The sequence below is a fragment of the Elephantulus edwardii genome, unplaced genomic scaffold (genome assembly GCF_000299155.1).
Source record: "Elephantulus edwardii isolate Elephantulus edwardi_28Jun2011 unplaced genomic scaffold, EleEdw1.0 scaffold00077, whole genome shotgun sequence".
NCBI lineage: Eukaryota > Metazoa > Chordata > Mammalia > Macroscelidea > Macroscelididae > Elephantulus > Elephantulus edwardii.
Genome location: NW_006399827.1, coordinates 3729109 through 3795480, shown reverse-complemented (window position 1 = coordinate 3795480; position 66372 = coordinate 3729109). Strand labels below are relative to the sequence as shown.

Below are 66372 nucleotides of genomic sequence, written 5' to 3'. Positions count from 1 at the left end.
GAGATGATATCTCATAGTTGTTTTAATTTGCATCTCTCTTAGAGCTAGGGGTTTTGAATATTTCTTCACGTGCTTGTTAGCCATCTGAATGTTGTCTTTGGTGAAGTACCTGTTCATATCCTGTGCCCATTTATCTATTGGATTATTTACCTTTATCTTGTTGTGGTGCTCAAGTATTTAATAAATTCTGGATTTAAGTCCCTTATCTGATATGTTATTACCAAATACTTTTTCCCAGTCAGTGGCTTCCCTTTTCACCCTACTGGAGAAGTTTTTGGATGTGCATAGGGATTTGAGTCTTAGAAGATCCCATTCATCTACTTTATCTTTTCCTGGTTGTTTTTCGGGATACTTGGAATACTATTTATGTTGTGGATTAGGACTCCTAGTTTTGTTCCTAGCTTTTCTGTAATGAAGTTTATAGTCCTTGGTTTTAATCCAACCCTTCCCTATCTTGTGCCACCTTCATCATCTCTGACACACTTGAGCTCACTGCTACAGTCACTGTCTCTTGTTGAAGATCTTCTCTTTGACTGACCTTTCCAAGTATGATATCCCTTCCCAGTAAATAGCTTCTCCTAGCAACATACCAAAACTGTGAGACGAAGCTTTGTCATCTTGTCTCCAAGGAGCACTCAGGCTGTGCTTTCTCCAAGACATATATCATTTTGTTCTTTTGGCAGTCCCTGGGATACTCAGTACTCTTTTCCAACACTACAGTTCAGTGTTATTGATTCCTAATCTGTCATCCTTATTTATTGTCTAGCTCTGAGATACTAATAGTAAGTGATTGAAAAGATCATGGCCTGAATCAGGCGCAGATGAGTGTTCAGACTGACATCATTGCTCTTCAGTAATTTGGAGAGGCCCTTGACTGCAGACTTTTCCCATTGCAGTACATTTCTTGATCTCCAGACTGCTGGTACCAAGGATATTGATTGTGGATCCAGGTAAGATGAAATAGTTGACAGTTTCAATCTTTCCTTCAATTGTGATGTTGCCCATTGGTCTAGTGGTGAGAATGTTCATTTTCTTGACATTGAAATGTAATCTATAATGAAGGCCTTTGACTTTCTGCAGCGAGTATTTAAGGTCCCATTCACTTTCAGCAAACAAGGTTGTGTCATCTGCATAGCACAGATTAATGAGTCTTCCTCCAAATAACATTCTTTTATATAGAGTCCATCTTCTCAAATAATTTGCTCAGCATACAGACTAAATTGGTAGATAGTATATAAGCCTGAATGCACACCTTTCTTAATTTTAAATAATGTAGTGCTCCCTTGATCTGTTTGCACAATAGCCTCTTGGTCTAGATTTAGGTTTTGCATGAACACATTAAGTGTTCTGTATTCCTGTTCTTCTCAACGTTAGTTGTAATTTCTTATGATCCTCATAGTCAATAAAGCACAAATAGACATTCTTCATTGCTTTCAGCCAGGATCCGACATCAGCAATGGTGACCCAGCCTCTTTTAAACCTAGCTTGGACTTCCGGCAGTTCTTTGTCTGTATATTGTTCTGGCCATTTTTGGATGATCTTCAGCAAGACTTTACTCATGTGTGATCTTAATGACACTGTTTGATAATTTACACATTCTGTCAGATCACCTTTCTTGGGAAGGGTTTGAAACAAATACAGACTTATTTTAAGTTAGTCAACGAGGCAGTCATGCTCTAAATTTCCTGACATAGACTGGTGGTGAGCATGTCCGGGGCTGCTTCTATTACTTGAAGTATGCCAATTGGTATCCCATCGATTACGGCAACATTTTTTTCCCCAGTACCTTATTTTGTGTACCCATAGCTGACTCTCGGGCAGGTAGGTTTTCAGAGGCAGGTAATCACACCAGAGGAGAACGCCCATCTTTCTCCCACGGAGTAGCTAGTGGCATCAAACCGCGTGCCTTCAGGTTGCAGCACAGCTTCTTGACACTAGGCTACCAGAGCTCTAGTCCCAAAAGCACATGGTTTGAGGCCACCACCAGCTGCTCTGTGGGAGAAGGATGGGCAATCTCTTCTCATGAAAACCCACCTGAAAACCCATCAGAGGGTCTGTTATGAGTGGGTCCTGATTTTGTAGCATCTTATTTTGTGCAAAGCCATAGCTATACTCAATCCCATTTTGGAAGTTTAAATGTTGTTGACATACTAGGAAAAAAGACCTGAAATACACCTGAAAGGCAGAAATATGCTTTTCAAAACCAACCAATGAAAATTCCATGGATCACAATAGTTTGATTTTGATTTTCAGTAAAAAGGGTTCAAGATTGCACATTTTGTTCCATGTGAGTAGACTAAGCACGAGTCAGGAGCCAACACAACAGCAGGAAGTAACAACACTGTGCCTGCAATGTTGCATTTTCCTGCCCAGTTCTATCTGTTGAAAGCTCAGCAGCTTTAATCCAGCAGCTGTTTCAGGGGAGAAAATGAGGCTGTCTGCTCTCTTTAAGATTTACAGCCTCAGAAACCCAAAGGAAAGCTCTGAGTCAGAATTGACTCCATGGGAGTGGGCTTGTGTGGGTGGTTTGATTTTTGTTGTGCCTGGTTTGTTTTTGTTTTGACATGACGACTTCAACCATGGGCTCTAGTGTGTTGGAGATGATGAGGATAGCACGGGATAGGGTATTTCAGGTTGGCTATTCTTAGGGTCTCTGTGTGTCATACTTGACTCAATAGTGCCTAACCACAACAGCCCTTAGGACAGGACAAGGTTCAGACCTGCTGTTCATAGGGTGACTATGAGTTGTAGTCAATTCGACGGCATTTAACAACAACATAGCCCCCATACTTCTTATCTCCTTGGCAATCTCACACTCATTCTTCAAGTGTTGGTTGAAATAGGACCTCTGCAGGGATGATGTTTGAGGCGCTTGGACAGAACTAATCATAACTTCCTCCAAAATACAGAATCCAGTACAAACACTGTGATAAAGCTGCTGCATTACAATTACTATTTTGTTTCCATGTCCTTCATCCCAGGAGACTAGGAGCAACGTCAGTGCTGTATCCTCAACTACTAACACAGCCTGTGACATGCCACAGGATGAGGGTGAATAATGGTGGGGCTGCAGGCACCATGGGCACTGCAAACAAGGGAGGCACAGTAAAGCCCAGGCAGGTGCTTCTCATCCATCACCCCTTGCCTAAGAGAACAGGTAAGCCCTGAGTCAAGTGAGCCTGACACATAAACAGCTATAGTAAAGGATGATTCATTTGCACATGATGATTATTTATTTCAGAGCAAGGTTCACCACGGTGCTCCTTTAAATAATGAGCATCATTTGTGCTCTCAAAAGTAAGATTCAATTTCCAGACAGGTAATTCGAACCTAGCCTAAGAGAGTCGGATCTGTTGTGCTACATAAGGCATCTCTGGTAAAAACAAACAAACAAACATACCTTGTGAAATCAGCATCACTTTCTATTTGTCTGTGATAACATTGCTGTGTATACTTACTTGCCACAAGCATCTAGTGAGGGTCAACAAACAAAGCAATACTAACTCACCTTGGCATCTACCACAGACTAAATTGTATCCTCCTTTCCCCCCCAAAAAATATATGTATTTGGCTAGGCCGATGTCTAGGATATAATGATGCAGTGTGACAGTTATGTCATGATCCCCCAGGACCTGACAAGCAATTCAATTATAAAAGGATTAAGTTTGAGATGCAACATCCTTAATCATATCACAGCCCTGATATAGAGGAGATTCACTGGGGTGTTTGTAACCTTTTATTACCCAGAAAAGAAATGGAGAAGAAAGTGAGCAGAGAAGGAGAGAACCTCGGCACCACCAAGAAAGAAGAGCTAGGAGTAGAGTGCATTCTTTGGAACCAGATTCTTGCACTGAGAAACTCCAAGAAGTCATTGGCTTGGATATTTTTTCTTATAGTAGCCTAGTGGACAGAAAGTTATGCTACCAAGCCCAAGGTGGGTGATTTTAATCTTTGGCCCTCAGGCCTGGTTCAAATAGTTTTTTGGTGAAATATTCTTCTAGGTGGTATAGCACTGGTCTGTGCATTGCTATACAGAGGTAACTCATGGTTGCTGTGATGCTAAACACTGTGACACTTATGTGCCAAATGTGATAACAGTTACCCATGGTGGACAGTGTTTGGTGGAGCTTCCCAATTGAAACAAGCTTGGATGAAGTAATGGCATCCACTTTCAAAATGGCTTGCCTCCAGAAACTCTATGAATGGTGCTCAGATCTTCCGTTCATAGGGTCTCTATGAGTAGTCTATGACTCGACGACACTTAACAACAACAGCATTAGAAAACTAAGACTCAGCTACAGACGTGGAATGGGATGGGGAGAAATCGAGTCTGCCTGTTGTTATTAGGTACCATTAAGTTGAATATGACTCATAGTGACCCTATGTACAACAGACCTGAACGCTATCATATCCTGTGTTATCCTTATTATCTCTAACACATTTGAGTCCATTGCTACAGTCACTGTGTCAATCCATCTTATTGAGGCATTCCTCTCTTTTGCTGACCCTGCATGGAAAACAAAGATGTCAAAGCTTCATCTCACATACTTTGGACCTGTTGCTAGGAGAAGCTGTTCTTTGGAGAGTGGATATCATGTTTGGAAAGGTAGAGCCTGGATAGTAAGCATGAATTTTGTCTTCCCATGCCCAGCCTTGCTTCTCTGTAAGTATCTCTAAAGCCTAGAATAATCTCTGTCAACATAGCTGATGGTTGTTGCTGTTAAGTCTTATTGAGACACACCGTTCTTGATTTTAAACAATGCAGTGTTAGTTGGACAACAGCTTCTTGATCTCAATATAGTTTTGCATGAGCACAATTAAGTGTTCTGACATTCACATCCTTCTCAATGCTAGCCATAATTTGTTATTATCTACATAGTCAAATACCTTCGCATAAACAATACAACAAAAATATACATCCTTTTGGGGCTTTATACAATCAGCCAGGAATCATCTCAAATTAGAGTGATATCTTTAATGCCATGGCTTCTTTAAATCCAGCTTGAAATTTTAGCAGTTCTTTGTTGAGGAACTATCCTACTTACTTTTTTATAATCTTCAGCAAAATTTTAACTGGCACGTGATATTAGTGATATTATTTTATCATTTCCACATTTTGTTAGATAACCTTTTTTGGGGAACAGGAAAAAATATGGGTCTCTTCCAGTCAGTTCGGCAGGTAGTTATATTTCCAATTTCTTGGTGAGCAGACTGGTGAGCATGGTCAGGGCTGCCTCAGCTTATTGAAACGTAACAACTGGTATCTCATCAGTTCCTAGGGTCCTATTTTTGGCCGGTACCTTCAGTGCAGCTAGAACTTCTTCCTTCGTTAGCACTGGTTCTTGATCATGTGTTGCTGCCCGAAATGTTCCCATGTCAATCAATTCTTTTTGGCATAGTGACTCTGTGCATTTCCTCCACCTTCTTTTGATGCTTTTTGAATCTTTTGAAAAGATTTTTTTTCATAGTTGATAGTCTAAATTTTTAAAAAATATTCTACTAAATATGTTTAAATGAATGTATGAGAAAAGGATCCCAACACATCACTGGAAAGTAAACCAGATGGAAAAGATAGCAAAGGACTGTCACCCTCACTCACTCAGGGCTGTTGAGTCAATTTCAACTCATAGCCACCCTCCATCGGGCTTCCAAGACTGTAAATCGTAACAAGAGGAGACTCTCCGTCTTTCTCTCATGAAGCAGCTGGTAGATTTGACCTGCCAGGTTCTGTCAACCTTCTGGTTAGCATCACATCACCCCACAGACGATGGTTCCAGAGCTCCTTATAGTACTGCATTTGGAGGGAATTCTTTAATAAGACACTAAAGGTTGTGAAGCTCCCAAAGAGGCACATTCATGTAACAATCAGAAATCAGTTGAAAAATTTATCAGGGGCTCCTAGGCTGATTCCAACTTACAGTAAGGAAGGCCATGTGTGTTGGGGGGGTTGGGAGGCTTGTATCCCACAAGATTATCACGAGCTGATCTTTTAGAAGTCAATCCCTCGGCCTTTCTTCTAATGTACCTCCAGATGGATTTGAACTTCCAACCTTTTCCTAAACAGCTGAGTCAAAAAGTAGTTTGCACCATCCACTGACTCCCACATAACAGATGGTTGCTACATTATTATTCTAGAAATGTAAGCCTTTCTCATACAGTGCTCAGCCTTTCATCTAAACCCCAAACTCATTGCCCCAGGTTTGTGTCTGGGCCATGGTAACTCTCCATTGGATTTCTGAGGCTCTAAGTCTACAAAAAGATGAACAGGCTGTCTTGGTTTTCTCCCTTGGAATGGTGAGTGAATTCAAACAGCTGGACTTTTGGATTGCAGCATAATATGTAACGTACTATGTCACCAAGATGCCTCTCATCTAAAGAAACGTTAAATATTTAGACAGCATTGTTTCAAAGGATAATATATATATAAAGTAGGAGTGGCATCCACTTCCTAATAATATGCCTCTGGAAACTGTATGAACTTTGAGAAATGACAATAGTGATAGAAAGACTTCAGATCTTTTGTTCACAGGGTTGCTATGAGTTGTGCTCAACTCAACAGCAATCAACAATATATATATAATTAGAAAGTCTGAGTGACTACTTGCTTCACCCTGGTTTTGGCCACAGATTGATCCAGGACCATTTATAAGAGTGAGTGAACAATTGTCTTGATGGTATTGAGCTACTTTCAGCTTGTTTCTCTGGGAAAAACTTCCCACTGGTGGGATAAACCACAATCTTAAAAATGCAGCCATATGGGAAGGAAACTACATTTATCTAGGGTCAATCATTTTCCAGAGCACATGAACTTGACATTCAACTTTCTAGATATATTATTTAATCTTTATGACCACACCACAAGAGATGGGGAAAGCTCCCTTCTACAGACAGGAAGGGAGCTCCAGAGCTATGACGTCAACTTGTCTCCACTCTGCCGGTCAGTTCCTCACAAGCTGACTGATGCCATCCCAACTCAACATGCAGCTCCCAGATGATGTTTAGAAAACTTTTTAGTGACTGACAGCATTTGATCAGGTGCAATGAGTGTGAGTGAGCACAGGACAGCCAGAGCATCTGTGACGTCTCCCAAGTCAAAGTGCCAAAGCTTCCTTTTTCCTAGCCCACCACAAGCCCAGGCAGTCTATTTTTACATAATGCCATCCAGCTGCAGTGCAAGTCAGAGGGATAAGTGAGCTGTGCCAAAGAAGGGGATGGTGTCCTGCAGAGTTGAACGGAACCCTGATGAGATTAGCTCTCTCCCCTGGCAAATGGCTGGAGTGCAGAATGGCACTGTTTTTTGGGAAAAATAACACCATGGATCTACTGCAGGGATGTAGGTGGGAATGGCACAGAAGGTAGGAACATGTTGGCACTGTGGATTTAAAATAGCGCAAGCACCCGAGAGACGAGAATGCAGTCATTCTAATGTTGCTACATGGAAAACATTCCTCAGGTCCTCTTGGGAAGCTTTATTTTGCTTCACGAGGTGGGAGGTGAACCAGCTTCTGAGAGGTCAGTTGCATTTGGAGATGGTCCCAACCCAGTCTCCAATGCACTGGCACATGGGGAGAACAGGTATAACTTGAGTCTGCCAAGTGACAATGTAGAGAGGTTTGGACTGATCTTTATTTTTAAAAGGACTCCCTTTGGGTAAACCCATTAACAAATATTTGAGCTCGGAATTACATGCTTGAGAATAAACATAGACTCTAGGTTTTTCTGGGTTCAACCCAGCTCTGCCATTCACCTCGGGCAAGGCGCCTCATTTACCTTGGGCTTGCCTCGCCATCTGTGAAAGAGGGATGCTGAAATGATTTACCTGTTGACGTTTTCATAAAGATGAAGTGAGATATTTCATGGTAGGGATTGCAAACAATGTTGTGAATCAAAATGTGTATGAATCGTTCAAATGAATGAGGACACTATCAATTCACCTAAACCACAATAAAAAAAGTTAATTTTTTTTTTTTTTAGTGAGTGGAGGGAGACGGGGAAGCAAATGGGATGAATCCCGGGGCAAGGTCCAATGGTGATTAATTTTATAAAACATAATGCAGGAGAATGATTATTTGAAACACAATGTGAGTGAACAATGGTGTAAAACACAATGTATATAAACTTTGTAAGTAAAACAATTTTAAAAAATGTTTTAAAAATGTAATGAAAAAATCAAAACCTCTTCAAGAATAAAAAAGTGCGATAAACTATGAAAACCAGCATGAGACCCTCAATTGTGTATTACTATCTTCAAAATTCACTCATAAACAGTGACTAAGGCTTATTTGCAAAGATATTCACCACAACACTTTTGTGATAATGTAAAACTTGAAGCAAATGAAAAAACCCCTAATGAGGTGAATGATTAAGTGTAATAGGCTGCATAGCCAGTCACTGGAAGATGCCACTATTGGAAATTCTAGGTATAAACGCTTTGTAAGGGAAAAAAATAATGTATATTATATTATATTATATTATATTATATTATATTATATTATATTATATTTATTATCTTAATCATTGTATCACAATGTGGGGAAAATAGTAGATAGATTTATTTATGTTGTATTTATAATTGTGGAAAATAAATTCCGTAAATAGAAAAAAGGATTCAAAAGAAATACAGAACATTAAATTGGCATTCAGATGGACAGGCAATTTTTAGGTCTCTGTTTTCTAAAGAGTTTTATACAGTTGTATTGTATTTAAGATAAAAATAGATGATAAACTGAAAATTATATTAAGATTTCCTTTTTAAGTATCATCTGCCATAAAGCCAGAAGGTTGTAGACCTGGGTCATTTTCTTTTATTATTATATTCAGGGAAAGGAACAGAGTAATATAGTACAAGGAAAAGAATTTTCTAGACATGTGAATTTCTGAGCGTTAGTTCAACAGAAGCTTTAGTATATCGGACTCAGACTTTTCCTTATTTAGGACTCACTGTCTAATAGCTGGAGTCCCTCTGTGGTACAAGTTAAGCTTCCAACTTACAGGCTGGAGGTTTGAGTTCACCCACTCACTGTCTAATAACTGGAGTCCCTCTGTGGTACAAGTTAAGCTGCCAACTTACAGGCTGGAGGCTTGAGTTCACCCACAGGCAACGCGGAAGACAGACCTGAATTCTACCTCTGAAAAATCAATGAACACAATTCTACTGTGAAACACGTGGAGTTTCAGAGGCCAAATGTTTTTTTGTCTAATAATAATACACACCAATGTCTTATCAATTTCTCTGTGGTTGCTATGCGTGTTCCAGCTAATCCTGTCAGGGAAATCGCTAAAGCCAAGAAATGCTGAAGGTCAAGGGAGCGGAGAAACAGGTCCCAGTTAGGAAGAGCTGGCCTTGATGCTTATGATGCACAAAAACAAAAGTTCTGTCCTAAAACAAAAGTCTAAAAGTCCTCGTCATCACCACTCTCCAACCCACACCATGCCTCACTCTCCTTTAACTCAAAAGTAATTGTCCTTACTCTTGCCTTGTCCTGGGACCCAGGGCTGCTAGGGGCTGAAGACAGAGCTGGATGAGAATCAGCCCCTGACATGACAAGGAGAGCAGACAAGCAAGCAAAGACATAATTCATTATGACAAGGGCTGGGGAGGAATTAAGAGTAGTCTTGTAGAGCCCAAGGGCAGAGTCAATAACAATCCTTAAAGGGGCCAAGGTCAATGGCACAGAGGAGTAGCATCTGAAACAGGAGGGTATTCCAAGTCTAGAGCAGCAGGGCATGGTGTGGTGGGAGATGGCAATACAATGCACATGGCTGGTGTGTCATGGGAAATCTGGTGGCCTAGTGGCAGAAGCTGTGCTGCAATCCTGATGGTACATGGTTCAAATCCACCAGCTGCTCTTCCAGAGAAAGATGAGCAATCTCCTGTGCATTAACTGCCTCTGAAAACTCACTGGAGGGTTAACTATGGGCCACTTCCGATTCAATGGTACACAACAACAAAACACTGTGCCATGGGGTTCAGGTGCAGAGAGGGTCAGGAGGTGTCAGCTTGTGAAGTATCAATGCTAGGGCATCTGTCGGCCCTTTGTCGGAAAGGCAAATAGTTGATGGACATTTTGAAGTAGGAAAGAGACAGGCTTGGATTTTATTTGCAGGCACACAACGGTGAAAGCAGTGCAGGAAGAAGCTCTTAGGAGGGAGCTTCCCTTCCTCGTGTCTCTTCAGCAGCAGGGATACATAGATCAGCCCGGGACTGCAGCAGTTGGAGTGTTATTAACCAAGCCTTTAATGACGACCTATCTGGCAAGCGGAACAGAAGTGAGAAACCACACCAGGGAGTTTTGAGGACTGGTGCAACGGGGAAGGTGAGGGAAAAGAAACGAAGGATGACTGTGGCCATGTCATTAAGGAAATAGGAGATTCAGGGGAGATGGACTTGATGGAGGAAAGACAATAAATTATTTGGGACAGGTGGAGTGGCAGTGCCTGGAGCATTTGGACAGTTAATTAGGAATGTCTGGGCCTGATTAATAAATACATAATAAAGTCAGTCTGGCTGGAGATATTGATCAGGGAGCTGACGGCACAGCGGGACATGAGTGCTCTTGAAATCATAAGATCACCCTACTGGAATTCTCAGGAATAATAAAGCCTCAAGATAACCCTTGAAATGAGGCTCTGAACTCTGGGTAGTATTTTCTCTGCCATGGCTATGGCTGATGGATTTGCAGTTCACCTCCCACCTGTCTCTGGAAAAGCAACAGTATGGAGAAGGGAACAGCTGGTTCTTGCTCTAGCTCTCAGAATGATGCAGCAAATCTCTCTAACCCTCTGCTTCCTGCACTGCAGAAAAAGGAAGACGGTGTCCAACAGTCACTCATCAGGGCTACGACATGGCCCAAAGGACACTAGGCCCCAAGTGCTTACAGATAAACTAGCTTGTATGTAATCTGGATCCTCCAGCACATCTTGTAAGCTAAACCAAAAGGCTTTTCTTGCTCAAGATGTATCTACAGAATGTACTCCTTAGACACCAAATAGCATATTTTCAACTGAAAATGGATATTGATTTAAGGTCTGGATTGGTGATAGAGAAGGTTAAGTGTTTGCTGACCAGAAGGTTGGCAGTTTGAAGCACCAGCTGCTCTGGGAGAGCAATCAGGCAGCCTGCTCCCATGGACTGATTTGGAAACCCTATAGGGGGGTCCTATTGTTGTCCTACCATTGCTGGAGCTAGATTCAACTTCATGGAGGAGGGTCAGGGTTGGATTCTGTTGTTTCAATTATTAACAAGACTCACAACTAGAAAGGTATATATAATACAGAATATTTTTCCTCCCACCTGGATATTAAAATGAATAGTATATTAATTGAAAATGCTAGATGAGCTCAAGATCCCCAATATATAACCCTATGTCTTCGTAAAATGCAATCACAGTTTAGCTCAATTAGTGAAGTGTTAACTTTAAGGAGTGTGCTCTTTCAAGATGTGTCTATATGGGATCAAACTGACAGCAGCAATTTGAAAGACTAGAGGTGGGAGGTGGAGGGGCCAGTGAGTTTATGATAGTTGGAAGGGGGAGACACTTAGGAAAAGGGGGTGAGAACAGTTGTACAACTCAGAGCATAATCAGTGTCACTGAATTGTCCACAGAGGAACACTGAATGGATGTTGGCTCTGCTGTGTATATTGTGAACAACAGCAGCAAAAGCATAAAAAGTGCACTCTCATTTTCCCAGTCGACCCATTCACAAGCATTGGGACGAGTCTGAACACCAACTTTATTCTAGTCTACAGCACAACTTTTTACACACATTTTAGTGGTTTTGACAGTGTTACTTTTGAGCAGACTTTAAATGAATTCACACAAAGTAAATATATTGGAAATAAAATATACACAGTAAACCAAGAGGCATCCAGATGTTCAGAATCATGCATACAGAGGAGGTCTGGTTGGCGCAATCACAGGGTGCCTTGCCCCTTAACAATTCATCAGCAAATTCTTCTGTTCTTCATCCCCACACACCTCAAGACCAGAGCACTCTAAACAGTGACATTCAAAGTAAAGTAAAGTAAACTTGCCTTGAAGCCACATCAGTACAAAAACTGAACAAGGCTAACTGGGCGCGATTTGATCAAGTCCATTCCTAGCACACAGTTATTACCTAGCATCTGATCTAAAGGCAAGGTTGTTTCACGTATTAAAATACCAATAGGAGAGATTCATAACAAAGCAACTAATATGTCAATCTTAATATAAGACACAGAGAAAACCAAAAATAACACGTTAAATACCACTTCACTGAGCCAAAATACAACCCATGGACTACAGACACATGAGTTTCTATTCTCTGTCAAACAATGCTTTAAATACTTTTGTGTTAAAAAAAATAATATATACTTATAGTGGGAGATACTGAGGAAAGGTAAAAGTATGCATTTATTCATGTATCTAATTCCACAATTTAAAAGGAACATCAAACTGATAATGTAAAGCTACGTGACAATGACATTACCAGTGGGCACCAAGCAGGCAATACAATTACTCACTGTAATTCATAATGCTCCTTAAGAGTTTTCAGAAGACAGTCAACCCAACACTGCATTAAAATACAGAGTGAATACTCCTCCACTATTGAAACATGGCAAAGGCAGAGACCGAGGAAAAAGTTGGATCTTTGAAAAAGGTAATGATATCAAAATACTTTTCCATCACTGGTAAACCACACTAGGCCAAGTATGTGGCCCAAAGGAGCACTGAATTCGCAGTTAAGAGGTTGGCAGAAAAGTCTGGAAAACTAGTTTTTTAAAAATTGGCAATTTTCTCCACACTTCATAAAACTGTCGGAAGAGGTATAATGTTTGTTCCTTAGTGGAATGTTGACTGCTTGCTGCAATAACTCACAGCCCGAATGAAGACCTGCAGAGATGCGCGTCAATGAAAGATCTTTTTTTAAAAAATTTACAAAAAAACTAAAGTTTCTATTTAAAAAAGAACCATGTTATGCCAAGATGAAAACATGGTAAAAAAGTAGTGTAAGTTCTGTCCGTGATTCTTTACACAGCTAATGGGAAAGTGATAGAAACAATTTTCATTTGCTTAAAAAGGAAGCTCTGTTATTGCACTGACTTTTACAACCTGACCTAGTAATTTAGAAAAATTATGTAGTAAAATCTGTAAAATGAAAATACAAAAATTCTGGTTTGTAAACATCAGTTGGCCAAGTCTATCCAGAGTCCTTCATGATAGTGGAATGGAATGGATAATTAAGTCACTATCTTACTGATTTGCTGTGAGAGGGGAAAGTCAGAACACAGCTTGGATATTTTCACAGTAATTATATGCAAAAGGTACAAAGAACGACAGTGCAGTTGTCTTGCGGTTGTTGTTCTTTTTCTTCTTTCCCGTGCAGTGTCAGCTCTTACCCCACTCCCAGGTGCCATAACTGAAATAATACTGGTTTGGTGACCTAGAACAGACTGATCATAAATGCCGCATAAAGTCTGTGGGACTTCGGTACAGATATTTCCAAATGGCGTAGTAATGCACCGCAGCGGCCGTGGCCACAAACAGGTGCCAGATGGCGTGGGCAAATGGAATGATGCCGTCGCTCTTGAAGAACACAACTCCCAGACAATAAATTAAGCCCCCACAGGCAAGTTCATGAAGTCCATCGGTGTTATTCTGCCAGTAGAGGGGGAAATAAAAAAAAGTATAGATATTATTATGATGTGCAAAGCCACAGAGAGAATTGTCATGTCCCCCTAACTTCTGACTGTCAAGACAATAGAGACACACAGCATGGGCAGAATCCTGAGAGCTGTAAACATGAATCAAACGTCCCAGGAGACCCTCCCACATTGACTTGGATTACACTCTGCACTGATAGTCCTGATTTGACCAAGCGGTCTAATACTGACAAGCACGACACTGTGCTCACCTGTAGCGTGTGTGGAAAGCAGCCTGATAGCACAGCGGTTAAGCGCTCAGCTGCCAAAATGGAATTACTGGTGGTTCAAACCCACAGGAGAAAAATGCTGGTGGTTCCAACTCATGGAAGCTGTGCAGGTTACAGCTTTGGAAACCCTGGATGTAGTTCTTTGTTATCGTGACAGTTTCTTAGAACAGGTTTAAACGGACAGTAATCATGGCCATGATATTGGGAAAGCAAGAATGTGAAAAATCTTCAGTGAGACGGCTTGACCAAAGAGCCCCAAAGAGCTCCAGCATCCCGGGGAAGGGTGACGGAGGGGGCACAGAACCGATCCCTATCACACATGAAGCCACCAGACGCTGGAGGCCAGGGCCAGCAACCAACGACCATGCCCAATGAGGGGCAATCGTTAGTTTTCATTTCCTCCCTTCAAAAGCTTTCTTGCCTTCTACAGCACACTCACAGCCATTCCTCTGCAGTTTAAATCTCAGCCCTGGTTTTCACTTCCCTCGGTCCTTCTCAAACACTGCTCGGCACCGACTGCTTGTTTGGGATTCCCCTTGCTGATGTGAGCGTGACTTCCTCACACTAGCACAGGAAAGTCATCGGCAGGAATGTCTTCTGAGATCACAGGCTATCCAGTGACCAACCTTCCAAATGTGTACCCCAGGGCTTGCTGTCTTTGTAGCCTGGCCATTTCTTAGCTTAGTGGATAATTAAGAGATTGTAGGTTTTATGGGGAAAGGAGTTTTCTACTGCTCCTTGGTTTTAAGGCCTCGCTCTGTCTAAACAACTCAGCTAGCTTGTATAAATGAAACAAGTGAATAGGAATAATGAGGAAAGAAGATAGGCTCCTGTATTCGGGCTAGACCTTGAGGACAGGCACAGAAAAGGTGTAGGTTCTACAGGATGGGCACAAGGCGTGGCAGGGCAAGGGAAGGAGGGAGGTATGTGGGTGTCCCAGAAGTATAAACACTTGTGGCTGCAATCTTGTGAGCATTGGAGCAGGCCACTGAGCCGAGTCCAGCAAAGAACAAAGGAAGATGAACATAGATCTACTGTCACTGGGTTACATGGGCTTAGGCTAAAAGCACTGGCAGTGCAAAGGAGGAGTCAACCTAAATTGATAGCAGATGTCTCATTCACCACAGTGAGCTTTGACTGCAGCCAGATGTATTTGACTTGAAGTTGTTACTTCTTATTTTGACTTAAATGTGTTGTCTGACACCCTTCACTTTGGGTTGTGCCACACCAGCCCAGGAAGGCTCTTCATCAGGTGAGGGCTTTTGTCCACCCGCGTCATCAGGGCAGCTCTTTGCTGAGAAGGCAGCTCTTCCCCAGAAATATGCTGACGCCTTCCAGTCTGAGGGCCTCTCTTCTAGCACTACCATCAACCATGCTTTGCTAATATTCTGAGGGCTAGTGAGGGCCTATTATTTTATAAGTGGATGGCTCGGTCTACTCCCTAAGCTAAGTCTAGAAGCTTCCTTGAAACCTGTTCACCACGGATGGCCTGGCTGGAAACACTGGTGTTACAGCTCCCAGCATCACATCAACAAGCAGGCCACCACTGTGCAGGAGACGGACAGAAGAGAGATAATGCAACCTTTTCATTTTAAATACAAAGTGACCTGGTCATAGAAGTTACTTGCACAAAGTGACATAACTAGTCATTAACCTGCCCCTTCTGAAAACACCACTCTTTCCTTTCTGTCTAAATAAACAAAGGGCCAAATTTTCATACAGGTTGATTTCATACACATTCTAACTAACAGTTCCTCAAGATACCAATTTTATTTATTTTACTGTATATAACAACTGCCTATTCCTTTGCAATGCTTAACATTCCATTGATTTACTTCATGTAATTTTTCAATTCTTTCCATTTTGTAATGATGCTAAATACAGTTAATATTTACATTCTTTGCCAGGTTTTTCTGTGGATAAGTATTTTCATTTCTGTCAGCTAACACCTGATAGAGGAGCTGGACTTAGGATCACTCCAAGTTTATATCATTTCACATGGAGTCCTGGTGATTCAGCAGTCAAGCATTCAGGTACTAACCAGAAGGTCAGTGGTTTGAACCCAACAGCAAGTCCTTCAGAGAAAAGGCCTGGTGACTTGTTCCCCTTAAGATTCCAGCCTGTGAAGCTTCCTGAGAAGCTGTATTTGGTCGCAGAGAGCGGCTGAGTTGCAGTCAACTAGATGGTGCTCACCAGCACCGCGAGATCATTTTACACTACCACAAATTTATTACAGGTCCAGTTACTTTACATCCTTGACACTATTTGCTGGGGTCAGTCGTTTTAATTTTAGTCATTCTGCAGGGTATACAGTTGCAGCTCCTTGTGGTTGAAGTTTCCACTTCCCTGATTTCCCTCATGACTCTGTCTGGGGCTTACTGGACCCTTGGTTGTTCTGTTGAAGTCTTTTACTCATTTTTCTAGGACATTTTAAAAAAAAGTATTCTTATATCCTTTGTTAGAACAAACATTTTCTCCAGGCCTCTGGTCTACCTATTCTTTTTGTTTCAAGTGTCTTCTAATGCATAAATGCTTATTGTTTTGCCCACCATTCCCCTGCAGAGCCCTGGTGGATTTGAACTGCCTGCCTTTATGGTGGTAGTGCAGTTAGTTCCTTACCACTACGTCATCAAAGCTCCCTACAAAAGCTTGGGGATTTGGGAGGAGAATAGAGTAAGAGTGGATAGTTAATGGATATGGCAGTGGAACAGATGAAGGAAAGAACTGTTTAGAAGGAATATATGATTAGGCATTATATGTATGATAATAGCCCATAATAAGAGGTATATTACGATATACCGGGGGAGAGGGAAAGGGAGGTGATTATGCAACAAATGAATGAATATTTAAAAAACAAAAAAAGTAAACTGAGGGAGATGTAGGGAGGGAGAGGAAGTAAAAAATGTGCAACAATGAATGAATGAAAATCTAACTTTTCTGTAAACTTCCATTAAAATCACAAGTAACAAAAAAATTTCATAAAAAACCAAAAGCTTTTCATTTTGAAGAAGTTCAAATTATCTTTTTTTATGGTTGGTGTTTTCTGGGGACTAAGAAATCTTTGTTTTTCTTAAAACTGTGACAATCAATTCCTATATTTTCTTCTAGGAACACTATTGTTATGACATTGTATTTAGTTTATGATTCATCTCAAATGCTTTTTGTATAAGAAATGAAATTAAAGAGCATGTTTTTCTCACAGATATCCTGTTCTACACTGTTTTCTTGAAAGGAATCCCCATTTCCCATTGAATTTCTTTAGTGTCTTTGTCAAAAATCAATTCACCGTGTACATGCAAGTCTATTTTTAAACTCTTCATTCTGTCTCATTGATCTTCGTGTCTATAGTAAAATATGGTACTTTATAGTTAAAGATATAAGTTTATCCTTCTTATTGAATTAGCTTTGGCTATTGTAGGTCTTTGGCATTTCCAAATAAACTTTAGAATACGCTTGTCAATTGCTATAAAACAGCCTGTTAGAATTTTAATTAGGATTGGGTTAATTTATAGATCAATATGGGGAGAACTGACACATTAATGACACTGACTATTACGTTTCACAAACATTTGTAATTATTTCGGTCTTCTTTAATTTCTCAGCAGGGAGCTCGGGAGGCATCGTTCCTAAGAAGCTGCCCCGTCAAAGGTCATGCCTCTCGAAGGATTGGAATCCAACAGCAATAGGAGAGAGAAAGAAATTCGAGCTGTCTCCTCTGCAGCATTTACAGGCTTGGGAACTTGTGGGAGGGTCAGCTACGGATGCCAGCTCAATGGCAATGAATATTGAGTTTCAATTTCTCAGTAATGTTTGTAGTTTTCAGTGCAGAGATGTTCTTACATATCTTGCAGTAAATTTATGACCAAATTTTTAGGTTTTTAATGTCGTTGCAAAGAGTATTATTTTTAATGGCATTTTCCATTTGTTAGTGTTACTGTTGTTGTGTACTGCTGAGTCAGAACGGTCCCTCTAGCAGGTTTTCAGAGGCAGTTAATTGAATGGGAGGAGACTGCCCATCTTTCTCCCATGGAGCAGCTGGTGGATTTGATCCATGTGTTTTTGGGGTTGCCACACAGCTGCTTCTTACAAGTAGGCCACCAGAACTCCCTGCTGCTAGTGTTAAGCATATAAATACATATGTAGGCTCAAATCCACCAGCTCCTCCACGGAAGAAAGATGAGCAATCTCCTCTTAGGTGATTTACTGCCTCTGAAAACCTGCTAGAAGGTTCAGACTCAATAGCACATAACAATAAATACATATTACTTAGATCTTGTATTACGTATTTTTTCTTACTTTGAGCAAGTTTATACAGATTGCTCAAGATTTATTCTCTCTCTCTCTCTCTCTGTGTGTGTGTATATATGTATATATATATCTGATCTATGTCATCTATGAATAAAGGCATACAAATATTATTTTCCAGTGTGTATGCCTTTCAATTCTTTTTCTCTTGCTATTGCACGCCAGGATCTCATTTTAATGTTGCATAGAAGTGGCAAAGGCAGGCACTGTCACCTTGCTCCTAATCGGAGAGGAAAAGCATTCTGTTTTCACCATTCTGTATCATATCAGCTGGCAGATTTTTCACAGATGCCCTTTAACAAATTCATGGCATTTTATTCTATTCTGAGTTCCCTGAGATTTTTTTTTTAAAAATCATAGACATTTTACTCAAATGAATCTGACTATGATAGATTATTCTTTTTATATGGACTTGGTTATATTTGAAACCATTTTATTGAAGACTTTCCTGTCCATTATATCAGGCTCACTGGTTTGTAGTTTGTTTTCTTGTAATATCTGGGTCCAATTTTGGTATCAGTGTAAATGGACTCCTGAAATGAACTGAGAAGTCTCAAGGATTGAGCTGTGCCCCCAGAATATGTGTCCATTTGGGTAGGCAATGAGGCTCAGTATTATGCCATTATCCTGTGTTGTAAATTCTAACCTCTATAATGATAAGGAGGCAGGAGGAGGTATTATGTAATAATGTAATCATCCTCTGATCTCATATAATACGATTAGAATTATCTGATGCAGGGCAATTAGGGTGCGATGCAACCCTGTTAAGCAGGCCAGAGCCTGCTGAAACACCTTTTGGCTTCTAAGAGAGAAAAGGAGAGTAAAGGAAAGAAGAGAGAACCCCAGCCCCACTAACAGTCGGGAGTGGAGCAGGTTCCTGTGCAGGGAAACACCTAGAACCAGGAGATAGAGAGCACCCTGAATTTCAACTTCTAGCCTTTTAAAATGTAAGAGAATAAATTGCTGTTTGTTAATGTCATTCACTTAGGGCATCTCTGTTATAGCAACACTAAGTAACTAAGATACAGGAAATGTTTCCATTATCTCTACTTTCTGAAAGTAGAGCTGACTTTACTTCCACCTTTAAAAGCATGATAGCGTGGATTAGTGAAGCAACTCAGGTAAAAGAGTAGTGAAGCAACCTGGACGTGAGGCCTTCTTTGCAAGAAGATATTTACAGATACTCAATTTATTCAATAGATATAAGGCGATTGGGATTTTGTTGTTGTTGTTCTTTAAGAGGCAGTGATGGTACACTGTGTCTTAAGAATTTGTCCATTTTGAACTAAGGTGTGATGTATATGGTCTAAAGTTCTTCATAATATTCCCTTACTATCGTTTTATAAATATATATGGCATCAGTACTTTTTTACTGCTGATATTGACATTTTATATTTTCTCTATTTGTTCAATAGTTAATCTAGGTTTTACCAATCCTATTTGTCTTTTCAAAGAACTAACTTTTGGTTCTGTTCATTTTTTTTTCACTATGGTATTGCTATTTCCTTAATTTCCATTCTTATTTCTAGATATTTAGGGACTATTTTGCTATTCCTTTTAGCTTTTGGTGGAAGCTTAAGTCACTGATTTTAAAACTTCCATCTTTTCTAATATAAGCAAAATGCTTTAGTGGTTGTTGTTATGTGCTGTCGAATTACTTGCGACTCATAGTGACCCTATCTATGTACAGGATCCCTAAACCCTGCTCTAGACTGTGTCAACCTTATTGTCTCTGACACAACTAACTCCCCCATTACTCCAATCACTGAATCGATCCATCTCATCAAGGGTTGTCTTCTCTTGCGCTCTCTCTCCACCTTTCCAAACATGACGTCCCTCTCTAAGGACTGGTCCCTCCTTGTAACATGTCCAAAGTATGTCAGATGAAGCTTCAGAATCCTTGCCTCCAAGGAGTAGCCTGGCTTCACCCTCTTCAGGACAAACCTGTTTGTTCACCTAGCAGTCCATGGTATATTCAACACCATTCTCCAGCACCACAGATCAAAGGCATTCTCTTTCTATCATCCCTAATCACTGTCCAGCTCTCTGATGCATAGCAAGCAACTGCAAAGACTATGGTCTCTATCAGGCGAATCTTAATCTCCAGACTGACTTTGTTGCTTTTCAGTACTCTGGAGAGGTTCCTAACAGCTGACTTTCTCAGTGCAATTCCTCTCTTGATTTCCTGGCTGTTGGTAACAAAAGTGTAGATTGTGGAGCCAAGTAAATTAAAACTGTTAACAATCTCAATCTCTTCACCATCCACAATGATGCAGCCAATTGGCCCAGTGGTGAGAATCTTTGTATTCTTGATTTTGAGCTTCAATCCATATTTGAGACTCTAGTCCTTGACCTTCTGCAGCAAGCGCTTCAGGTTCTCTCAGTTTCAGCAAGCAGGGTTGTGTAATCTGCATAATGCAATGTTGTTGATGAATTTTCCTCCAATCTTGATGCCACACTTCTCCTCATAGAGCCCAGTGTCCTAGATAATCTGTTCTGCATCTAGACTGAAAAGGTATGGAGATAGGACAGATGCCTGGAGGACCCCCTTCCTGATTTTGAACCACTGCAGTGTCTTCTTCCTTTGTTCTGACAACTGCTTCTTGGTCCAAGTATAGGTTTCTCACAAGCACAATCAAGTCTTCTGGGATTTCCATTCTTCTCAAAGTCAGCCATGGTTTATTGTGATTCACACAGTCAAAAGTCTTTGCATAGTCAATGAAACACAGATAGACATTCCTCTGGTACTCTCTGCTTTCCATCAAGATCCATCTAACATTAGCTATACTATCCCTAGTAAAACGGCAAACATTTTGTAGTTTTTGCTATGTGCCGTCGAGTCGCTTGCGACTCATCGCAACCCTATGTACAACAGTCCTAAACCCTGCTCTATCCTGTGCCAATCGCACTGTCTCCGACAAACCCATCCCTATTACCCCAGTCACTGAATCAGTCCACCTCATAGAGGGTCTTCCCCTCCTACGCCGTCCCTCCACCCTCCCAAGCATGATGTCTCTCTCCAAGGACCTGTCCCTCCTTACAACATGTCCAAAGTATGTCAGACGAAGCCCCAGAATCCTTGCCTCCAAGGAGCAGCCTGGTTTAACCCTCTCCAGGACGAATCTGTTTGTTTTCTTGGCAGTCCATGGTATATTCAATACTCTTCTCCAGCATCACAGCTCAAAGGCATCAATTCTCCTTCTATCCTCCTCTGATCCAACTCTCTGATGCATAACAAGTGATTGCAAAGACCATAGCCTGTATCAGACACACCTTAGTCTCCAGAGAGACACCCCTGCTCTTGAGTACTTTAGAGACATCCCTAACACCAGACTTTCCCATCGCAATACGTTTTTTTATTTCCTGGCTGCTGGTGCCGAGTGTTGACCATTACGTTATGTTTTATCATTCTGTTCAAATTATTTTCTCATTCTTTCATATCTGTCTTTGGATTTATGAAGTTGTTTAGAATGTTATTATTAATTTTCAATTGAGAATTTTCCACCTATTTTTTCACATTTATTGCTGGACATTTTATAGCCCAGCCCATTATAATGATGTTCTATCTTAAGGAACATTTTACACTTTAAAAGAATCTATGAATGGCATTGTTTTGAATACAGTATTCTGAAATATCCATTAGATTATTGAATATGTGTTCAAAGCTACTATTGCTGCTTTTTTTAAAAGATAAAAACAAACACCACCATGTTTAATTGCTTGTTTCATTACTGACAATGGAGTATTAAAATTCTCAGGCACAACGGTGAATCTGTTTCCTTTCTCTTCAGTGAAATTTTGCTCCATGTTATTTTGAAGCTGTGCTATTTGACACACACATATTTAGGGATATTTAATCTTAATGAAATAGCCCTTTATCATTATGAAATGTTCTTCTTAATTCCTTGTATCGATATCTACTTTGATATGAATATAAAAGTTTTGATATTTTGATATAAATACAAATAGTCTGATCCACTTTCTTAACAGAGATAATGTTTCCATGGCCTACCTTTTCTATTTACTTTTAATCAGCCTGTATCTTTATATTTAAAATGTATCTCATATAAACATCATCTAGCTTGGTCTCACTTTTTCTTAGTCTACTATGAAAATCTCTGCCTTTTAATGGTGAGTCTTCAGTCCATTTTTATTTAGTTATTTGACAGGGTTGTTTTTAGGTCTCCCATCTTGCTAATTGTTTTCTATGGTGTTTCATCTAGTCTTTATGTTTTTTATTCCTTTTCTCTGCCTTCTTGTAAGTTCCACTGAATATCGCCAGTATTCCATGTTCATCTTTCTTACTATGTCTGAAGGAGAAAAATGGGCAGCCTCCTCCAGTATGAGTTACTGCCTCTTAAAACACACTGGAGGGTCATCTATGGGTTGGTTCTGACTTGAAAGTATATAACAACACTGACTATTTAAGTGGCATTTTTTTTTATGACTGCTCTAGGAGTTACAAGTTCAGCTCTGGTGGTCTAGTGGCAAGAAGCTGGTTTGAGGCCACCAGCTACTCTGTGGGAGAAGGTTGAGTCCTCTCCTCCTGTGCAATTAACTGCCTCTGAAAACCCACTGGAGGGTTGGCCGTGGGTCGGTTCTGACTCTATGGTACACAGCACCAACAGGGGTTACAGAGTACAGCCTCATCATAATATAAATGTATTAGAGCCACACACATAAGATCATTACAGATCAATATGTTCCATACTCCTACCTCTTTTTGTGATATATTTTCCTGTTATAAACTCTATCTTATCTTTCAAAAAAATTTAATAAATGAAAACAGTCTTATGTTAGCTGAAGCACTTGAGATTTGAGCTAACTGTGCAACTATGCCCAACACATGACTATTCACACAGATAGACAGACTGTGTCTCAAACAATAAGCCATTTTCAAGTCTTCAAAGATGTTAGCACTTTTGCTTTGCTGGGGGCTTCCCACATATTCTCTCCTTCTAATACTTGCCACACCCCTCCCACCTCCTGGTTCCAATTTTTCTTTCAGAATTCATTTCAATAGATTTCTTCTGTGTTTCCATTACAACTTGTACTTTCCCCAATCAAAGGCATTACTAAATTTTATTATAGTCTCTTATTTAGTATGAACCGACCTTGCCTGATTACCTAAATATCAGCTACCTACTATTACACGATTTGTGAAAGGGCCAATTAAAGAATTAGATTAGAAAAAATTCTGGATAAACCTGTTTTTATGATACCCAGGGGGAATGTACTTGGGGTTCTGGTGCGATCTGGAAGCCATCTACATAAAACTTTGGGTGTCCTAAGCCGCCCTCTAATGCTGTCTTTCACACTGGGCAGACTTTCATCTTTTTTGGGGCAGGCTTTCTCATACTTTTCACTGCTCCCCAGTCTTTTATTTTTAATTTTTTTTTTTTTGCTCCCCAGTCTTAACTACCTATACTCAATGTCTTTGTTCATGATAGTTAATCATTACAGCCATCACAAGCTGCCTATTTCAAAGAAAAATATTTTGTTGGATTCTCATTAAGCATATTCTCTGACAAATACAAAACCCTCTCAATGAACTGTAAAGTCTTTCACAAGTCTTTGCAAGGTTAGAGAAGACCAATGCAAAGTTTCATTTTCATAATGTGTCTATGAGCTTAAGAATTAAATTATACAGCTCTTCTAATCATAACAGGTTAGGAAGAGACTTCCAACTAAACATTCTATGGTGTCCTTTTAATTGTTGTTATATACTGTTCAGCCAATTTTTAACTCAGTGATTCTCTGAGATAGAATAGAACCTCTCTAGCAAGAAAAGAATGGGAGGGTGAGATAAACAGAAAAACTCATCAAAAGGAGGGAAAAATTACTATCTGCAAAGAAACATGTCTAAATTTATAGTTTTTTCCCCCCTCCAAAATGTAGACTTAGTGAAAATTCCTAATATTTTGTTATTTGTATATTTTCCTTTTGAGCCTTTGTTAAGGAAATGCTTTAACTCTAGCATGAAAAGCTATTTATAATTTATATAACCCCATTAAGAGACCTACAAACATAAAGAGAATAGGCTGAATAACTGAAATAATAAAGCCACTTCTTACCATTGATGTCACCACCAATGCTGGGGAAAATCCCATTGTGAGATAGAAAAAGAGTTCAACCACTTTATACCTGCAGGTACAGAAAGGGAATGAATATTTCTGTAACACTAGGACAATCTCTACACCAGTTTTTTACTTTAGAAAAAAACAAATAAGCTCCTAACTACCAAAATGAAATACATTTTGCCCAGTAGGAGACCTTTCGGCTTCCAACTAAAATAGCATAATTGTGCTAATCATGCTCAGTAATTATTAGATAGACTACCTAGACACTATTTTCTGCCAAAAGTAGTTATCATGAAATACAATCTGTTTTTCATTTCTCCTCTTCCAACTCTAGAGTATTTGTCTACATTATCATTCCAATCTGAGATATAAAAAACTTAAGAGTTTAGGGATGGACTGGGATGTACCTTGAAGCCTAGTTTATCAGGTGCAAAGTAATAATATCCCTAAGAAACAAAGAATATGAATTGTTGCTGCCTCTATTTTGTTTCTGCACTTCCAATTTCTAAGCCTCCTATTAGGCTACAGATGTTTGACAGAACTCTAAGAAACACACTAAAATCCAATTTATAGTTCTGCCTCATCAAACTAGACTTTAAGTCCCTCAAAGTTTATTTGTTAGTATCTGCTAGATCTGGGACAGTACCTGGTAAACTATAAGCACTCCTAAAAGCACACCAAAGTCAACTGTCTAGAGTGACCCACATGTTCATTCTCTGCGTTTTATACTCAAAGCCTATAGTGTAGTGACCATATCAGGGAACTGGGGAAGAATAGGTTTACATGTTTAGTTTATAACAGCAGGGTTGGAATGAGAAAAGATGGTTGTCTTACTTTACTTCCTATTTTTACCCAAGGGTATAAATTATGGACTTGAGCCTAAGTAAGAAAACGGTTTTCTTGCATTTACACATACTGCCCCATGCCACTCAAACAGTGAATTGTGATCAGAATGGTATCTCAAGTGCATTTCAAAGTCAAAAGAATTTAGTCAAACTACTATTTTCTTCCAAAAAGAGAAAATCTCTTAATACATCGTGATACACACAAATTATGCTCAATTCTGGGAACCATCCTGCCAACCACAACAAAGTATTTAATCAATTGTATCCGTAGACAATGATCTCATGTCCCTGAGTTTCTCAGAATCAGGCACGTGAGGTAATGGTGAGAGTCAGGGAGCAGAAATAAAGTGAGTGGTTTGAGGCACCTTCTGTCATTTCTTGGAACAGATGGCCTTAAGAGTCTCCCCTAGAACTAATAGGATAAATCTTAGTACGTTTTCCTTTCTATTGTTTAATACTTTTTGTTATGAATAAATCAGGTTGGGTTGGTTTTTTAAAAACAAAACCCAAAAAACACACACAAAAAAACCCCAAACGACAGAGCTCTAGTGGCCTAGTGGCAAGAAGCTGCACTGCAATCCAGAAGCATGCGGTTCAAATCCACCAGATGTTCTGCCGGAGAAGGAGGGGCAATCTCCTCCTGTACCAGTCAGATCCAATTTGAAGGTACACGCACACAAAAATAATAAAAAAAATTTAAAAATTAAAAATCAACAAAAAACAAACCACGCTCACTGTTAGGCTATTCTGAATCAGGGGGTCCTGCACACATCGGGGAATCCTAGCTCGGAACACCTTTTAGCTTCTTATCTGAGCAAGTGTCGTACTAAGCACTTAATATCTAACTTCTTTAATCTTAATAAGCTACAAAACCAAGCCCACCACCCTTGAGTCGGTTCCCACTCATGGCGACCCTCTGTGGGGTTTCTGGGGCTACATGCTTTTTGGGAGGAGTCTGCACATCTTGCTCCCATGAGGCAGCTGGTGGGTTCAAACTGTCGACCTTTCATTAGCAGCTGAGCTCATGTGATCCCCGTGAATTACAGTTATGGCTAGTTCACCAGTAAGGCTAGGACGCCTCAGGACGTCAAATGAGGTCCAGCTGGCCCCAAGGTAGCCGGCCACATGGCCTCTTTAGTGGCACTGATGACACACATCATTCGTTCCTTTGTGCTGCACTAATAGATACCAAACAGCTTTGAACATTTATCAAAAACTATACATTCTGTTTATGTATTTCTACTATTTTCCAGTGAAAATACAGAGTAAGTCGTGTTATAAAACACAGATAAAATTTAGGCAGTGCATTTAAAATCTATGAAGGGTAAATTATTTTCTCTTACTTTTCATGGTAGAGAAATACATAAATGGTTCCTCCAGCTGCCATGAGCCAAATGAACCAACGCATATGAGATGCCAGGGGTCCAAGTTCACGGAGGTTTAACCTAAAAATGTAAATGTGACAACAAAGAAAAGAAGCCATAAATGAAGGCAATTCATGGTCTGTGTTCCCCTCTAGTCACTGATACAAATGGGGGAGAGTTTACAGGAGGAAAAGGCACTCAACACATTGGAGGTATCTGGGTAACAGGGTAAATTTAACTAATGAAGGCCAAAATTTGTGAGTCAACCTTTAAGGCTTAGAATTAGTTCATATGTGGTTAAAAATAGAATCAACTAAAAGCAGGCATGCAGGAGTGGGTCCCAATGCCTGTGACACCTAACTTTATTCAGCAGCCTGGGAAAGGCCACTCACCTGCTAATTTCTGACAGTGTGTTTGGGAATGGATTGTTTACAAAGTTGAATGGGAACCCTAAGCAAAGTGCTGAACTGAGATCACAGTCCCACAGCAGATACCTAATCTACAGGCCAAGTGTCTCCCGTTACCAATCTCTCTGCCAAGACGAAACATGAGGCGTATCCCAAACATACATTCTGGAAGACATTTTATTAGAACTTAACTGTGGATTGCTGTGGTACTGAATTTCAAAGTGGTACAAATTGTCCTCATTTGGTATTACAAATAAATATGAGGTTTAGGGGGAAGGTTGTTTCTGATCAGCTTTAACTGTGACATTAATATTTTATAATGGTGGGTGGAAACACCCAAAAGCTACTTCATAGTGGAAAAAGTACTCCTTGCATGTCTCAGACTACACATGAAGAAATTCTCTATTTTAACATTCAAATCCTCAGCTGCATTAAAAGTCTTAGTTATTTACGTATTTTAAATTGAGGTATACTTCACAACAGCCTCTGGTGGCCTCGCTTCAATACCAAGCAGCCCTATAATTTAGCAGCAGCTGTTGGGAGAGACAGCACTACGTTTTCTTCCAGTAGATAATTAGGTTTCTTCTGAATGATTGATGCTGTACTGGCTGAAATCTAGAGGTCTGTTTCTAATGACTACAATAGTTGATGGAATAATATGAACTTCTGAGTGTTTACAACTAGACCATGTCTTCTGGGAGGAGAGAGAGCTAAGGTTTTTAATTATGGGTTTCAAAGCAAAGTTCTGGCTGGTCAGTATCTAAAAGGGTAGCAGGCTAAAGGAAATCGGGCAGAACACTAGGCATGTTAAATAGGTAAGTAATGTGTCTAACTCTCTTACACATATGGCTAAAGAAATGCAAAATGTACCTGGTTTATAGCAGCTGCTGCTCTGTGAAATGAACTGAAGATAAAGGGAATAAATGTGAAAAGTGAGCTTGTTTTCCTCATACACATTTATAAAATTTCCACTTGAACAACTCAACGTCCAAGTTGCTGTTCTAGCAGCAGCAGAGCTGTAGAATAAGTAGAATAAGAGGGCAAAGGATAGATATTTTGAAAATCAGGAAGCTACCTGCACGCATGCCCACAGCAGTTCTCAAACAGAAGAGTGCAGTGCCCAGATAGAAATCCTGAAGGGCAGCAAATCTGTAATCTGATCCAAGGAAATCATATTGGGGTGGAAAACATGTATGTGTGTGTGTTTGTGGGAGGGGAGATGGTGCTGACAGCAGGGCCTAAAAGAAAGGGGAAAGAATGGAGGAATTCTAAGTAATATACCAACACTCTCTTGAAACAGAAGGTATCTTACCATGGAGCATAAGAAGCAGCAATGAAGAAATAGATAACCATTCTATCACACATGTGAAAACAATGCTCCACTGTCCTGGGAGAAAACAAAACAAACAGAAAACACTTAAATATTCCAGCCAAATGTGAAACCATAAGTATTAACACTTCACTAGAAGGTGATTTCTATTCTACTAGTTTCTCACAGCTTTTTAAATAAAATGTTAGCCAAAGATAAGGCTGAAAATAGAAATGTTGTTCTTTCTAAGGTTGCAGATACAACAGGTACTTTCACAACTCATGCATGAACTGTAAGGGCTGAACCCAAAATGTTCTAAAGTGGTAAAAACAAATAAGCAAAACAAAAACAACCCAAAGAACTAAAAACTGGTCTTTTCCAACTTTTGTATTTTTTTTTTTTAGCCTAATCAACTCAATACAGGAATGAAACTCTTCAAGGAGATGTACTTCTGGCTTTGATCATTGTGCAGGACACACCAAGTCATGGAACTCTATAAACTTCCTGAGCTGATGTCACATCCTGTGGGCCCAATCTACTGAGAATGCCTTAAGTGCAGTGTTTACCTCAAACATTCTAGTGCAGACAATAAGTGGCAAGAAGGGAAACTGGAAATCTAATTTGGGAACAGCAATAACAACAGAGACACTTGTTGCAGAGGGTGGCCACTTGGATTTCTCATCAAGGACCTCTTCCCATAATGGACAAGTCAGGAATTATGCAAAATGCTTGGCTCCAAGAGGTCTAGTCATGAAATGGATTAGATGGAGCCCAGTCTCATGAATCCACTCTCAGTGCCTGAGGGCTAAGGGCCAGGCTGTGCTGAAGCCCACACCAGAAACACACTGCTGACTTGTGTCAGAAAAATTCATTTGTGAGCAAAGTTTTTTTCAGGGGGAGCTCTGGTGGCTTAGTGGCAAGGAGCTGCAACTACAATCCCAGAGGCGCACGGTTCGAATCCACCAGATGCTCTGCTGGAGAAGGAGGGACAATCTCCTCCTGTACCAGTCAGATCTGATTTGATGGTACACGAACACACACACAAAAATAATAAAATAAAATTAAAAAAATTTTTTTTCAGTCTACTGGTCAGAAATGATAACTCTAGATAATAATTTAAACCATAAGCAAAAAATAACAAAACCCAGAATACATACTCAAACAGAAAACCCCAAACCTAATAGTTTATCAAAGCTTCTCAAATGAGTTTGCATGTCAGATGACCTGGGGAATTCATAAAACAATCTACAAATTCTAAATAAGAGGAACTGGTATATAGAGTAGAGAATGGAGGGAAGGGGACTTTCTTTTTTCTTCTTCCTTGAACAAATTCCTTGAAGGATTCTGATTCTGATGTGAGTTCTGGGCCTTTCTTGGACAGCTTCCTAGAATGCCATGTCCACATTGTAGCGCTCAAAGCCAGACCTGGAATCTCATTTGAGTCTCCTACCCACCTCTCCGGTACTCACTTTCCCCGCAGGTAAATTCTGAAGCTCTGCCTCACTTACTTTGGGCACTTGGCCAGGAGAGATCGGTCTTTGAAGAAGGACATTATGCTTGAAAGGGTGGAGGGGCAGCCCAGGAGTGGAAGACCCCAGATGAGATGGATCGATACAGTAACTGGGGCAATGGGGGTAGGTGTGTCAGTGTCTGCGAGACTGACTCAGGACAGGCAGGCTTCAGAGCTGCTGTACGTAGGGTTTCTATGAGTTACAAGTGACCCAACAGCACGTAACAACCACCATCACAGAGTATATGTGAACATTAAAGGAGACAATGCTCCTCATGGATTTAGCACAGCACCTCGCATGTAAGAAACACCCAACAAGCTCTAATTCTCTCTCTTCCTTTAGTAAATGAGGACCATCCTAGGAGAGGGTTTAACCAAGCTGCTCCTTGCAGGCAAGCATTCTGAAGCTTCATCTGACGTACTTTGGGCATGTTGCAAGGAGGGACCAGTCCTTGGAGAGGGACACCATAGGAGAGGAAGACCCTCTATAAGATGGGCTGATTCAGTGACCGGGGTAATGGGGGCAGGTGTGTCAGAGACAATAAGACTGGCACAGGATAGAGCAGGGTTTAGGGTGTTGTATATAGGGCTGCTACGAGTCACAGGTGACTTGATGGCACATAACAACAACAACAAGAACATTCTAGGATTTTTTTTTAAAAACCCAGTGATGCAAAGCAAAAATCTGCAGGTGGTTTCTGATCCTAGCAGTGCTATTTCAAGGTTGAAGTGTTTGGTTTCTATTACACCTTCCTCTCAGCCCTGCAGGGAGGCCCTGAAATATGAAGTAGGCATCTACAACTCTTTATTGATTCAGAAATCTAGACATCAAGGCCAAGTCAGCTGAGGCAACCACAGTGAGACTGTGCCAAGAAAATAATGAAGTGCTCTGTTGCTGGCGTGGCCTCCGGGCTTTACGACAGCGGACCCTGAGGAGCCAGGACAGGTCCTCCTGTGGCTCTGCCTTGAGTCCCTGGCACCCTCATGGTTCAGAGCTATGGTTTTATTTTAGGCCCAAGGCACCATCACCTTAAAGAAAGAGGCTGCAGAAGGCAAACGCAATACTCTGTAGAGGGTGATGAAAATAGCTCAGGTCTGGGAGCCGGATGTCCTGGGTTTGCAGGCCATTTCTCTGAGCCTTCGTTTCCCCGAGCGAAAATGAAAAGGTTTGGATGAAATGATCTCGAAGTATCCTTCTAGCTTATTTAACTATTATTATTGTTAACACTTATTCTACACATGGGGAAACCAGCAGTCCTCTCATTAATCCCAAATCCTGCTTTTCAATGAAGCAACTTTGAACAGTACAGTGTTTAGACCACTTGAGATTTTTTGTTGGACATTTTGCAAAACCAAAAGGTATATCTGTATGCATGTCAGAGTCAGTATATATCTGTATGCATGTCGGAGTCAGTGAGTTTGGCTCAGGACAGGGCAGGCTCCAGAGCTGTTGTTGTACATAGGGTCACTATGAGACATAGGCAACTGTACGTCATATAACAACAACAGCAACAACAACAACAATCCTCTTTGGACTATAGCACAATCATTGCACTACTCACTTAACTTGGGTGTTACTCTTTGTTTTCTCCCTAACAAATGCTTTCACTTGGAGAACGAACACCTTTATGTCCTGGTTAGGAAGCCAAGAGCCATCAGATTGTCTAGGAAACGTCTGTTCATGAAAAGGAATGATACGTGACTTTGTATCTGCAGGACCTAATTCTGAAAACTGAACTTTACCAAACAGTAAACCGAAGCTATAGCATACCTCCCTACACTGCTATACCCTCTAGTCCTTTTGTAATTTTCAAAACATTTTCACATACACTATCTCGTTCACCTATCATAATAACCCTATGAGTCAGATACTATTATTTTCCCTTCACTAATGAAGAAATCAAAGCTTTAGGAGGCCAAGTGACTTTAACACTTATTCAAGGTCGTGGTTAAATGGTAGGGCTGGGACGCAAAGGCTGGATGCTGACTCTAAATTCAATGTAATTAACCTAGCGATGCCTCTCTCTCTGCTGAGGAACCAGCATGGTTTTGTGGTTACTGAGGCTAACTTACTGTGTACTGTGGCACAAAGGCAGATTTTCAGATCCAAATGAAGACCCTCAGCTTCTGGCTGATCTAAAATGTCCTCAATAACAGGACAGCATTATAATCTACAAGGCAGGGCCATGCCTCCTCGTTCCCCCACCTGCAGAACATACACTGGCAGGACACTCAGGAACGTCAACTATTTGGAGCTGTTAGAACAGCATGCCGTCCACCACCGTACCTTAAGTGACTCTTTTTCCACGATACAATGTGAAATACTGTGGACACGATGAAGAGGGCACAGAGGCCCATTCCGTAAATCCATGCTGTTATCTTTTCCCAGCAGTCATCTGACAGCCGATGGAGGAGGGCGCTGCCCACAATGGCCGGAACAATGAGGAACTGAGGGGAAGGGAAAGAAAATGAGTTAGCCCGAGTTTTACTGAATTGAGACACATTTGGGGGTGCGGGGAGGGGGTTGGAGAAGGCAAGCATTTCAAAGCATTTCAAAGGCAACATTCGCCTCTCCCAAGGAATCTTAGTGAAAGCCAGATGAAGTAGTCAGTTGCTGCCCCGGAAACAGGTACTGCTGTTTTGTGCCTGGAATTGTGCCAACCAATCGAGGACGCAGTTAAGGAGGCAACATTATTCAACGGTTGCAAAACAGATGCTCTTTATCCTAATTTCATTAAATAGGGTCATATTTCATCTTATCCTCTAATCTGATTAACTAACTCTTAAAAATATTCAAATGGCAAGCATATATCCAGGTTTCTCAAGGATCTCTTGCTTGTTAAATAGTCTGCCCAGTTTTCCCATGGGCTACTGAAATCGCACTATTTAAGCAAAAGGCAAAAAAAGAAAGAAAAAGAATTAAATCAGTATTATAAAATACACATATGCAGAAGGATGGGCAATCTCCTCCCATGCAATTAGCTGCCTCCGAAAACCTGCCAGAGGGTCAGCTATGGGTCGGTTCCGACTTGATGTTACACAACAACAACAACAACAATATATATGTCACATAATAGCACCATGGAGGTACACATTTCTTAGAAGAATCAATCGTATAAGACCAGAACGGCAGCAATTACCCAGGGATAAAGTCAGAAGGCAGAAAAGAATAGTAAGATGGAAACGGTAAATATCGGGAGGAAGTGGGAAGAGTGCTGTTAGTTTGTGGTTATCGTCTTGAAGGGAAATGTGAATGAGCTGTTAAATGGAAAACTAATTTTTCACTCAAACGACAAGAAAAAGTTTAAAACAAAGCGCGCACACATGTAAAAATAATGAAACTAAACTGCAAGTTGTATGTCCTAACTTGGAGATAATTACATTCTACTAATGTGGGAGCTACTGAAGAATCAAAATTCTAGGTTTATTTTTTTAATAATGCCTTTCATGTGAGCAAAGGTTATCCACTCCCTAAGTGTAAAATCTGTAATAAATAAAATAAATAAAATCCCAATGTGTAAAATCTGTAATAACAAATATTTTTCTGGATATGAGAACGAACACACCTGGCAAAGAATATAAATTCAGTAATTTTCTTCTTTCCTTCAATACCTACTTTTGTCCTCTTGCAAAAGAACATGAAAATCCCTTGGGTTAGAGCAGCATTAAATGTCAAAAGCTGACGTTTTCATTGGCGTGGATCAAAAGCCAAGGGCAATAAGGTAAAATTTATTTGACTTAAATGAGCATCTTCAAATGTTCTGCCCTTCCTACTTTTTCCAAGCTAATTTACCCTCTCTTCAATGAAATGATGATAATGAAAGTTTTCTGTTTGTGTGATTTAGAAATTTTACTGTCTGCGAGACCCAGGAATCTGGGACAGAGGTTTAATAAGGTAACAATCTCCCTTCCAAAAAAATCAATGTGGTGGTTTCCTTCACTGTGTTTGTGCAATTGTTCCTCAGATTGTGACATGTCCAAAGGAGATATTTTGCGAATTATTCATGGAAATTCTAAGCAATATTATATACAGTGCATCATCAGTCACAATCATATTTAATTGCTCAACTGTAAGCTAAGTTACAGACACATGATTGATCATTTTATTGGTTGGTGACATGGAGACCATCACAGCACTATCCCTGCAACTTTTCAAGAGTTTTTTGCATTGTAGTTAACTGAGAAACTAACAGAGGACCCTGAAGCCAGGAGTGAAGACAGAAATCACATAAACGAAACTGTCACATAACTGCTGTCCAGGATATCTATATTCTCTAGACCTAATCTCACCCTGGTCTCTTGAATATTTTTTTGTTTGTTTGTTTTTAAATCTCCTAAAGGGGCCTGTGCACAAATAATTATCTTGAGAATTCCTTTTACTTTTAACTCTGAAAATGTAGTCAGGAATAAAAGATGGATGTTCAGACAAACACAGCAGAAAGTCAAACAAGGCCATGGATTTTTAAAAAACCATCTTTGGCCTCTGAGCATTGTGCCCCTCTCATCCTGCAAAGCTCACTTCATGTAAGCATGCCATTCAGGCAAGGACAGAGGTCAGCGTGACTCTAGAGAATTCCACTAAATCCTTTCTGTCCCCAGAATCTAAGCCATGGGTTCCAGTGAGACTATCCACAAAAAGAGCTTACTCAGAATTTCATTATTTAAGCCCTTTTATGGAATCCAGGGCAGGCGTGACAGGTAATACTTTTTTTTTCTCTCCTAAAGAAAAAAAAAAATTAGCAAGGTTCTAGCATAGTAAGTACTTAAATAAAAATCTTTTTAGCACCTATGGACAGAAGACATTCATTTAGTAACAAATGAAGACTGGTTTTATTATCAGAATATACAGATCCTTTATAAACTTTCATTTATGTCTAGTAATGACCAAATGGCATATTTTATAAAATTATAAAGCAATCCACTGAAAATTGTATTTTATTTAAGGTTTACCTGTCTTTGTGATTCCTTTTACAGAAAACAATGTTGACTATTAACTCTTTGAAGGAAAGGATTAAAGACATGAAAAGGTACAACCTAAATTGAAGCAAATTTTATCCTAAAGATATAAGTAACTAATTTAAGTATACCGACACTATTTAGTATTATTAAACTACATACACACGTACGTATTTTTGAGATTTGAGTGAGTTTACAGAGCAAATTGGTTTTCCACTCAAGCACTCACATATGTTTTGTTACATTAGCTATAATGCTCACACCGTGCCGGCCCTCCTCTCACTTTCTCCCTGCGATTCTTGTTTCTAGTAATCTTTGCAGTCTATCCTTTATCCCTGTAAAACGCTACCCTCATGATAGTTAGTATATGGTTGACTATTCTATGGAGTGAGTGCCTCCCTGGTGCTCTTGTTCATCTTAAAGGCTTGTCTATTGTCTGGATTAAAGTTGAGTCAAAGGAATGAGTTTCGTTCTAGGCTCAAAGGGTGAATAAGGGTCACAGTGCAGGGATTCTGCTAGTTTGTAGTAGACCAGAAAGCCTGGCTATTTTTACATTTTCTTAGTTTTTATGCTACATAGTCCACCCATCAATACAATACCTTCCCCTGATTCCCTTTTCGTTTGGCCAGCAGTGGTATGAGACACCACCTAGTTCTCTGGTCTCAGGGTTGTGGAGGCTGAGGTCTGAGTGCTCAGTTAGTTCTCTGGACTAATTCTTTCTAGGCATTTTGGCTTTCTTCCCTCTTATTTGAACGGAGAACATTATCTTTGTGAACTTCATTGCCAGCTGACCTTCACATGCCCAGAGACTGTGGTCCTGAGGTCTTAGGCAAACATGTTTCTTTAAATGAGTAGATTGCTCTCTAGTTCTTGTTTTCCAACTGTTAATCATAAAAAAAGCCCCCAAAACAAAAAAATCCAACTATATACTAGCTACCACTGCTCCCTGAAAAGTCTCATTAAATGAAACTTTCCAGGGAAATCGTGAAAGAAAATGACAATCTGTAACGACAGAAGAAAATGATGAAGACACAAAGCACGCACACAAAAAGGAGAAAAGCTGCAGAATGTTCATTTACTTTTGGATAGGTTTTGCTTTTGTTTTTAAATGTCTGAGTATTTTCTGTTTCAGCAGAAACTTAGATGAGCACATTGCACTTTAATAAGTGATGGGAATAAAATGAACTATGAATTTTAGGACCAAATGTGCTTTTCTTCCACAATCTGGACTAATCTCTGAGAAGCAATAGCCACTTCAGGTGTGGGAAGGAAGTAGCTACCTTGTTCAGGGACTCATTCCATGGGGCGGGGAAAAAAGCACCTTTTAAAATACCTTCCTTGACAGTGTAAAATACCTTCCTTGACAGTGAATACAGTGGATTATCTTGAAAAGGTGGTTAATTTCATTTTCGAGATGACAATCTTCGCAAAAAGGTGTATAACTAGGTTCTTCCTATTCTTTTAAAGACATCCTGGCAGAGAAAACCAGTCCAGGACAAAGCTGGCCACAGGTAAGGGCACTGAAAGCATTCTCCATGCTCACACTGCTTCTAGTGACTTGAACAAGCAGTGACACTCTGGGAGGTCAGGTCACAGAGATAGGCCTGAAGATTCTAGAGATAATCACCCTGCCTCCTGCTGAGGCCCCGGGGCAGATGGAAAATGACAGGAGGTGCATACTCACTGCGTGTGTGTAACAGTTAGCAGCATGTTCATAGCAAGTTGGTTTGTAGCGGCCATTGGCTGGAGCCCGGTGGTTCATGAACCTGTAGAAACAAAAAAAAGACATCATGTGGGGACAGCTCCAAGCGTGTACAGGACAACGGCTGCTTGGCCTATTCTAAATGGAGTGGAGATTGATGGAAATGTCTAGTTACAGGAACAAAATCAAAATCTGAAGAAGTGTAAACTGAGCCGACAGCAATAGTCCCAATGCAAACACTGTAGCTGGCTGAATTTCTTATTCTTTCAGTCTCTTCAGGGAAAAAAACCTTCCACCAAACAAAAACAAACAGAAACTCTATCCTCTTCCTTCAACTGGTACCCCTTCCACTTAAAAGAAAAAAAAGTGAGAGGAAGCTCACAGCTCTTAACAGTCACCACGGTAACTATGAACTCTAGAAATGTCCATCACTGTCACTGCATGAGAAGAGACACATTTGAAAGGGTTCTCCGATGAGACCTATGGACATAATGGCACTGTTTTCATTTTCAGGGTCTTGAAAGTCCTCCAGCTCTGACTGTGAAAAATCTCCCCACTTCTCTATTGCTCATCTCAGTGGAAAATATCTACATTTTCCTGCTCTGATAACAGAAGTTCTGGTTTTGGCCTATTTTACTGTCATCTTTTTCTCTCAAAATTTAGAAAGCTTTACACATGTGGACCTTTGAACTCTACATGAATAGCAGGCCTGTCCAACTAGTTTCCTGTGTTTATGAAATTACCTGTTACAGCACTAATCAACTTAATGATACCTCCAGGCCACTTAAAAGGGGAGATAAAACTACCCCCTGCATTATTTCTTACTGAGAAGAATTCACTTCAAAAACCAAAATGGAAATATGATCTCTCTCACAGCTCTCAAACTGCTTCCAACTCATACCTTGACGCCTCCAATGGATTTCTGAGGCTATAAATTTTTATGAAAGAAAATGTCCTATTTTTTCTCCCTGGTGGATTTGAACTGTCAACCTTTCATTTAGCAGCCTGTTATGTTATACACTACTCCACTAGGGCTTCTCTAGCTATAAAATTCACATATGAACACAACTGTGAATATCTAGCTATATGCATCTACATGTCAGTCTCTTCCACACACACACTATCAGATTCCACCCTTTGCTCTGGGCTAGCTGTGACAATCAGCATTACAGAGCAAAGCAAGAATGGCTCAGAACCTGGAGAATTGAATAGCATTTTTCTATTCTTGTGAGGTGAGGGTGCCCCCAAACCCTGTGTCTGAGCTTCATGAGGCTGTTCTCTGGAAGACAGGACGCATAAGATTAGGAGGTAAAAAAAGCACAGCTGTCAGGATCCGAGAGGAAAGAAGATGTGGAGACGCAAAGGGCTCTAGGAAAGGCCTGAAAGTGTTTGAGACTCTGAGGCCCGGCTGCATTCCTGGGGATGCAGTCTGCAGACGTCAACAGGCTCTTCACAGAAATGCTCCTTCTGCTCGAGAACTAGTTTAAGGCAGGCTTTTGTTATTTGCCACTAATGAGTCCTGACTCATTAACTACACTTTATTAATTCTGACAAAAGGGAAAAAAGGTACCAGGCTGAACCAAATGGCAGAGCCAGGTTGCCAAAAATTGCCTATAATGCATGATCAAGCCTATCTAAGAGCCCAGTGTATGAATCAAGACAAGCCTCCACTTTCTCCCTTAATGAAGAAGGGCCTGTCATTCGCAGAACAAAATGAATAAAAATAAAACTGCAGCCTCTGCTAATCCCACACGTACAGATCAGGCAGGAAGTCTACCGGGGGATGAATCTGGGACAGCATGCTATTTCATGTGGACCATCAGTGGGTTTGCTACCTGTCACGTGTGTGTATAGCTACTTGTTGAACTGAATCCACCAGATGATTTGAATATAAAAAGCAACATACAGTCAGTTGCAATAGTTTAAGAATTTATCCTGTTGGTAAATAAAAAAAAAAAATGCAAGCATCATCTCTTCTCCCTTGGTAATCCTGTAAATAATTTTACTAATTTCCTAAGGGATGAGTGAACTGCCATATAGATCTTAAAAAAGAAAATAATTACACTCTTGGGAAGAATGCTTTAAAAGCATCCCAAGTATTCACGCTTCTACCACATCATTACCCTGAGACATAACAACAGAGCTATAAGCAGCACAGTCTATAAGAAATTTGAAAGGGTAAAGTGCAAAGCTTCAACAAGGTTGGGGTTAGATTAAATTGAAAGTGCTTTGCGTAGGGCACGAGTGTGGAGGGTTTGCGTACCCACCACTGGTCTGCAGACTAAAATAGCAATTTATATCTCTGGCAGCCCAATCTAAAAATAGTCAGGCCATTACACAGCAACAGGAATAGACTTTCACATTTTCTCCCCAAAGCAAAGAAGTGAGGTGGCCATGTTAGTAAGAGCCCCAGACCACCTAGAAGAACTCAGGTTAAAACCACAGACCGCAGTATTAGAGCAAAGCAAGCCACCCAGGGTGCTTTTGGGCTGTCTTTCATGATGGCCGGGGGAAGATTCCAGCAAAAACTGGTTAAGAGCAACTCTCCTCCGAGCAGCTGTTCTCAGAGTCCCTCACAGGGGCTCAGAGGGGGAACCAGCATAAGTGTTCTGTGGGTAACTTTTCCATTTCTCTCTGGCCTGCCAGGGTGCAATCGAGCCTCCTCCATAGTCTCAAGACATCAACCCCAAGACCTAAATGGAAAAGCTGATGTAGGATGCAAATGAACTCCCACACACTGAGCCTATTCGAATTCTTCCTCAAAAAGGCAACGAGAGGAGCTGTCAAGTGTTATGGAAAGCAGCACCTATTTATGGGAGACACATTTAAAGTAAATGCTGTGTAACCCCAACAAAAGATTCCCTGAGTGGTGCCAAGAGTTAACATGGTGATCTACAAGGCTGAGGGTTAGAGTCCATCCAGAGGTTCCCTCTGAAGAAAGGCCTGGTGATCTACTTCCTAAAAGTCACTGTTGAAAAGTATGTGGAGCAGAGTTCTATTATAATAAGAGAATTGCAATGGGAAGAGGGAAGGTGCTGTAAACAGATACAAAGACCACACTCAGAATGGCTATTCAGTTAAGCAAGGCTTGTTCACTATATCCTCACTTGTTTTGGTCAGCAGCACACTCTTGCCTCTCCCAAGACCCAGATGGAACTTCAAACATAAGAGGGGCTAAGGGTGGGGGTGGAACAGGTCAGGACTCTTGGACCAGTTGCTGCTGTCAAGTCAACTCTGACTCATATCAAACCAATGTGTCACAGTAGAAGTGTGCTCCATGGGGTGGGTTTTTTGGGGAAGCTCCAAGCACTGTGTCTGTCCTCTGAAAGCATATCAGCCGCCTACACATCAGAGGTCAGAGATCAAAGTCCAGATGCTGTCCTTGCTTCTTCATCTTGCAAATGCAGGGCTGCCTCAAAACATGCTCCCAATGTGTCCACCTGTGTCAATCTCACAGGTGCCCTCTATATCAACAACCAGCATCTCACTCTCCGCATGCCACTGCCATTCAGCTGCTCATAAGCAACAAGGTCAGCTGTGCCTCAGGGTATTTGCATGAGCTGTTTCCTTTCTGAACAGAATATTCTCCTCAGAATGCTCTTATCCTTCAAACTCAGTGTCACCTCCCTAGAAAGGTTTTCTTGATCGTTCTTCCTAAAGTAGCACTCCAGCCTCCCTGCCCCACTCAGGCCCAATATATCAGCATTCATGATGCTTCAATTCAATTCCATCTTCTGCCACTGGAATGAGAATTCCAACTCTGACTTGTTCACTTCTTCACATACAACTCCAAACACAATGCCTCGTTTATTGTTGGTGCTTAATGCATTGACTAGATGACTAGAAAGGTGGGCATTTTTAAGCTGTTTCATCTTAAGAGAGAGGGATCCCATTGTTAATTACTTTCATGAGGGGTTCAGTGGTTTCTATGAGTAAAAGAGCAAAACAGGCAGTTTGTGAGCCAGAAGAGCCCTTATTTGAGAAATGTCTAAAAGGCAATGGACATTCCACAGGCCCCTTCATGGTGCAACACAAGTGGGTCCCTGCCCACCACACCTTACTGTTAACCAATTAGCTGCCCTTGAAGATGGAGAAGGAGCCCTGGAGGTGTAGGGTTTTGCTTCTAGGGCCAATCGCCCCCCACCCTCACCCCAGCAGAAAGGTGAGGCAGTCAGTCTCCTCTCATATAAAACCTGATGTCAGTCCAGCACGAGTCAGACTTCACTTGAGGGCAGAGGGTTTGTGTTTGGTTTAGGTTGGCAGGGCATCTCTTTGGAATGACACTTTTCAAGGAAAATGGCCATTTCTGGAGGTGATGCTGGGAGTGGCAGTGGGCCTTTTGTTTCATTATGAAATAAAAGAGAAGGCGTACCTCAAGTGATTATCCCATAACCATGGTGCCCATGACTCAGGGACCCAAGGACACAATTAGGAGGGGCAGGCTCTGGAAGGCTTCCTGATGCTTCTGAATGAAATATTTTCAACATGGTCAATGTTTCAAGCTGACAATGAATGATGCAGGCAGGGGCTGGGGAAAGGACCATATTCCTTGGATTTATGGTGGCAAAACTGAAGGGCGGGGGAATAAAAGGAATGTATACCAACAACATTAAGCAGAAGTTCTGTGGGTGCTGAACATCTCTCTGATAGACACACAGATGCAGTGTGGGCAGGAAGAGCAGGAGAAAGAGGTGAGCTGGCAGCATGGGGGGTAGAAAAAACCATGAACATGAACCCTTGGATCTGCCCCTGTGGAACTGTGCAACTAGGGACAATTCCCCTTTGAATTTTCTAACCCTGTTTGCTTTTCTATTAAAAGGGTATAAACTTTGTCTTCTAGGGTTACAGTTGAGGATGAGATGAGATGAGTAATAAACAAGTACCCAGACAGTGCCTGGCACAGATAAATGCGGGCAGTTATTATCAGCTAGAGATAACGTCCAGGGGAGAGAATGACTGTGTGTGGTGCTGTGTGTGGAGAAGGAATAAAACAAGAAAGAAAAATGAAGTTCTCTGCATCTCTGTGGAATTTCTTGCACTCTACCTAGCCTTTTATAGAAGGCATGCATGTGTGAAGACCTTGCCTTATGACTGTAGACACTGGGCTAAGTTTCCTTATAAGACTTCTAGCAGAAATGGTATCCTGGAAGTTGATCCAAAGCTACAATAACCAAGTCTCCATTATGGGAACCCCAGAAAGGCGTTTGGGATTTTCTTAAGAGTTAGGCATCACTGCAAACTATGGCTTGATGAAGTATTTTTTACTGCGATCTCATGCTCCTACATCCCAATAAATCTATCAGAGGATAAACTCGCTTATTGTTGAATTGTTTTCAATTCATAGCAACACCCTCATGGGGTTTCTGAGGCTGTAAATCTTAACAGGAGACTGTCTACCTTCCTCCCTCAGAGCTCCCGTGTGGTTTCAAATGACATTTGTTCCTACTTCCACTTCCTTTGCAATTTGCCTACCTCAAACAATCCTGAATGCTGAGAAAGGTAAGGAATACATATTTAAGCAGTGCTAGAAAGCAGCATCAACATTTAAATGTGTGAATCTTATAAATGAAGACTTTTGGAGGCAAGGATTCAGAAGCTTTGTCTGACATACTTTGGGCATGTTGCAAGCAATGACCAGTCCTTGGAGAGGGACATCATGCTTGGGAGGGTGGAGGGACAGCTCAAGAGAAAAAGACCCTCGATGAGATGGAGTGATTCAGTGACTGGTGTGATAAGGGCAGATGTGTCAGAAACAATGAGGTTGGCTCAGGATAGGGCAGGGTTCAGAGCTGTTGTACATAAGGTCGCTACAAGTCGCAAGCAACTAGATGGCACATAACAACAGCAACAACAACAACAACAACAACTATTTATTACTTTACTTCCAAGTTCAAGTTGACCTTGTCATCTAGCCTATCAAAGAGAAATAGGAACTTCCAGGAAGCACTTGGTCTTCAAAAAAGCCAAGGTTGGTGTTGATGTCATCAGGAAAGGAACTGTTAAGATACACATTGCATGCAGTATTGTGCAGCCAAAAGCCCTTGCCACACTGAGAAAATGCTTCTATGTTTAATTTTTAAATTAATAAAGCAAAGGACAAAATTAGGGTTCTGTGCTAAGACACCTGGACTGGTTAGTTCCTGCTGAGGGAGTGGAACTCTAAATGAAGCTTGGTTTAGGAAACTAATCATAAAACAATCGCTTTCAGAGAGGCATTCTACAGGACGGGAAAGCAATGCAACAATCAAGTCAGGAAGGGGTAATTTCACAGACTTGCTACTTTTCTCCGAAAACAGGAAGAGCACAGATGTGCAGAGAAGTAAAAGCAAATCAAACAGACCACAGGCACAGGGTGGCAGGCCGGCCTATGCATATGCCACTTTCTCCCATCAAGGCCCTCTAGCCTGAATTCCTGACATCACGTTCTAAACGGAGAACACCATGGTTCATTTCAGCCCTGAACAACACTGATAATGAACTTCTTCACTGGAGCTATAGTGCCAGGCATTCTACCCCGAGTGACCAGCCATATTCGGAAGCCAGGTCCACGCAACTTTTCCTCTACATTTCTCCCCCCCGCCCCCCCCGTTATCCTTTGAAACTAGGATAGGGGATGAAACAAGGATACTGGGGTAAGTGGGCACTAAAAGGGGGGAGCAGCTGGAATTATTTTTTTTAAAGATATGTACTTGTTAAACTGCTGAATTAAAGGCAATGCCTAAACTCGACAGTAAGCTTTCTGGAAGATTTCATGCATCACTTTTCTTCTTTAAATTCCCCCGTCACTGCTGGGAGGAGATCTGGGAGCCAGGTGGTGGCCTGATTCAGACAAAGGGATGGAGAGTTGACACCAACACAGGAGAGGTGAACTTTCACCCATTTAAACCAGAAAGAATCAGAAGCCAGCCCGGGGCTTCGGATCAGAAGCGCAGGGCCAGCTTCCATCCATGGCTGGACAGCAGAGCCTTGGGGACAGCGAGCAAGGCCACTGTGCCTCCCCAGGCTCGCGTCCCCTCCAGTTCTTCAGTGAACGAGCAGCCGGGTAGCCTTCCGGTCCGTCGGTGGCGGCGCCCCGGTTCCTCCTCCTCGTTTCCTTGCACAGGCATCTCAGTAGCAGGTCTTCCCAGCTAAAAGCTAACTTGCCCCTTCACAGGGTCCAAAAGAACACCGCCCAGGGACCACCAGCAGCAGCAGCTGCAGCAGCAGAACCCAGCAAGGCCCAGCCAGGGCCAGGCAAGGCGAAGCCGATGGGAGCGTGCCTCAGTTTCCCTTTTGCTAGGGCAGTTCGCAAACAAAGCATCGAAAATGTCGGGGACACCATGCTTAACCAGCAACCTCGCTGCTGGGAGCGGCAGCTGCGGGCCCAGGTTCGGTAACACCCCCCCCCGGGGGGGGGGCACGAGGGGCGCAGCAAAGTCAGGGGGCTCAGGATAGAGAAGGGGCAGCGCTGCGGCTGGAGTTCAGAGGGAGCGGAGCACACATACTGCCTGCAGAAGGGTTTAGGGTGAAGCTGGGGGAGCTACGGGGGCCCCGGTTGGAGGGCGGGGGGGGCGAGGTCTTGGAATGCATCCTAGTTCACAGATGGCTAGGGAACCCCGGGCGGAAAGACCCCAGTCTTGGGAGGAAGGCGATCGGCTACGGCGAGCAGCAGGGCAGGGAATCCCCCGGGAGCTGGTGCCCGGCCAAGGCGTGGGACCCACGGGGAGATGGAGCCAGGTGAGAAGCCAGCACCCATGCGAGGGACGCGAACATGGACACACGCTCTCGACACGGACTGCGGGGCAAGGAGGGGCGCCCTCCCTCTCACCGCTGGAATCGATTCTTGAACCGCATTGATCCTCCGCTCCTCCTCGGGGGCCGGGGAGCTCCGTCTCGTCAGCGCCGGTGGCTGGGCGCGCGGCCCTCATGGGCTTGGGCTGCTCGGGAGGCCGCCTGCGTGCCCGGCGGAACCGTTCAGCCGAGAGGGCCGGATGGGCCAGGCCGGGGGTCGGGACAGGGCTGGGGGCAGACCGGCGACTGGGGGCGGGAGGGAGTCCGCTTAAACGGCCCCGGCACCTCCCGCCTCCCGCCTCCCCGCTCCTCCGCCCCCGGGCGCCAGCGCCCCGCCCCGGAGCCCGGCTCCACCCACACCCGCTCTGCCCGCCTGCGTGCACCCGCGGCTGCCTGTGCGTCACCCGCCGTGCGGCCAATCAGCGCTGCGAGCGGCGCGGCGGCAAGGCTGCCATTCATTCCTGCAGGGCTCGGGAAGTGGGGCGGAGCTTGGCGGCGGAGGGGGCGGGGCCAGGAGAGGAGTGAGAGGAGGAGATGGGGCGGTGCGCGTCAGTAAGTGAGGAGTTGCCATGTGCGGAGAGAAAATACCAAAGTGGAAGGAAGACAAATTGTGAAGGGGGAAGATAGGCCAAGGTTCTTAAAAGCAATTATGAAGGAAATAGCATACCCAATGCTTTGTCTGCCTTCTAGTCCTGCCTCGGTGTCAACCATTCATTCTTTATCATTCCTTTCTCCATCACGCCTTAATTTATCCACCTCATCATTTTGAGGACTAGTTCTGCTAGGGTATTGTGCGATGCTCCTAGACAGATGGTGAAATTTTTCGTTAAAATTTTCTGTGCAACTGGTTTTATTGTGGCATTTTGTTTGTTTGCTTTTGTCTGCCGTCGGGAAAACACTCAAACTCATTGCCATCCAGGAAGAACTGACTCACTGCTGACCATCCATTGGGCTTCTAAGGCTAAAATCGTGCAGATTGTCCATCTTTCTCTCGTGCAGAGCTTTGAGTGGATTCCAACCTCCAGAGAGGCATGAGTTTTGGTTACCTTTGCACTCCCTACATTAACAAAGTCTTGTTAGATACCTTATAGCTGAGCCTCCAGTAGGTTTTCAGAGGCTGTAAATCTTTTTTTTTTTCTTTTTTTTTTCAGAGGCTGTAAATCTTGTGAAAGGAGATTGTCCATCTTTGTCCTGCTGAACCACTGGTGGATTGAACCACCTGCCTTTGGTTCGAAAAGGCAGCCCCCCTTACCAGACCTCCCTACCAGAACTCCGTTGTTTACAATAGAATCGGAACCGATCCATAGCTGATCCTCTCTCAGATTTTCAGAGGCATTTAATCCAATGAGAGGAGATTGCCCTTCTTTTTCCCACGGAGCAGCGGGTGGCTTCGCAATTATTAAGACTTAGTACGAGTCTGTTTTAATTAGAACCACAGAGAGGAAATACTATTTTATATTACCTTCAAATTAATTTTAATTTTTTTAATTCAAGCAGCTGGAAACTTTCAAATAAACCTCCAAAAGCCAGAGGACTTGCTGGAAGAGAGGCTTAAAGAAATAATGTGTTTTCATAAGACTTGTTCTCTCCGTTTCTGGAATTTAAGTCTGCTCCCCTTGATACTTTTGCATGACGATGTTGGAGAAGAGTACTGAATAGCCCACGGACTGCCAAAAGAACAAGCAAATTTGTCTTGGAGGGAGTGCAACCAGGGTGCTCCTTAGAGGCAAGGATGGTGAAACTTCATCTCACATAATTTGGGAATGTTAAGAGACCAGTCTTTGAAAAAAGACATCATGCTGGAAAAGGTGGAGGGTCAAAGAAAGAGAAGGAAGACTTTCAAGGAGATGAATAGACACAGTGACTGTAACAATGGGCTTGAGTTCAAGGGAGATGGAGGATGAAGCAAGCATGACAGGACAAGGTTCAGATCTGTTGTGCATGAGTCACCAACTGCCTTAGTTGGCCTGAAAGCACCTAGCAAGAGCAACAATAACCCATCCAGGTAATCTGTCCACAGCCCAGCCTCACAGAGCAACTTTCTAGCTGTATGAATTTAAAATAAAAACATCTCACTTGTGTGAGATGATATCTCAAAGTTGTTTTGATTTGCCTCTCAGAGCTAAAGATTTTTGAACAAATTTTAATAGAACAGCAAGCAACAAATGCTGGCGAGGTTGTGGAGAGAGACTGGAACCCTTAGTCACTGTTGGTGGGAGTGTAAAATGGTGCAGCCACTATGGAAGGCAGCATGGTGCTTTCTCAAAAAGGTGGAAATAGAAATACCATTTGACCCAGCAATTCCACTACTGGGAATATATCCTGAAAAAACTAGAACTTTCACCCAAGCAGATATTTGCACACTCATGTTTATTGCTGCTTTGTTCACAACAGCAAAGAGTTGGAAACAACCCAAGTGCCCATCAACAAATGAATAGATAGAGAAGTTGTGGTATATTGATACAATGGAATACTACTCTGCGTTGAAAAACAAGGAACTCTTGAAATATTATACAAAATGGGTGACCCTGGAGGACATTATGCTGTGTGAAATATCTCAGTCACAAAGGGACAAAACTGCATAGTGCCACTCTTGTAAAGCAGGACTGACATTGGGGTTGGAGAGAAACTAAGAAAAGAGGGGATAATAAAGTGTACTTCATTGAAACAGAAGAGGGAGGGAACTGTTGGAAAGGAATCTATGAGTAGGTATTATTGTCATGACAAGAGTACAGAATGAAAGCTGCATGGTGAAATGGACTGGGGTGGGTGGAGATAGGATTGTATAATAACGAAACTTTTTTTTTTTACTTTTCAAAGAGAAAAACCAACTGGGAGGACGGATTTGCAGAGAGGAAAATGTGTAACAATGAATGAATGGAAATCCAGAGTCTCTGTAAACTTTCATTAAAATTTCAATTAATAAACGAAAACATCTCGGGCTTCTTGGGAGTGTTTATTCTGCCTTTGTCAAAGCATCACCCATAATTCTTATTACCTTTCCCAGGGGCCAGGAGCTAGAAAAGTACTTTCCTTAGCTGGTTAATCTTTCCAAGAATCTCATAAGATACGCATTATCCTCTTGTCCTAAAGAAAAGAAGGCTGAAATGGAAAATGCCAAGGGCAAACTCAGGATTTGCCAGATATCCTTAAGACCAAAGCCTCCTTTCAAACACCTAACTGCCATTTTACGTTAAAAAAGAAAAAATGCATAGCATTTAGGAGAGAAAAAAAATACAACCTTCTCCACCCTAAATCAGAAAAACTAGCATGGATGGTAGAGAAAAGACTGTTAACAAATAATCAATGAATGCAAGTGAAACAGCAACATGAAATAGCACAAAACTAAAAAAATAAAAATAAAAAGAAAAATATCACCACCACAAGGAAAAAAGGCCAACCAAACAGCTGATGCCAAGGGGGATCCTATCAGTGACAGAAGAATGTGGGTCATGAAAGAAGTGATTGAAGTCTAGTGAGGGAAGGAGATACTGGAGAGAAGGAGGGTGGCTTGTGAATGGATTTAGGTGGCATAGGTTCCCACATGGGGAAGATGGCACGGTACTAGGGCAAGGTTCAGATTCATTGTTCATAGAGCGGCTATGAGTTGCAGTCAATGGCACCTAACAGCAACAATAGTCTTTCTTTCAGAAGAAACTCTGATGGCCTAGCAGATAAGGAGTTGTTGTTCTGTTAAATTCAAGGTGCTGTTGTTGTTATTATGGGCCATTATGTTGGAACCAACTCATAGCTGACCCTTAAGCATGTTTTCAGAGAATCTGGTAGATTCGAACTTCCTGCCTTTGGATTGGCAGGGCAACTCCACACCACTAAGGCACCAGAGCTCAGTAAGTGATTAAAATTCAAGGGAAAATGATGGACAGTCTACTCCTGTGTGATTTACAGTCTCTGAAAAACCACCAAAGTGTCAGCTACGAGTTAATTCTGACTCCATAGCAATGAGTTCAAGGATTTTTTTTTTCCTTTCAGCAATAGACTATCAAACCTCTCTCCTGTGGTTCCACTGGGTGGAATTGAACTATCAATCTTTCAGCTGGTAGCGAAGCACAAACTGTTTGTACTACCCAAGGGTCTGAGAAGTTGTCAGTAGGGGAGGAAATTTGTGAAAGGGCCTTCTAGGTTTAGAAACACTAATGTGAATGGCATAAAAAGATAAAGACATAAAAGAAATTAATAAGTTAAAAAAACTAGATGAGCTGGAATAAAATACCATGACATACAGTGGGCTCCACCTACAGAAAAGTAGGAAGATAGAATAAAGTGGCCTATTTAAACAATATGATCACAAATTTAAATCCAACGCATAGTTTTTGAACCACCCAAAGTAAAATTGAACCTAAAAGAGAAGAAGAGGAAGAAAACTACGGAAATAACTTTGAATGACGTGTAATAAACATCTACACCTTCTCGGGTCGGAATCTATCACTGAATAGGGATTCTATGTATAATCTTACAGAAAACAGGTTCTCACCTTGACTTAGCATTGTGGGAGAGGAAGCAAAGGGAAGTGTTGTGGGTTTTTTTGCATTTACAGGATGTGATATTTTTGTTGCACTCAGAGACAGAGCTTTTTCCCCTGCAAAATTGTAGAAGTGTATTTGCATGAGCACTGCCTCTGTCTTATGAGAGATGTGAGCGAGCAGACCAGGGGTATATGAATCGATGAGCAAAGCAAGCTTTACTCGTGCTATTTGATGAATCTATATTGCACAGTTTCGTATGTATTTGCCCCATATCATGTCACACTGTTCACCACAGGCTGGTAAGAAACTGTAAGCAAGTTCACATTTACCCCACTTGAGGGCTATTCCATCTCTGTACATTTTAAAGGGGACTTTGATTCTGTAAGAAAGTGCTGTGGATTTGGAGGGACAGACAGATGTTGGTCATACTTAGAAGTGGAATCTTTGATACGGTGGAAAAATGTGAAGTTGTCCACTATAGATTAATAAACAAGAACAAATAAAGCTGTGCTTAGCCTAGCTTTCTGGGTGATCTGACCCTGAGGTGGACACCAGCTGCAAAGGAAGCTCTTGGGAGAACACCTGCTCTGCTGGTGGAGGGACAGACTTCCTGGGGAGGAGGCTGACCATGCTGGGAAGCACGTGAGCCCTGGTCCCAAGACCTGTGGTCATCCACTTAGGAAGGAGGGCCAAGCAGCTCTGCTCCAGACTTTGGCTCCAGACTCCGGAAAGATTGATTGAACAGATTGTGTCTGTTGTTGCTGCTAAGGCCTTCAAGTCCTAACATAGAGACCCTATGAACAAAGATCGGAACCTTGCCTTGTTCTGTGTCATCCTTATGATCTCTGCCAGGATTGTGCCTATTGTTACAGTTGTTGTTATGTGCCCATGAGTCGCTTGTGACTCATAGTGACCCCAATGTACAACAGCCCTAAACCCTGCTCTATCTTACTGTCTCCGACACACCTACTCCCATTACCCCAGTGACTAAAACAATCCATTTCATCAAGGGTCTTCCTCTACTGTGCTGTATCTCCACCCTCCCAAGCATGATGTCCCTCTCCAAGGACTGGTCCCTCCTTGCAACATGTCTAAAGTATGTCAGATGAAGCTTCAGAATCCTTACCTCCAAGGAGCAGCCTGGCTTCACCCTCTCCACGAATAACTTTTTTGTTCTCTTAGCAGTCCACGGTATATTTAATACTCTTCTTAAGCTCAAAGGCATCAAGTCTCCTTCTATCCTCCTTAGTCATTGTCCAACTTTCTGATGCATAACAAGTAATGGCAAAGACTATGGCTTGCATCAGGTGCACCTTAGTCTCTAGACTGACATCATTGCTCTTCAGTACTTTGGAGAGATCTCTGACAGCAGACTTTACAATGCAATTCATCTTTTAATTTCCTGACTGCTGGTACCAAGAGAGTGATTGTAGAGCCAAGCAAACTGAAGATGTCAACAATCTCAATCTCTTCACCATCTATTATGATGCTGCCAATCTGCCCAGTGGTGAGAATCTTTGTTTTCTTGATAAAGCATGATAGATGATAGATGAACATCATGCTAGATGGAGAAAAGATTAAAACTGTCAATGACTTACTCTTACTCTTTGGATCGACAATCAATATACTTAGTACCAGAAGTCAGGAAATTAGGAGATGTATTACACTGGAGTCTGCAGTCACCGATCTCTCCAAATTACTGAGGTGCAATGATGTCAGTTTGAAGACCAAGGTGCACCTGATTCAGGTCATAGTCTTTTCAATCACTTGTTAGGCATCTGAGAGGTGAACGGTGAATAAAAATGACAGAAGAAGAATTGATGCATTTAAGCTGTGCTGTTGGAGAAGAATACTCAATATTCTGTGGACATCAAAAAGAGCAAAGAGATGTGTCTTAGAGAAAGTACAGCCAGAGTGCTCATTGGAGGCAAAGATGATCAAGTTTTACCTCACATATTTTGGGCTTGTTGCTAGGAGAGGTTTCCTTGGAGAGGGACTTCTTGCTTAAGTAGGTGAAAGGTCAACAAGATACAGGAAGACCAGATGGATTGACACAATCACTGCAGCAATGGATTCAAGTGTGTCAGAGATGGCAAGGACGGCACAGGATAGGCCAGGGTGGCAGGGTTCAGATCTGCTGTTCACAATTTCCTATGAGTCATACTCTACTCAATAGTACCAAGGAAGTAGAATTTGTTTCCTATGGCTGTTTTAATAAAAAAAAAACAAAACTTGAGTGGCTTAAAGCAACAGAGATTTATTCTCTCACTTCTGGAGGCAGCATGACGGGAATTAGCCATCACAGAGCTAAATTTAGATGTCAGCCTGGCTGTGCTCCCTGGAGAGACTCTAGGTGAGACCCCAGTCCTTACGCTGTCTGATCTCTGTGGCTGCCTGCATTCTTTAATTTGTGGTCACCTCCTACCAGTGTTCAGGTCAAATCCACTGCCCTCGGGTGACTTTTTGACACACTGTGACCTGCTGGCAGGTTTCTGAGGCTGTAAATCTCAACAAGAGCAGATGGTCCACCTGGTCCTGCACAGCAGTGGGTAGTTCCAATGAGGAGCCCAGCTAAAGCTATGAGTCAGTTCTAACTTGACGGCACACAACAACAGCTACTACGGCTGGGGATCTGAGTCAACCTGGGGGAGCCTTGGAAGGTAGACCTGGTCAACTAAGAAGACATCAGAAAGAGCACAGCTACTGAAGGGTCTTCTGAGATGCAGTCCTGCTTCTGAAACACTTGCATCACAGTGAGGCAGCGCTAAGTCAGTGGCAGCTGGTGTCCGGTATTTTTAAAATTTATTAGTTATTTCAATGAAAATTTACCGAGACTTTGGATTTCCATTCATTCATTGTTGCACTTTTCTCCCCTCCCAACCCTCCTCCCCAGTACACTACCCTCTTGGAAAAGTAAAAGAAAGATTCTTTCATTGTTTTACAAACCCTCCCCCAGGTCCACTCCACTATGCAGCCTTCACTCATGACAAAAATACCTAATCACATATCAAAGATAGGTTCAATAGTGTATACTGCATTGAAACAGATGAGGGAGAAAACTGTTTAAGTGGTTTCCCGTATTTTACAGCTGAGGAAGTGATTGCTCAGAGGCTTGTGAGTTACTTAGCTCCGGAAGCATGCGTGAAAGAGTCAAGATTTGTGCCTGGGTTTTGTGACTCTGAGGCTCCTTTGTGCGGCCAGCAGGCACCACCATCCGTGTGTGGTTGGTTCCTCAAGCATGCAAGACGCAGACTATCTCAGAATGCCTTCTTAAATACAGTTCTTTTTCATTCTTTTCTAAAATGGCATTTTGGGTGAAAATATGTAGAGCAAATTAGTTAAAGAGTTCACACAAGTCTTGTTTTGTGACATTGAGCACAATCCTCACATTATAACAACACTGCTCCTCCTTTCCCCTTATGTTTCCTGGTCCCATTGGACCTTTTTTCCCTATCGCTTTCTGGTTTCTGAGCTTTATTCCTAGGCAAGTACTGCCCTTGCTTGTTCCTGTACTGGTGACTTTTTTTTTTTAAATTGCTGTTTGAGTGAAGGTTTGCAAAGCCATTTACTTTTTCATTCAACCATTCACACACATTTTGTTCGATAACATTAATTTCAAGTCATGACAGTCTGAAAATCCTCGCTGCAACAGCTCTTCCTAAAAAAATGATTTGGGGAGGGATGAAAGTAAAATGTGAGATTGATCATGAATGTGAAAAGGACCCTGCAGAACAAAACAAAAGTTGGGACAAACTAGAGGGGAGGGGGAAGTGGAAACAAAACAAAAGTTGTTGATAAAGATTCATCAGTTGTAACAAATGCAGAAATTGGAAATGTTACTAGGTGAAATTTTATGTTGGGAAAAGGTGCAGGAGAATAAACAAGAACTTGCTATACTTTCTGCCTATTTTTTCTGTCAGTCTGAAATGGTTTTTAAAAATAATCTATTTTTTTAAAAAGATGAGAGTGTTAGTTCTCAAAATGTGGTTCAGAAGCTGCAAGATTACACTCTTTTATTGCCATCCAGTCAGAAGTGACTCATTCCTGACCCTCCAGGGGATTTTCAAGCCTGTAAATGGCACAGGAGGAGATCGCCCATTTTTCTTCCTTGAAGTTACCCCTGAATCCAAATCAAGAGAACTTGAGACTTTGGGTTAGCACAGCACGCCCTGTGGCTGGTCCACCAGAGCTCCCCGTGCAGCTTCATAGTGGTTGTGGAGTTGATAAATCTACATGAAACTCATGTCTGTGCCTTTGCTTCTGTCACAAAAAATACAGCATCTCTAACAAAGCACCCAACCTATTGAGGTAGTCAGTTCTGATTCATGCCGGCCCTCTACTGTGTCGCCGAAATGGTAAAGCTTGTGGAAGGAGATTGCCCTATCAGTGAGTGAGTGGATTTGAATTGCTAACTTCTGTCTAGCAGTCAGATACTTGAATATATCTCTCAGTTGGATCCGTTCAGCCATTTATCCTTTTGCTTCTTTCTTTCCCTCCCTCCCTTCCTTCCTTCCTTCTTTCCTTCCTCCCCTCCCTTCCTTCTCTCTCTCTCTCTCTCTCTCTCTCTCTCTCTCTCTCTCTTTCTTTCTTTCTCTCTCTTTCTTCTTTCTCATTTTTCTCTCTCTCCTCTCTTCTCCCTCTCCCTCTCCCTCTCTCTCTCACACTGTCTCTCTCCCTCTCCCTCTCTCTATCTCTCCAGTGAGGGCGGGACAAACTGTGAGAGCCTTGACTATGCCTAGGTCAGCCATGCACAGTAAAGCTGTGAGAGATTCTTTGTATTTTCTGTGTAGTCTCGGTTCACAGTGACCCTATAGGACAATGCATCCCTCAGGGCTTCTCAAGCCGGCATCTGTATGCGACCAAAGGAGTAAGTCTTTGAAATGACAATTATTTGGTTAACAGTTGAATTTTTTAACCATGGTGCAACTAGGCCTTCTTCACAAGAGTTTCATTCAGCACACATAAGATGTAGCGAAGATGAAGCCTACCTTATCCCAAAGGGAAAAGGAGCAGAGCGTGCAGGTGGCAACATCTGTGGAAATGCCTCAACTTGCATAGCATGAAAGGGGCTGCTGTGCAGTCTCATCTTCTCTGATAGAGACGCTCAGTGCAGGTTGTAGTTACTGTAACCCACAGTTAGAGACCTCCTTGCTCATATCCTTGTGGTTACTCTGTGGATTTCTCATCCCTAGAAGAAAGAAACAGCTGGGATTCTCTGAAAGGGCAAGGAAGTGGGGAAAGGCCTGGTGGCCCCATGGCTCTGAGGGAGAAAGAAGGACAATTTTCTTCTGGAAAGATTCACAGCCTTGGAATCAAGGTGGAGGGTCACGATGACTCAGAACTAACTTGATGGCAGCAGACTGGGGTGCAGTGGGATCTTTCGGGTGCATTACACAGTGACCTCCAACATCTCTTTCTTGACTGCTTCCCTCCTGTGGCCAGTGCCGTATACCTGTTTCGAATAACCCCATTTTCTGGCTCATCATTTCTTCCCCAGGCGAGTGAAAAATCTTCCCAACCCTAGGCAATCTGCCTGTCCATTTGTTTACTTCTTCTTCTTTGATATCACTCCATTTTCTCAATGGCTTTTCTTTCTTGATCTCTATTTGCAACCTCAAGAATCATAAGATGTCTGCCTTCTTTCCAAGATAAAGGAAAGGGTTTGGAAATAACAAATCATATATTATTTTCTTCTATGACACATTTGTTGAGAATTTGTATGCCAGTAAGTTGTCTAAAAATCATCCCTCAGAGAGTAGGAAAGGAAAGTAAGAGACCATAAATCACTATTCATTGTGTTAAATGCTTTAAAAGAATGTTGTTTAAGATGCATTGTTGTTAAGTGTCATCAAGTTGAAACCAATTCAAAGCTGAGCCTCCAGTGGATTTTTAGAGGCTGTAAATCGCACAGGAGGAGATTGCCCATCTTTGTCCCGTAGGGAAGCTGGTGGACTCGAACTGCCTGCTTTTGGCTTGGCAGTGCAACTCTTTACCACTAAACCAGCAGAGCTTGCTAGGAAGCATGGATGCTTATAATATCATTCTTCCTCATTCCCGTTGAGTCAGAAACAACTCATACCTCCACTGGGTTTCTGAGACAGTAAGTGGACCAGGAGGAGTTTGCTCATCTGTCTCCCTTGGAGTTGTTGGTACATGTTAATAGAGTAATGGGACCTTTGGGTTAACAGCTCGACTCCTTATGGATTATGCTGCCAGAGTTCACCACCAGAGTTCCCTAGATCCTGCTGCTGTTGTTGTTAGGTGCTGTCGCGTGGAGTCTGACTCATAGAACCCTGTGAACATCAGAACTGAACTCTGACCCATCCTGTGCCACCCTCATCCTCTCTGCCTCCCTAGATCCCAGGAGTGTCCAAATGATATGAAGGTGGATGGCTGGGGCTTGTGAGAGGAGATGGTTCTGGATTTAGCACTCAGTGCTTAGTTAGGAAGGAATAAGGAAACTAGCAAAGAAGTAAGGGAGTTAAGATTCAAGGCAAACAGGGCTCAGAAAGTGCAAAGGTGTGACGGGCATGAGCACCTCGATTCTCCATGATGAGAGTTGAAGGCATTTGTTGAAAAATGTAGAAGATGAAGGTGGAAGCACAAGAAGGGGTCAGAAAGAAAGATAGACGTACTAAACTAAGGAGATCTAGGATTTAGAAAGAAAGCAGTAGAGACCCAGTGAGAAGCTTTAACCAAGCAACTGAAGACAGATCTATTTGGCAATTATATACGAGAATGACGTGGGGATTTGGGAGAATAGGATAAGAGTGGATAGATAATGACCATTGCATTGGAGCAGATGGAAGAACTGTCTAAAATAAATGTATGATTAGACATTATACATACAACAGCAGCCAGAATAAGAGATATATTATTGCAAAGAGGACTTGGGGTGGGAAGGGGGAGGGGGAGGTAGGTAATTGCACAACAATGAATGAATATTTATTTTTTAAAAAGGGCACTGGAGCAAGGGGAAGGGAGGACAAGGAGGTAAAATGTGCAACAATGAATAAATTAAAATCTAACTTCTCTTTAAATGTTCACTAAAATCACAATTAAAGTTTTATTTTAAAAAAAGAGAGAATGACTTGGAGGCATGTGGCTGAGATGGTTACTTATCAGTTCTAGGCAAGAGAACGTTCAACGATAATAAAAATCGTCTCTATCTGTAATGCTCGATGCTGCGGGCCACTTGTGGCTTCTGAGCACTTCCAATGAGGCATGTACCGAACTACATTTTAAATGAGATTTAACGTTACAAAACTGGCACAGTGACATGTGGTTAGTGGCTGCCGTATTGGACTCTGTGGCTTTATAAACCTCTTTCTTGAAATCCCAATTTTCGGTTGTATGCATGGTTACTTAAAGTGAAGAGTAGATTTTTCTAGCTGGTTTTCTAACTAGGTATGGCCATGTGACTAAGAGATTAGTCACATAGTCAGGGATTATGAGCTGAAGTGTAATTTCTGAATCATATCATATAACAGAAAGTAAAGGAAAAGTGGATCTGGAGAGGAGATAATGCAGAAGGGCAATGCCTGGCCTGGGCCCTTGGTGATTGTGTGGTCCACTGATGACTCGCTACCTTGGACTACTTAGCAAGGGAGAAATAACTTTCTGTCTCATTTGTACCACCCTTCTTTTGGGTGCCTATCATATGCCACTTATTGTAACTATAAATGAAGTTGTAAGGAGAAAGACCAATTAAAACACACTTAGAATAACTCAGGCATGAAGCGATGGAGACAAGAATTACGGCAAAGCCAGTGAAGAGAAGGACTAGACTGCGAGAGTTGGAGGGCCTTTTATCCAAAGCCAAAATGTGTGACAACAGATTTAGAGGAACACAGTTCTACTCACGGTTGCTTCTGCAAGCATTATGTTTGCTTCATTGTTCAGTACTATTTTAAAAATAGAAACCAAATGGGTAAAGAAAAACAACAACAGAATTAGGACACATGCCCCTACCCAGACTCGGTTCAGATCTGTAATACACTGTTGTCAGATGGCATCACGGCAGTCCTGACTCTACAGGGACCTTACGGTGGAAGGAAGCACTGTCTGGTCCTGTGCCATCCTCATCCTCGCCTATCATTGCTGTACTGGAACCCACTACGGCAGCCACTGTGTCAAGCCATCTCATCGAGGACTTTCCTCTTTTTTGCTGCTCTTTTCTTCTTTGTAAAACCACAGTGCTCTTCTCCAAGAACTTGTCTCTCCTGATAACATGTCCAATGTACCAATGTCTTCCCATCCTCCCTTTTAAGGAACATTCTGGATGTACTTCTTTCAAGCCAGATCTGTTTGTTCTTCTGGCAGTCCAGGGCATATGTAATAGTCTTCTCTGACATCATAGTTCAAATATCACTCACCCTCACCAATGCATCGCTTATCTTTCAAGAGGTTTTTGGAGACTGTAAATCACACAGCTGATTACCCACCTTTCTTCCATGGTGCAGCTGGTGATTTTGAACTGTCTGCCTTTGGGTTGGCAGCACAACTTCTTACCTTCTAAGCCAAAGTGATGGTGTACTCTAAACTATTGAGAAACTAAACTTTCTTTATTTAGGATTAAGCAAAGAGATGGGATAATGTAGATTAGGTGGTAAACTGACAGCTAATGTACAAGTCCTAGAATAACTTAAACAGTAAGTATTTTATGTCTCTAGATCATCAAATCTAGGCCAATAAAAACATTGAGAAGGACAAATCTGAAAAGCTGCCTTTGTGGGGGGGGAAAAAAGAAGACACTTTTTAGTGTTTGCATATGTATTACTTTTCAACAATTCGCTAAGACTCAGTGATATTTTAAGCAAGTTAAGAAAGTTTCCTGTACCCTTTCTACACCTGAAATTTGCTTTAAAAGTTGTTTCCACACAATTAGTTCATGCAAAAAAATCTGATGGGGTAGACTTTGACCAATGATCTTAGGGTATTTTCAGTGTGTAAAAGAATAATTATTTTTTAAGCACAGGTTAATATGCCTAGCACTTTTGAAAGTCATAAGCCAAGTCTATTCATTTAATAACTCCATGACGTTGGCTTTATCATTTTTATTTTGAAGGTGAGTAAATTGATCTTCCAAGAGATAAATACCTTACGCAATATCACATTGACACTTCATGGTGTTTGAGTCACAGAATTGCATAATCCATAATTATTGAATTATTGGGAGTCTTCAAATTTATCTTGTTCAGTCTTTTCACTTTTCAGAGGATCTTCAGGTCTGGAGGATAGAAATATTCCTTGTTATAAACATCAGAACTGGCCCCAGGCTAGGCCTAGTGTTGTTGTTATGTGCTGTCGAGTCGCTTGCAACTCATAGCGACCCTATGTACAACAGCCCTAAACTCTGCTCTGTCCTGTGCCAATCGCACTGTCTCTGGCACTCTCATCCCAATTATCCCAGTCACTGAACCAATCCACCTCATAGAGGGCCTTCCTCTCCTGCGCTGTCCCTCCACCCTCCCAAGCATGATGTCCTTCTCCAAGGACCGGTCTCTCCTCACAACATGTCCAAAGTATGTTAGAGGGAGCCTCAGAATTCTTGCCTCCAAGGAGCCACCCAGTTTAACCCTTTCCAGGACAAATCTGTTTTCCTAGCAGTCCATGGTATTCTCAATACTCTTCTCCAGCACCACAGCTCAAAGGCATCAATTCTCCTTCTATCCTCCTTGGTCACTGCTCAACTCTCTGATGCATAACAAGTGATTGTGAAGACCATGGCCTGTATCAGACGCACCTTAGTCTCCAGAGAGACACCATTGCTCTTCAGTACTTTGGAGAGGTCCCTAACAGCAGACTTTCTCATGGCAATGCACCTTTTAATTTCCTGGCTGCTGGTGCCAAGACTGTTGACTGTGGAGCCAAGCAAACTAAAGCTGTGTACAATCTCAATCTCTTGACCATCCATCCTGATGCTGCCAATTGGTCCAGTGGTGAGAATCTTTGTCTTCTTGACATCGAGCCTCAATCCATATTGTAGGCTGCAGTCCTTGACACTCTGCAGCAGGCGTTTCAGGTCCTCTTCAGTTTCAGCAAGCAGGGTTGTGTCATCTGCATAACACAGATTGTTGATAAATCGTCCACCAATCTTGACCCCACATTTCTCCTCATAGAGCCCAGCCTCCCGGATAATCTGTTCTGCATATAGGTTGAAAAGGTATGGAGATAGGATGCATCCCTGGCGTACGCCCTTCCCAATTTTGAACCATGCAGTGTTCCCTTGCTCTGTTCTGACGACTGCCTCCTGGTCCAAGTATAAGTTTCACAGTGTTCTGGGATTCCCATTCTTCTCAGAGTCAGCCATAGTTTGTTATGATCTACACAGTCAAATGCCTTTGCATAGTCAATGAAACACAGATAGACATTCCTCTCGTATTCCCTGCTTTCAGCCAAGATCCATCTAACATCAGGCCTAGTAGATTTAGTAAATAATACAGAGTGTCCCATTAAATTTGAATATCAGAGGAGTAATTCTTTCTCCCCTTTTCTTTTTGACAAATAATAATACAGAATGTAGTTAAGTTTGAATGTCAGAGAACTGGAATATTCATTGTTTATTCATTATTTGGAGTCCCCGGATGAAACCAATGGTTATTGCATTTGACTGCTAACCAAAAGACTGAGAGTTCGCATTCACCCAGAGACATCTTGGAAGGAAGACCTTGTGATCTACTTCCAAAAATCAGCCATTGAAAATTCCAGGGGCACAATTCTACACTGACACACTTGGTGCCTCCTTGAATCAGAACTGGCTATGACAACTCATACGATATGATCCATTTGAAATTTAGATATTTTGAAAAAATTTTTTTTCTATGTGAAAGTTTACAAATCTATTGGTTTTTCTTGCTGTTATGTGTCATCGAGTCACTTGCGACTTATAGTGACCCTATGTACAACAGCTCTGAACCCTGCTCTATCCTGAGCCAACCTTATTGTCTCTGACACACCTACCCCATTACCCTAGTCATTCAGTCAGTAGATCTCACCCAGGGTCTTCCTCTTTTGCACTCTCCCTCCACCCTCCCAAGTATGATGTCCCTCTCCAAGGATTACTTGCACTATGTCCAAAGTATGTTGGATAGAGCTTCAGAATCCTTGCCTCCTAGGAGCAGCCTGGTTTCACCCTCTCCAGGATGAACCTGTTTGTTCTCCTAGCAGTCCATGGTATAGTCAGTGCTCTTCTACAGCATCACAGCTCAAAGGCCTCAATTCTCCTTCTATCATGCCTCCTCATTGTCCAACTTTCTGATGTGTAGCAAGTAATTGCAAAGACCATGGCCTGGATCAGGCCTGGATCAGGCACACCTTAGTCTTCAGACTGATATTGTTGCTCTTCAGTATTCTAGAGAAGTCCCCTGACAGCAGACTTTCCCAATGCAACTGTTTTTCATGTAGTCATACATATTTTATAATATTGATTATATCTGGTAAATGCAATTAATTACAGCATCAGCTCCTTACTGTATATGACTTTTCCCTTTCACCCAACATAACTATGTATTAATCTTTACTCCTTCCTGTCCCTGGTAGCCCTTGATATGTACACTTGACTGAGCACCCCATGTTCTGCCTGGCAGCATTACTCCAATGGCTTCTAGCTCCTTACGTCATGACATAACAAAACCAGCAAACAAGCAGCTGTCTTATTCTTTGAATAAGAATTTGGGAATTTGGGGCCTAACTATAAGACAGAGAGAGACTGTGACTGAGTGGGTTCGGTGGTTTTGGTGAAGCACTAAACCTTGCAGCAGTTGGAAAAACCACATAAGAAGAAATGTTTATGAGGGAAGCATGGCTCACTGATAAAACAAAGCCACGATAAAAATGACATTAAAAGCCCTCTGTATCTTACAAATTTAACTGTGTTAGAGAATCACAGAGTTGGATGGGCTATTAAGCTGTTATCTATCTGACCTGTGTCTTTGCTTCCAGGTAAATTTGTCAGCAAATACTTGGTTAAGGGTCTCCAGGGCAGGGGTTGTTGCAGGGAGGCAATGTGGGTTCAACGGTGCAATGAAAATAACGTTTGGCAAAACAGAAAACACCAGAACACCCAGGGCCAAGGCTAAGGAGAGCCAACCTAGGAAAGTGTTTTTGCTTAATGAGTAAACAGAGTTGTGGAAAATAGATCTGTCTTCCTGATAAAGAGCCAGGGCTTCCAGAGTTGAGTCATTGGTGAGAACAAAAGAATATGAGTATTTTCTGACAATAGCCATGACTGTGAATAGAGAGAGAAGTGAGGAAAATACCTGGATGATAACATGGTTTTGGTGTTGTTTTTTGTTTTGTTTTTATTAACTAGCTCAGTATTACTAAGAAAAGCCATGGCTTACACAAACAAGCACTCAAGAAAGCTAAACTAAAAAAAAAATGCTCAGCATTTGCCTAAATTTCTCACCTGGTCTGTCCTAGCCACAGAGCTTTATTGGAGGCAGATTGCAAGACAAGTATTTTTGTGATTGACAATCCTCGCCTCCACTTACCCATTTTACAAATGGAGCTATTAAGGATTGGCTAGAGTGAGGACAAGTTCAGGGTTGCACGGCTAACAGCATGGGGGGAGTTGAACTCTGACAAAGTCTTCTTTCTCTGAGTACGGGATGCTTCCTGGAGTGTGATGGCCTGTAGGTGAAGGTGGCCTGGGTTGAGAACCAAGCGACATGCATGACTTCTGTGTCTCGGGCCTGGACCACAATATGGGAACAAAGGCCGCTAACAAGTATGCAGAGCTCTTTTCATTGCCAGGAAGCACCACTAGATTTAGGTCATGCAATGATCATTTTATTATAAGAAGTTGTTGTTGTTAAGTGCCATGCAGTCAACCACAAGTCATAAAGACTCTAGGACTGATAGGTCTGGACCCTGTCTTCTCCTGCTCCGTCTTCCTCACCTCTGGCACTCTTGAGCCCACCATTCCAGTCGCTGCATCAAGCCGTCTCCTTGAGGGTTTTCCTCTGCTTCACCGACCTTTCCAACATTAGGTCCTTATCCAAGGACTGCCTCTCCTAACAACATGCTCTAACTATGTCAGACGAAGTTTCACCACCCTTGCCTCCAAGGAATACCCTGGCTGCACCTTTTCCAGGGTAATTGGATTGTCCTTTTGGCAGACTGTCCTGGAATTACAACTCAAAGGCTTCGATTCTCCTTCTATAATCCTTATTCATTGTCAAACTTTCAGCTGCATAGCCAGGAATTGAAAAAAATAAATTATGGTTTGGATCAAGTATACCTTAGTCTTCAAACTGACATCATTGCTCTCAAGGATTTTGGAGCAGCAGATTTTCCTAATGCAATACGTCTTTTGATTTCCTGGCTGTTGGTGCCAAGGGGTTTGATCGTGGATACAAATAAGATTAAATGATGGACAATTTCTATCTTTTCTCCACCTATCATGATGTTGCCTGTTGGTGAGGATTTTTGTTTTCTTGATGTTAGATGTAACCCAGATTGAAGGCTGTAGTCTTTGATCCTCTACAGTAAGAGTTTCAAGTCATCTTTACTTTTCAGCAAACAAGGTTGTGAAGAGGTTGTTTTGTTGTTGTTGTTATGTGCCGTCGAGTCGTTTGCGACTCATAGTGACCCTATGTACAACAGCCCTAAACTGTGCTCTATCCTGTGCCAATCTCATTGCCCCTGACAAACCCATCCTGAGTATCCCAGTCACTGAATCAATCCACCACATAGAGGGTCTTCCCCTCCTGCGCTGTCCCTCCACCCTACCTAGCATGATGTCCCTCTCCAAAGACCTGTCTCTCCTTACAACATGTCCAAAGTATGTCAGACGAAGCCCCAGAATCCTTGCCTCCAAGGAGCAGCCTGGTTTAATCCTTTCTACGATGAATCTGTTTGTTTTCTTGGCAGTCCATGGTACATTCAATACTCTTCTCTAGCACCACAGCTCAAAGGCGTCAATTCTCCTTCTATCCTCCCTAGTCATTGTCCAACTCTCTGATGCATAACAAGTGATTGCAAAAACCATGGCCTGTATCAGGCGGACCTTAGTCTCCTGAGAGACACTGTTGCCCTTGAGTATTTTGGAGAGGTCCCTAACCATAGACTTTCCTTGTGAAGAGGTAGGGACCTCAAAATATCCTTGGCAGGAAGCACAATGTCAAGCCCTGGGGATTTTATAGCTGATGGGAAATGAGCTTGTCCTCACTGCTTTTCTTCCTGCTCAGTCTTTCATCTGTGCTTCACTCTTTGTTCCTCCTCTTCCTGCCCCAGGCTTGTCCTTCATGGGTTGGCTTCCTCTGCTTACTCATTGTCTTGTCTGTGGTCATCTAATGGGGGGCCTGTCTTTGAGTCTTCAGGCCAAACCTGGGCAGCCCTTGGAAATAAACACTTATGCACAGTGGTTGAGAGCATAGGCTCCTTAGACAAATGGCTTGAGTTTGATTCCGAATTTAACACTTCCTCAATGACTAGGGAGGATAGAAGGAGAATTGATGCCTTTGAGCTGTGGTGCTAGAGAAGAGTATTGAATATATCATGGACTGCTAAGAAAACAAACAGGTTCATCCTGGAGACAGTTAAACCAGGCTGCCCCTTGGAGGCAAGGATTCTGAGGCTTCGTCTGACATGTTTTGGACACGTTGTAAGGAGGGACCAGTTTTTGGAGAGGGACATCATGTTTGGGAGGGTGGAGGGACAGTACAGGAGGGGAAGACCTTTTATTAGATGGATTGATTCAGTGACTGTGGTAATTGAGGTGGGTGTATTTGAGATGGTGTGATTGGCACAGGACAGAGCAGGGTTTAGGGCTGTTGTGCATAGGGTTGCTATGAGTTGCAAGCGACCTGACGGCACATAACAAGAAAAACTCCATTTATTCCAGTTTCCTCCTCTGTAAAATGGGGCTAATAACTTCCCTGACTCATAGGTTGTTGTGAAGAGTGAGATAATGTCCTTACATACTCCCCAGTGACTAGCACAAGCAGCTGTTATTAATATCATAATTGCTCCAGAGTTTACAGCTCCTGGATTGAGCATCCCTATGCCCTATTCAAAATTACCAGTTAAAAAACCAGTGCCCTAACTTGTTTTATTACCTCACCAGGACATATAAAATTGGAGTTTCTGTGAATTGGTCATCTTGGTCCAATCAAGTCAAGCTGGGAGGTGGACTTTGGTAGAACAAACGTGGTTAGTTGACTCATCAGCCACTTCGGGGGCATCTCTATGTGGGGGCAGTTCTTTCTGAAGTGAGTACAGGAGAGGCTAACACCCGAAGGATGTATAACACTGAGTGCACAAGATTTGTTCTCAGACACAAATCATCTAATGTGGATAACTGCACCTCACTGAGGTCAGATAAGGAACTCTTCTCAGTCTTTCACCCAATGATAGGTTTACCTACCTACTTCCCAGCTTGCAACTGTGTATATAAGGCATTAGGACAGGCCGTGTGTGCATGATAGAAGTGGTGATACTGGAGTGGGGTCAGAGATGAGGCTATGAGGATGAACGAGTAACAACTTCTGTCTTTGCAGATACTTGGAGATGCTTCACAAAAATGCAAGGACCGTGTAAGTGTGATGATGGAGGCATAAAATTCGAAGGTAGCACAGATAGGGAAGAGAGAAAATCAGCCTGCTGGTGTTTTAAGAGGTCATGGAAAAAGTCCTCTGGCTTGAAAAAAATGAATGGAAAGTATGTGATAGTTTGAGTAAATATTACAAGTATATCTCAGAGATGGGAAGGCATAGAGCCTACTGGGAATGACTGCACCAAGTTTTGTTTGTGTAAGCCTGGTCTGGTTTGAATGGAGATTACTTACTTGATGGGGAGAAATGTATTATGAGTGTGGAAATTCTGGCATGAGCTCATGAAGGACTCTGATGCCAAGCTAAACAAAGAGCTGGTACTTAGTTTTATAAATAAGTAGAACCTATAAAAAAAAAAAGAGAGAAGTAATAAAACATCCGCAGTCTAATTTTGGTTTTTGTTTTATGTTCTTATTTTGTTGGCTACATGTACTATTAAGGTATGCTCTTCAAAGTGTATCTGTCTTCCAGATCCCAGATGGGAGGAATTATATAATAATAATTGATGTGGACAGAAGACTCACCTTTGTACCTGCCAGGTGCTATTCTAAGCATTTAATGTGTCTTATCTTCTCATGATAAGTTATTAAAACTAAAACCAAATTAAAATCCATTGCCATTCCATTTAAGGCTGCTCATAGTGATGTTACAGCGAAGTTGGCATCCATGACCACTGAAGTCAGGTCAGACTCGGGTCTCTGCAGCCAGCTGTAAATGCTTCCGGGAGGGCACTGCCTATCTTTCTCTCACTGGGTAACTGGGAAATTTGAGCGGCTGACTTTTCTGTCAGCAGTCCAACATACATCAGGGCTTCTTATGAAGAGGATGACCCTGAGAAAAATGATGCCACTTAGAAAGTAGAAAAGCTGGCATTTGAACCCAAAGAAAGTGCCATCCCACACTCTCTCCTGCCTGCTGTTGAATTCATTTGCAGCAACACTGACTGGAGCACAAAGAGCAAATTGCGTTTTGGAGAAAAGACTTACCATAAGCTATTCAGGAGGTGATAGTTTTGGAAATGATAATGATGCAATACGAAACCCATCTGCCTTCTGGATGTGAGAGACCAAAAATGCAGCCTGACCCAGACTGAGGATGTGGGAGACAATCCCTGCCCCAAACAAAACCTGGAGAACAAGTCTAGGGAAGACCTCAAGCCCTGAATAATTTATGTCCTGGCTCTTTTACTTTCAGGTCAAAGAATGGTGAGAAAATAGGTTCTCTTAGAATCCTATCACAGATGAACTTTACAAAAAACTGGTGTTTAATTCCATAGCTCCAGCCTACCTCCAAATCCTGGACCCTCCGAACGATGGTGCACGCATCACGGCCGTTCTCAGCCCTTGTTTTCCACCGCCTCAGACTGGGTGGATAATGTTCACGTGGGAGATACATTACCTGTGAGATAAGGCAGTTTACAGGTTATGTGCCATTCCTGGCTCACACACTTGGTGCCACTCCTTTTCCTTCCACTTGCAGGGAATCAATAATGCAAGTTATTAGGAGGGATGTTGTTACAGAGATGCTTGATTATAATCTAAAATGCAGCATTATTTACCATTGCAAGAATGTGGAAACAGCCCAAGTGTCCAACCACAACTGAAGGGGTTGAGAAATTGTGGTAGAGTCACACACTGGAATACTGTACAGCACGTAGGAGCTACCATTTTAAAAAATGCTATATAATTTGGGAGAGGCTGTAGAGCAGTACGCTGAGGGAACTAGTGCAGTCTCATAAGGGCAAAAACTGCATAAGACCATTATTGTAAAAATAGAAGGATGACTAATAAAACATCTATGGGAACTCAAAGGGGTGAGGGGTGAGGACGGAGTAGGAGTGAAACCACAGGGTTGCACAGTTTGGTGGGTGAAGGGAGTGTGGGAAGGAAATGGGAAGGATCTGGGTGAAAAGCCAGGGTGATGATGGGCAAGGTCCAATGGTAATTAATTTTATAAAACACCATGCATGAGAATGACTGTATGAAACACCATGTGAAAGAAGAACAATGTGAAACACAATATATAGGAACCCTGTAAATAATAAAAAAGAGGAAAATAAAGTGTATATGTAAAAAAAATAATTGTGATTTGAGTGAAAGTTTACTGGATAGATTCATTTTCCTTTCAGCCATTCAAAGACATTTTGTTTTATACCATTAATTGCAATAACCA

The 66372-nt window shown here is 41.9% G+C and overlaps 1 protein-coding gene across 1 annotated transcript; it reads right to left on the bottom strand.

The window, feature by feature from the left end:
* Window positions 1-13436: 13436 nt before the first annotated feature.
* MMD (monocyte to macrophage differentiation-associated) lies at window positions 13437-44385 on the bottom strand. Its single transcript, XM_006889265.1, has 7 exons — window positions 44197-44385; window positions 36372-36453; window positions 32019-32179; window positions 28225-28299; window positions 26485-26586; window positions 24291-24360; window positions 13437-13637 (listed from the first exon to the last, which is right to left on the bottom strand). The coding sequence occupies exons 1-7, from the start codon at window positions 44220-44222 to the stop codon at window positions 13437-13439; spliced, it is 717 nt and encodes a 238-aa protein (XP_006889327.1). The 5' UTR covers window positions 44223-44385.
* Between the last annotated feature and the right edge of the window lie 21987 nt (window positions 44386-66372).

Excerpts from the sequence above, each read along its gene's own strand:
- MMD (XM_006889265.1), bottom strand. The coding sequence starts at position 44,222 with ATGCGGTTCAAGAATCGATTCCAGCG. Across the intron at positions 28,300-32,018 it reads TGGAAAAAGAGTCACTTAAG|GACAGTGGAGCATTGTTTTC; the intron begins GTACGGTGGTGG and ends GTTTTCTCCCAG. Across the intron at positions 26,587-28,224 it reads GCTGCTTCTTATGCTCCATG|GTTAAACCTCCGTGAACTTG; the intron begins GTAAGATACCTT and ends TTACATTTTTAG.